This window comes from Mesitornis unicolor, unplaced genomic scaffold (genome assembly GCF_000695765.1).
Source record: "Mesitornis unicolor isolate BGI_N332 unplaced genomic scaffold, ASM69576v1 scaffold18037, whole genome shotgun sequence".
NCBI lineage: Eukaryota > Metazoa > Chordata > Aves > Mesitornithiformes > Mesitornithidae > Mesitornis > Mesitornis unicolor.
Window position 1 is genome coordinate 1 of NW_010198616.1, and position 66,932 is coordinate 66,932.

General features: G+C 41.5%; 1 protein-coding gene across 1 annotated transcript; it reads left to right on the plus strand.

The window, feature by feature from the left end:
- Window positions 1-5,879: 5,879 nt before the first annotated feature.
- On the plus strand, window positions 5,880-53,987 carry SLC30A8 (solute carrier family 30 (zinc transporter), member 8). The gene is made up of 8 exons (XM_010189201.1): window positions 5,880-6,049; window positions 40,668-40,872; window positions 45,313-45,451; window positions 49,042-49,195; window positions 49,702-49,903; window positions 50,308-50,413; window positions 52,695-52,829; window positions 53,842-53,987. The coding sequence occupies exons 1-8, from the start codon at window positions 5,880-5,882 to the stop codon at window positions 53,985-53,987; spliced, it is 1,257 nt and encodes a 418-aa protein (XP_010187503.1).
- The last annotated feature ends 12,945 nt before the right edge of the window (window positions 53,988-66,932 follow it).

The following is a 66,932-nucleotide window of genomic DNA, read 5'->3' on the forward strand; positions in this document are numbered from 1 at the left end:
GGGCAGAGCCGGGCTCCACACACCCCGCCGCGGCTCCGAACGGCCGGGCCACCGGGCAGCCGGGCCGCAGGGCAGCTCGGGCATCCGGGCCATCAGCTGGCTGGGCCACCAGTCAGCAAGGACACTAGCTGGCCAGGTCACTGGGCACCCAAGCCACTGGACCGACAAAGTCACCAGACAGCCAGGCCACTGGGCAGCCGGGGCACTGGCCCACAGCTACCCTGGAGCAGGCAGCATTGCTCCCTCCTGGCCCCTTGCAGAGGCTCCTGCGGGCAAGACTCCTCAAGGTAAAGCAAAAAAACTGAACATAGTGAGAAAAGATTTGTGGTTTTTCCCGCTGCTAATTCCCCCTTTGTTCACATCTAGCTGTAGACACAGTTATTTATTTGACAGGCTACATTTCCTACGCGTGGTTTAGCTGCTCAGACAGCGAAGAGATGGTGGCAGTGTGAGCTAATGACTAAAGGGGGATGGGAGGGAAGCCATTCTGCAGCCGAATCTTGGCTGCGCAGTGCCTTGGCAATCTTGCGAGGGTTGTTTTTTTTATTTTTCTGTGCCTTTTAAGTAACTCAAGCAACGTCTCAGGTGGCATATTTCACTGATTTAAAAATCTTCACCCAGTGGTTTACACTATTAAGCTTCTTTTGGTTCAAGGCTGTGCATTTTGCACTGCTGTCGAGCACGCCTGCTGGACCATGCTCCCATGGGGTGTGTGCTGCTACAGCGGCCTCAGCACTGCTCCCAGGTGTCACCTCACCCAGGACATCTCCCCGTCAGGCCACCAGAGCCCACAGGTGTCCACAACCCCATCAGTCAAACTGGTCTTGACATTGGAAGCACTTTCCCAGCTCACTTTCCACTCCGAGCATCACTCAGCCTTTCACACATGCACCCTTTTGTGCTCTCATCAGCTTAGCTCCAGGAGCTTTCACATGCCCAAGAGCTTCGCATCTCCTGCAATTTCACCTTGCAATGCGAGGGTGACCTGATAACTCTGCCCCACTTACCAGTGGCACATTGTTTCGTTGCTCCCATTTTAGCACTTGAATTAGAAGTTGGATGAGAAGAGCAGAGATCTTGATCCCCTGCAGTTCCACAAAGTGCCAGGCAAAATGCTGACTGTGATGACAAAGCCTAAAATTTGAGAACATAATTGACATGTGCAATAGGGCTAACTAACTTAAACATAGCTGGAGAATTACTGAATTATCCTTTAGCCATAAAAGAGCCCTCATTTGTCAAAAGCTATCCCATCTCCTCTAAATATGGGAAAACAGTGATAAATAACTGAAACCCTTGCTGAGTTTTTTATGGCAATCAGTGTATCTGTGGCAAGTAGCCCACACAAATGTCTTTCTTTAGACATGATAACAGACTAGTAATCAACAACAATTATCTACTGGCAAAATCTAACAAAATGTTTCAAATATGCACAAAATGAACAGCCTGTTTGCCTAATAGCTGGACTCTGAAACAAGCTCACAATTGCTACGGATAATCACTGTATAACTAACCATTGCAAGTTCAGACTGCACATCTACAAGCTGTAGATTTTACAGTCTGCAAAGGAGTTCTTGGCAGTTTTTACGATAATGGTGATAAAGTACGAAAAACATTTTTTTTCTATCCTGGGAAGCAAAACAACACCCACAATATTGAAAAACAGCAGGAGATGAGCGGGAGCTACAGACAGGGTACAGAACGTTCTTGCCCATGTTTCTTGGTGCAGAGAAATTAAGTTTTGAAGAGACAAGAATAAGGATGGAAAGCCTTGCAAAGCACGGAAGGGCTACAGATACAGTTAAATATCCCTGTCTTTCCTAAGAGAAAATTGCTTCTGCAAATAAAGAGAGGAAATGGATAGGAAAGCACAAAGAATAAGTACACAGTGAATCCACATACCTGTATGGTATTTAGGAGTGTGTGAAAAGCTTTGGGCAGAACACATTACCTTGAGATAAAGCTTGAATTAAAAAAAACCCAACCAAACAAAAACAAAAACCAAAAAACCAATAAAACAACAATGGGAAGGAGGCATGAGAACATTTTTTTCTGAAGACAAATAAGTCTCTGGATAGGTTTTGCATGAAATATCACTCTGTTTCTTATAGGAACAGCTGAAGGGTGAGTCACACATACTGATATCACAAGATATGTGCGTAGGAGGTAAGCCTGGCTCTCCCCTCACACTCTGTGCTTTAATATGAAACATTATTCACCTGCAGCATAATTGCTTTTCCAGTCAGAGTATACAGGTGAATTAACTGTGTGTGTGCATTCTTTCTGCACGGTGCTAAAACAAATAAATGTGAGAAAGGAGAGCTGACCACTAAAACCCTTCTGCCCTTTGGTGGGGTTTGCCTTGGCCATCAGTCATCACCTGTGGTATGGCATGCTGTTCTCCATCCCCAGATCATTGTCAGTGTTGGCACAAGCATTTGTTGACCTTCTGGAGCCAACAGCTGCGGTAGCTGTAAGTTTGTGTCAGCTATGAGCACTTAGTCAAGTGGATTATGAATGTAGGTATATATGTTAGGCAGATTGGATCTCCCTTTGGAAGCCTGTGAAAGAACATCCTTCCTTTTGTGTGATGAGGAATTTGGGTGCTTGTTTCAAAGGACGAGTCCATGAAGTCCATCATAAAGGACTAGTCTCTCAAAGTAAGGCTGACCCCCATGTTAGATTGACTGGATCCTTTATTGCCAACCTGCTACATGACCATGTGAGTTCTCTAGTACTGGATTTCCTCAGTTTTCTTTCCCTCAGTTTGCTTTCTAGAGTAGGAAGCTATATATCATGGCCCATATCATAATTCAGCTTAGTCTGCTTCCTCTGGTCATTATTTCTGTGGCTATCTAATGGCTGGACTTCGACCTCTGTCTGGTGACCTCTGGCTTTTGCCACCAGCATTGTAGGAGAAGAATGCTTCAGCCTCCCCATTCTCCTGGCTTTGGTGTCCTGTTCACATTCCTCTGAGAGGTCTCAGTGAACTACGCCTATCAATTTCACAACTCTCCAGCTTATCCATGCAAGTATCGAGCCTCATGGCTATTCTAGCCAAGACTATTGATGCTTGGTGAACATCCATGGGATGATACTGCCTGCATTGAGACTGAACTGGCTGTGCATATCATATCAGATGTACCATCTCCAATGATTTCTGCTTCCTGATCCTTTTTCTTTAGATAGTATTCTCCAGTTGCTTCATTTTGCAGAAACTCTGGCAGCCCTTGGCTGGAAAAGTGTGTGGTCTCTTGTCAGCTGGGATTTCACAAGTTTGCAAAGGACCATAAAGTACTTTTCTGTTGCTGATGACATGACTCCATGCACACCTGACCTGGTCTGTGCACACTCCTAGGCCATTCAATCCTGAACAACAGAGTATCTCTGTGTGTTAAAATCGGACTATAGTTCAACAAGCACTTAAAGCCAGTGAGCTACTAAAAGAGATTGTATTGTCCCTTCTCATCCCTACTCCATCATTTCTGCCTCCACATTATCTCCTCTGTGCTGGATCACAGCCCCAAGCCATTCAGGTGCATTCAGCTCTGCTTTTTGCTGGCTATGATCAGGGATGTGCCTATTTGTGCCCACAGGTGACCCTGTGGCATCCTGAAGAAACCATCGAGTGATATTGTTTGTCCCCTTTCCTCCAGTCTCTTTTCCCAGGCATTCTGGGCTGTGTGTGTCTCTGTGAGGCATCCAGTGTCATCTCTCTCTGTCCCTCAGAGAACTATGGCATCCAGAGAGGGGTCTTCCTTCTCTCCTTGAAGTGCTTTAGCAAGGAGATAATATGAAAAATGAGAGAAGTGCAATATGAAAATGGGTTTTATTACTGCTCCAACCAATATAATAACCCCTGGGGCTCACTAATGCTGAGTGACTTGAAAAACCTATGCTCTTTCTTTTTTCTGGAGGAAGGTGCCTCAGATCTCTGAGGGGAGAGAAAGAAAATCACTGGCATCAGCCTACACAGAGGGTAGGGAAGCATCTCTATCCTCCCTCCGAGCTCTGGCAATGCACCCTTCTGATGGGAGCTGCCGGTGTCTGGGAGCAGGGGACGGGTGGGCCATTCTCCCGATCATTTAATTCCAAGCCACTTGTAAGTAGCAATCCCTGGACAATGAAGAAAGCCAAAGGTTTCAAGAGCCCACCCAGCTCAGAGCACTTTTTTTTCTGGAAGTTCAGCCCCAGGAGCATAACCTGAGTTTTCTGCAGAGGTTATGCTGACTCTGGAGGCACGGAACCAGTGCAGCACATTTTCAGATTGCACGGTGGCTGCTGCCGATCACTGCTTTTTAATTCAGCAAATGGTGGAAACTCCAGAGTTTCTCACCAGCCATGGAGACATGACCCTTGGAAAGCAGCAGCATGATCTCTTCCACACCATTACTTTTTATTGCGTTCACTGTTATATCTCTGCAAAACAGGGAGAGAAAATACCCACAGAGCTATTTTCATTCTTTGACAGAACAAGTCTGTTGCCCCTCGTGTGTGTAATGTGAAGAACTTCAGTCATTTAGAGCCAAACTGCAGTTGAAAAGGTCACAGTCACTGTGACAGAGTAAATGAAATGTTTAATCCAAATAGAATATCAGCTACAGTAGGAGTGGTGCTCAAAGTCACTTGTGTTTTCTTTTCTTTTCCCTAAAGCTCAGCAGAGTGTGGTACAGCATCAGCCGTAGGCACCCTTAAGTTACAGAGCCCTTCCAGAAAGTACTTTGTTTTTATTTTAAAGGTTGTATAAACTGAATAGCAGATTCTGTCTGCAGAATCCTGCCTCCTCTCTGCAGACTCCACAGGAAGATAAATGGGAGAAAAAGGGGATGCATTTGTGTTGCTTGTATTTATAGTAGCATCAATGGAAGAGCTAATTTTGGTTGGGTTTTCTGTTTTGTTTCAGAGAAGACTGAGTTCTTTGGAAAATGTGAGTTTTTCAAAAAGATTTTTCCCCCAGAGATGTTCAATATGAATGATGAAGACAGTGAAGAGGATATAGGAAATAGCCACAGCCCAGGAATAGCCATAGCCCAGTGATGGGTATGTGGGAGAAGCAGGCGCAAGTTCCTGGGTTTGACTCTCACCAGGGCTCCACAAGTGGTTTACAGGGAACAAAACCATTCTGACTAAAGAGGTTATTTCTGTTCTTTACCAGCTAGGGCCTGTTCAGGCCAGCACTGCTGGAGACCAGCCTGGCCCCGCTCCTGTCCCCATGGCAGGCACTCTGGTATGGACTTGAGCATTCAAGCTTCTCCCTTTCTCCATCTTTATCACAAAGATTTAACTCCATTGCAGCAAAATTCACCATCAGCAGATCTATTTATTTATTCCTGTGTTTGTAAACAGGAATGGAGAATTGTGTCTCCTGTGCTGTGGGGTTGAAACTCAGCACTGTAACGTGTCTCAGGTATGGTCACATCCTGAATTAATTTTGGTGCGTAAAACTATTGTAGGCACTAGATCTAAATGCCAAAGCTTGATTTCACTGCTCATCCCAGCAAAACACATCATCCTAACATATTAAATACCAGCTAAAGACTAACAGGATATGCTGTCCTTTTGAAAAATGTGTTAATTGCATCATGACTGTCTGCCTGACAAAGGAGCCCTGGGAAGCTTCTGCAGCAGTCGTGCTTGCTAAGCTTGCCAGAGCTTTTATTTAAATGACAGCTGGAAGAGCATGAGGTTGAGGGAGCGATGTTCCCTGGGATCAGGCAGAGCTCACTGCACTGGGCTTTGCTGTGGGCTCACTGGTTGGCCAAACTGCCATGAGTCCGTGAGTGACGCAAAGTGCCCACAGGCATACAAAAATTACACTCAAAGATGGGTCACCAAGGAAAAATAGGTGGGTGGAGTGGTAGCCTATATAAAATGAAAATATGCCTAACACAGAATTCAGATGCAAATCAGAGGATGACAAAGAAGAGATTGCTGCTGCTGTCCATGTGGCATTTAGTAGTGACCTACAGAGCGCCCAGACAGGTGCTGGCTCATTTGGATCCTGCGTGGCCCTCTCTGTGCCTGTTGGCATGGGTGATGTATGGGCTAGGTAAGTTCTTGGCAGCCCCTAAAGGCTTCGCTCTGAGTCTGCACAGCCCAACGCTGGCCTACCCTGGTTCGTGCTCACAGTGGGCTCAGGGAAGGCAAACAGGCTGTGACTCAGCAGAGGTACAGGACCTCCGTGATACCTGGATGAGATGTCGTGAGTTTCAACAAACTGCCTGAGCCTGAAGGTTGCTGCCTGAGCCCGTAACCAAGCATGTGAGGGCACAGCCTGCAGCCCAGGGTCCAGCTCCACGGGAGCATCCGTGAAAACAGCAGAAGGGAGGGCTCTGCTTCCTTTGGCTTCTTAAACTTCTCAAATTGGCTTTGTGGCTCAATACAAACCTCTCTGATTTTAACACTGGCTGGTTATCCATGCTGCTCATTTTTGACATGCTGAGGCTGTACATTTCCTGGAAAAAAATTACTGAGGGAAGCAGAGCTGCAGAAGGAATTTGGAGGTTTAGTGGTTCGCACACAAAAAGCCCTCTTCTCCCAGTCATGCCTGCCAAGTTCCCGGTTTCAACCTCTGATGACTTTACTATTAAATTAGAGCCATTGAAGCGGATCTTGAATTGGTGCTCCCAAAGACAACAGCAGTTGCTTTGCTGAATGGCAGGCGTCCTAATGGCAGTTACAGCAATCACAGGAACAGCAAGATCTCTCTGTTGTCTCTTTGTGGGTGTCATCTTGATTTAGGCTCCAAATGTCACTGCTGCGGAGGGTTCCTTGCTTGGTGTTTCTCCCTGCTAATGTACTCATAAAATCAGTTCCTTTCCTTTGCCTTCATGCTACACCTATTTCAGAACCTCCCAGCTATAACTAGATTTTGTGTGTACTGTATTTATGTGTGACTTTTTTATACTCAAGCTTGTTGGCTTGAGTATAAAAAGAGCTCTGGTGCAATTGTGAATTTTTAACATGTGTTTTGTATGGGACCACTCAGAGCAGAGAATATGGGGAAATAGAGGGCTCAGATAATGAACCCCAAGTGTGGGAGTGTGTAAGGAGCCAGAAAGATCTTGTAATTAAACAGCATGGGGAAATAGTCCAAGAAGAGCTGGAGAGCCCTTGGAGCAGCACGGGCAGGTGGAGGCTGCCCAAAGCCTCTGCAATGCGGTGAGCTGCGGCTCTGCCCTGAGCATCCCATACCCACAGCTTGCAATGGGCTTTCCAACATTGGCCATGGCTTTCACCAGCCAAAATCAAACTTTATTAAGGTCACATGTGATTCATCTGCTCTATTCCTTCTTGCTTTGACAGGGCTGGGGGAAGGCTGAAAATAATTTATTACGTGACATACGACCTGTTGGCTATGGACTTCTCTATTCCCATGGGTATCTCCTGATCAGCCATGTTCAATCAGTGCAAATCCTTCTGAAAGTCCCTAAATGCTGTTTGGATGCTGTTCCTCATTTTTCTGAGCATCTCTGTCACTGCATACCAGTGTCACTGCCTACTTACTGCCACAGTGTCACTGCCCTGTGATGAAACAGATGCTGTTACAGCACACCTTCAAGGTTAGGAAAACATCTTCTTCTCTGCTGTTCCTGTGTATACCTGCAGCTCTCCCTAGGACTTTGATTCCTAAATACAAAGCAAGATATATATATATATATATAGATATACATTTACTTCTTCTTGATGTGACACATGCTTGGAAATATTCATCATTCTGCTGATCTTACACAAGCCAAAAATGGACTGGCTGCAAATCACAAGTAGAAATACAGCTGCAAGGTATGCACAAGGCTATGTTATATGATAGCATGGCAAATGTATTTGAAAGAACATTCACTGGCCACCATTCAACCCCTTTTAGCTGCTGTCCCACAGAAGTGATATTGGTCCCTCTTGTGCTGTAGAAAATGAGTAAATTCTGACCATCTCCAGCAGCCTCACAGCCTTCAGCTCACATTTCACCCTCTGGTATTTGGGTTTATTTTTACTTTTCTGTAAAGCCCTGAATAGCAGACAGATAAATACTGGATGCAGCGTTGCTTGGACAACTGCACACACGCCTGGGACAAGCTGTACCCTGCTACTTACCACCTGCGTGATGGTGGCTATGTCACTGTGGTTTTTCTATGCTTCTGTTTCTTCAAAAGTTATTACTTCCTTAGCTAAGTGGTTTGGAGTGTAGTGATATAAATGGGGGAAAAAGCAGGATTCAAGTAAATTGGGAGTTGTGGTTAAACTGGAGGTTGTGCATCAAAAAAATGCAAAACTGTCTTTGCATCAAATTAGCCAAAGCAAGTGTTGTGTGAGGTACATTATGAGTAACAGCAATATAGAAAGCAGAAGAAATCCCTATGTGATGGATGTGTGTGAGCAATCTGTCCTCGAGTAAAGCTTTCCCAGGAAAGTCTCTGAGTCAGTGGAAGGCCAGAGCTCTGTAATTATGTTGTTACCATTCATAAAAAAGGAACAAGTGCTGAACCTAGAGCTTTGATACTGTTTGAGGGTCTAGTTTATAGACTTAGGGAAAATGAACGCAGTAAATAGCATTTTTGCATCTCAAATAAGAAATCCACAGTCCTTTATTGTAACAGCCTGTAAGTAATGGCATTATATTAGTTCTGCTGTGCAAAATGCCAGTCTTTTGTAAGTCGACATAGTTTCCTTCCTTAGAGCAGGAACTTTGCTGTGTACTCAGGTAAAGCCTATCTCCAGACTGGCATTTAATTTGGGAGCCTTCAGCCAAACATCTCCCCCAAAACAGTTCTGGATTTGCTTAAAACTAAAGTTGTCTGTACTTTCCTCAAGAAAATAATACATTTCAGAGGTTGTTTTGTCACAGATTGGTATTTACTTTCCTTAGTCTTCCTGATGAAATAGAAGTCAGTGGTAAATGTGTGCCTTTGGGAGAGCCTTCGAGTCCATCTGTCTCCACTGACAATGATGCTTGGTCTCATGAGGTGTAACTTTTGGATGCCAAAGTCAGAGCAGAACACGACCACACTCTTTACAGCAGGGACCCTGATGAGTCAAGTACCAAAACTGAATTTCAGTAGGGAATTCTCTTTGAGTCTTGGTTTGTGTGGGTGTTGCTCAGATATGAGAGTAGGTCAAGGTATAAACTCTAAAATATGCAATAGGGATGAAAACATCTGTATATGCTAGATAAGAAAATTTATTCATTACTAGGCAGTAACTTTCCTGTAAATTGCCAACCTAACATCTGACAGAGCAGTATGAGCTATCATACTAATAGAAACATGTCATAAACACTGTTGCTTTAGCAATGTTGCCTACTTTTTCCAGATCTTTTCCATTTTCTCCGTAGTTTCTCTCCAATCAATATCAGTGGTAGACCTGGTCTGAAAACTGTGTTTTTGTTGTTGTTCTCTAGGAAACAGTGATTTTTCTGGCATTATTCTCAATTCCAAACAAAAACTAAGAGCCAGCATGGTGAAACTTTCTATTCAGTAAAACTTCATATAGGTTGAGTCAAAACAACAAAATCTTTTTATTGTTATAATGTCATGTATTAGAAAAAGTACATTTCCTACAATGCACAATATCTCATTTATTGAATAAAACTGGAACATAAATGCAAAAAGCATTTTGACACTGTTAGAACAAGCCAGCTGGACTTCTTCCCTTTGAAAAATGCTATCAAACTGTACTCTCAAAATTTAATACAACTGCATTTTCCAATTGAAGAACTGATCCATCAGCTGGCTTTAGCTTAAAGAGTCTGATCCTGCCAGTAGGAATAGTAAAAATTGACGGCAATCTGACTGGGTTAGAGTTGCAGAGCTTTGGTCAAATTCTTTCTTTAGTTTAAATTTTAGTAGGGTCATTAGTCTCTGAGCCAGGGCCCTGGCTGATGGAAACCAGGAACCAGCCTGACCTCTTTGAGCTCTGCAGTTGTAATGCCAGGATCGGAGCAATCGATTTGCTCAACTCTAGCTTGTGGTCCAGAGAACCTGAGTGTGCTGATCCACAAGCGCTGTGTTGGTGCCCCACAGCAAACACCTTGCCACAATCTGTCACTTATCTTAACCGCAGAAAGAAGATGGTGAAAATCAGATTTCTTTTACTGCTTATGGAAACCAGGAATGGAAGTAAATTATTTACTCAGTAAAGCATCTCCTTTTTTGGCAAACTCTTGTAGTGATCTTTTCTTTCCCCAAAGCCGATATGGATCAAATCCATTGCTTGTTCAGTTGTGGCATCTTTTCTGTCTGGCAAGCCAAAATAATTCTTAAGAGTAGTGTTTTTCCCTTAAAATGGTACAAGCTGGCTTCACACCTAGTTCTGCTTTGAGACCTAACACAGAGCCCTCAGAGCCCTCTTTTTTTCACATTTTAGAGAATGCATAAAACAAAAAACCCCCAAAAACTTTTCCATTAATTCTACCACTGCTGCTCTCCATCTTCCCTCTCTGAAGTAGGATTGATCCTCCCCTGCCCAGGATGCATAATGAGCTCATTGCTCCTGCATCTCTGCTCAGCAAGTTCCTCTGCAAAGACACGACAGGTCAGTGTCCTTGTGTTGTTAATCCATTGAACTAACAACTGAAACCTGGGAGGCTTTTTAGCCAATTATAAGGCAGCAAGTTATTAATGATTAAAGTTATTCAAGCATGACTTTGTATCCCTTGCTTCAACCCCACTCCCTTTTGAACAGTGTCATCATCAGATAAAGAAAAACCATGATATTGAAATGTTCTTGTACTCACAGACTTTGGCAGAAATATAGCAGAAAATCTCATGCTTACCGACTCGCTGTTATGCAGAAGTTGAATTGTTTTGAGAGCAACTTGGTACCTTATAAATGACCCTCACCCGAGACGAATCCAGAGCATTGCCTTGTTATTTTCCAGCATGCTGTTACAGACAAAGAGAAAATGAAATTCATATCCTCAGGGATGAATAGGCACACCAAGGTCAAGGGGTTTGTGGTGCATTTCTCACCTAAAAATTACTATTGCTGTTCACTGAACAGCTCTAGACACCTTCCTACGGCGATCAGATCAGCCTTGTCTAAGCAGTGGGTTGCTCCCACTGTGATGTGACCTGAGTGATGCTCTCCTAACCCCTGAGCATGGTACGCTGGCCAGAAGGGCACACCATCAGGGCCTGGTGGTTTGCTTATCTCTTCAGGTATTTCATGGTTATTCGGAGCTCACAAAGCTTGAACAGCTTCACAGACATTTTAGTTATCGTTTAAGCACATAGTCTTATTTCATGGTGAATTAATTTTTAGGTTTTTCTAGCAGAAGGAAAGCAGCAATCATATATGATCTTCCCACAGCTATTCCAGGCATGTAATGGTTGAAATGCACTTGAAAGAGGAGGTCTCGGGCAATGTGAGTTTTTAAGACACCTTCCCTAAGTTGCAAGATTAGTCTGTGAACTCCCCAGGTAATCAAAGGGAAAAGCATCCTGGGAGCAATTCAGAGCAGAAAGCTAAATTGGACTAAATTTAGGATGTCCGTACTTCTTACCCTTGCCTCCTGCCGGCAGCCCAGTTTCCCAGGCTGACTCTGACTTGAAAATCTCCCTGTCAACTTTTCCTTCTTCAGTGTAACTCACTACAGGTTTTTTTTTCCACCACTATCCAATAACTCTGGGGAGATGACAGGACTTGTGATGCAAAGAATTCCTTTTTTTTTCATGGATCTGCACTACTGGGAGGGAAAATATTATGTAAAGCAACCTAAAGACAGAGAATTCACTACTAACCAGCACCCTGCTCAGATACCTGTCATTACTCAAGCTAGATGGTGGGCATGAGTAACAGTTTTTTAATGCTTCTTTCTTGTTGTTGGGTCTGCAAAGATTCTCACAAAATCCTCCCACATCACAGAGGGAGAAATGCTCCTGATGTTTTATCTGTATTACAGAAATAAAAATCAACACAAGGCATAAAGCTTTGAAGTTGGATTTTACCTGTGGCACATCCACGTCTGGCCAAACCAAGCAAAACAAAACAGAACTGCAGGGAAGCATCTGCCACTTCTCCCTTATTCCGATGTGTCCCATAAGCAAACCTGATAAGTAGCTTCTGCAAAAGACTGTTTGAAATAAGACATTTTAATGAAATGCCATGGAAAGTGATAGAAGTAGAAGTAATTCTTAATGCAGAGATCTCTTTTGTTCTATTATGCATTGATGAGGGAATTTGCATGATCATTAGGGGATGACTGAAGTTTGGAATCTTTTTAATGAATATTACATTCCCATCTATTAATGGGAGGAATGACATTAAATTCTTCTTGTAGCAAATTTCTGCCATCTGTGTAACTTTTCCCTAGAGCATTAGTAGGAATTAAGTCAAAGAAATAGTGCACGTAAATAGTGCAAATTAAGGAATTTGAGCAGAGTACAAAAACAGACCTAATCAGGTTTCCATGTAACTGGTACCCTCTCTTTGGCAGTTTTATTTTTTGGGTTTTTTGTTTTGTTTTGACTTTTTTTTTGTTTTGCAAATTGCCATATACTTCATAAAGTTCAACTGACCTGTCTTCACATTCTTTTTGTTTCTGCCTTTCTGAAGTACCATCCAACATGCAAACTTCTTCTGTTATATTTGCTGAAGCATATTTGACAGAAAAGCTGGCATGGGTAGGTAGAGTAAAGAAATCTTGTCACTTCTGCAAGAGGTTTCTACTTCTTTGGCTCCATAATTTTCCAGTATTTCTATAGATTAATGAAAGTATGTCCAGATAGACTGCTCGCCTAGTTTTCAAGAGCATGGTTATAGTTTCAACAAGAATTTCATGTATATGAAAGAAACACACATTTATTTCTTAACTGAAATATGTATTTTAAAAAGATAACTGGTCTTGATTAAGAAGGGACTGAGCAACAAGTACTTAATCATAGCATGTACCAACTAGAACTGTTTAGAAAATGTTTCCCTTCCCTTTAATTATTTTGAATCCTGAAATCTTTGTAATATCTTCTCAGAGTGCTTCTGAAAGCAGCTGCCCATACAGAACGTGTGATTTGCTCAAACTCACCACACTCAGATCTGCTTAATTGACATCTTTCTTGTTACACTTCCCTCTCAATTTTAATTAAGAAACTATATACATCAGAAAAACTTTTTGCAAAAGAGCATAATGAGAGATTGAATCTTCATGACAACAGGACAACATGCCAGTAGTAAGTTGAACGACAAAGACACTGAACAGCATATTTGTACTGAAAATTAGTCTTTGGCTAAAAATTGAGTGCTTTGAGTATCAGATGATTATTAATGGAAAACAACATTTCTACAGAGAAAACTTTTTCTTTGCAAAGTCATTTATTTAGAAAACAAATGAATTGCTGTATTTTCAGTAGTTTTAACTGGCAGTTTAATTAATTCTTCAATTTATTTTTAAACTTCAGTCTTTAGCCATTTGATATTGCTGTTAAGGAATGACCTGCTATTTCTTTAGAAAACTTGCTATTATCTGATAAAATTCTCTTATAGATATTTTTAACCATTCTGCAATATTCTTTGGTTTTCAAAGGCTAAGTAAGTTCACCTCCTTTGGTTTTCTCTCTCCGGGTCACAAATCCTTCCTACAGTTCCCTCTGAATTATTTTTAACTTTCAGAATTCCTTATGGACTGTTTTCTAGAAGAGTTTTTAAAAACTTGTCTTTCCCTTTCAAGCATACTTCTAACACACTCTTCCCATGTCATTGTGCAGGTTTAAGAAGAAGACAATACATCTGACTACTTACTTAAAGTGACTCACCACCCTCTCATGCACCAGAAGCAACTGTCCTCCTAATGTCTAATGTCAAAACTTCACTGAGCCTGTCTGTCCCTTGGACCTCTGAAAATGTCTGAAGTTTCAAATCCTTGCTATTGAAAGGATCAGAGCTAAGCAGGAGCGTGAAGCAGGTTTACCAGGTCCTCATCAATATGTATTATGGTGGAGAGCAGACAGTGTTCCTCAGACAACAGAAGAGTGTGGGTGCATGAAGCTCACATCAGTCATAGCATGGCCAAGAGACCTGTGAACGTTGCCTGAAAATGCACTGCACATTCCTACAGAACACATTTTTCATCTCTTTGGCTGCTCTCCATCTTCTGGAGACGAAAGAGAAAGCAGTGAGCTTTTCATGACCTTGCTTTTCCTGATTCATGGAGCAGCCATGGCTCCCAGTGGAGATTTGCTACTTACCAAACCCAGAGTGCTTTATGCAGGCATTGCATAAATGCACACATTGGCTCACCACTACATTAAGGAGAAACGTGCTTGTATGGCAGGGTCAGATGAGAGAGGCCATTTTTTCTGGAAAAGCATTCATAAACTGAGAACGATGACTGCTGAGATACTAGTTTCAATGCTCCTACCACAAAAACCTTCTGGGAAGAAAAGGTGAGGAGACCTTTCCTTCAGATGTTGTTCCTGAACTAGATGTGGGAGAATTGGTCACTGTGACCTCTTCCTCCAGGAAAGAAATTAAGCATCAAGTCAAGTAAAGGAAATGGGTGTTGTCTTCTTCCTTCCTCTGACAGAGAATGCTGAAGCCGCTAGTATGATTTCTGACAAGACAACCTCAACAGCCCATGCCAATGGAGAGCTGGTTGACTGCAACTTCTCTTCTCTGGTGGAGAAAAGAGCCTGGGTGAAGTCTGTAACTACAACCAGGCTGAAAGTGAGGACTCCACTGTCTTTGGGAATTTACCAAGGTTTACAGCAGAGCTCAGAAGAAGAAATCAAACTAGAGATGAGAAGAAGATAGTGTTAAAGCAGTAAGAATGGCATGACAACTCAACAAATCCAGTGCATCTCCTCATCTGTCTGAGCCATGACCCAGTAAAGGTTAAGTACTGAATTGTACTGCCAAAATGTTTATTAATCAGAGTAATTATCTGTCTTGCTACTTGCAGGAATCCCAGACATGTCCCTCTTCTATTTCCATGGTAGTAGTTTATGGAAACCACTAAAGATAACAAAGTATTCAATTTAGGCTGAACTGAAGTACCTGAATCATATGTAGCCATCAAAATCAATGAACTAATTTTCAGAGATGCTAATTATCTCTCAGCTCCTATGGGAAAAGGGAGCCCATGGTTGTTTGGAATTTGAATAGACAGTTCCTATTTTTATTTGTCTTGCTCCAGTAAACCTTTATTCACTAAGAATATGTGGGTTGTTAGCTGTTAATTATTAAGCTAACATATTCTGCTAAAGGTGGTCTGCAAACATGCTTTTCCACTTACTGGCGCATCTAATTAAAAAAAAATATTAAGGCTATTTAAAATAACTGTGACTTTGATATTTTATCTAATCTCTGGTTTAACAGAAACAGTCAATATCCTCTCTTTGCATGAGCAGATGAACTGTATATTACCACTCTCATTCTCCAGTCCTATGGCTGGATTTCTTTAGCCACTTCTAAGCTTAACAGCAGTGCTGTCCACATGGAAAGATTTAGTGTCCATAAAGATCCTCCCCATAATCTAGTGCTACAGGGGGAGTCTCTGTCTGCCTCTGAGGAATATGTAATTCTTGCAGACTTATTCACTGATTAAAGGTAACTTAGATTCAGAAATCCTTTGTATGCAGTATGGCCACTCGGCTCAAGACTGAGACACCTAAATTAAGGTGTCTAAACATAAGGGCTTGATTCAGGTGCCTAAACATAGCTGCCTGGTGCTTTTCAAGATGCCCTTGTGAATTCATTCAGATGCTTATTTGACCTTCAGCTGCAAGTCTAGAAGAGCACGAGTCTCCTGTAGGTCCTGTGCTCTATCTGCCAGCTCTGTGTAGATATCTCAGGTAATCTCAAATGGCACTGGACACCTATGTTTATTAATTAAATAGAACCCTAATTACTATTAGACTGAGGGACACAAAGAGAGTCAGTAGAGAGATTCAGCACTCGCCATGGTAGCAGCTGGATCACGCTTACCTCCACTGAGGTACTGACTAAAGCAGAAGTTTAGGCACTGAGCTCACATACAGACATTTACTTGCATACACCTAATTTTACATGTCTTTATCCCAATATGAGGCTGACCCATGAAGTCCTTGTTATAACAAAGGATGAATTCAGAAATGGGAGGCAAAACACATGAAAAGGTGGAAACCTCTGTGCAGACGCCTTTGTGAGGGTCTCACCAACTGACACAAATACTGGCCTGTCCTAGTCTCCCTCTGAATGCTCCAGTGGATGCTATGTCTATGGCAAAGGTGACCATGAAAGGGCCATTTTCTCTTTTTACCTTCCAATGTCTGAAATTAAACAGTGCTGCTTCTATGGAAGACTTGTACCAGTGAGCAGCTGTAGTCCAGAGACAATTACAGGTTTTTTCAGGGCTGTCCGGTGCTTTTATTAACAAAATTGGCTTAAGCATCAATCACTGTATTAAAAATAATCTGAACTTGATTGTGACCTTCTGTTTCAATCAGGAATATCTACCATATGCTGGACAGAAAGGCACAATATTGAATGACAAAATATTTGAAAGACTTCCAAAATTCATCTTCCAGTTTCTTACACTACAAAAACCAACTCCCTCCTGCCCCTCAGTGCAATTTTACATGAGGTGTTTAGTAGAAAACAACCTTGAATTGTCTTATGACACTAAGTTCCATTACAATAAATCTCAAGGTGAGAGCAAACAGGAAGATATGTTTCTGAATGACATTATAGTAAGAGATGTTCTTTATAGTCTCTGCTCCACAAAATACACATAATTTTATTGGCAGCATCTCTCTGACAGATGCCGCTACTGTCCTTGTTTAAACTAGCACTAAAACATTAAACGTAACTTGAAAAAACAGTTGTTATCAGAATTTGTATTTAATGAAATACAAAAGTAAACAAAAAATCCAGAAACTAAAAATGAAACTGGAATTTATTAAAATACAAATTCTGTACAAAAGACTGTTCCAAATAGGTGCAAAACAGAATAACTTACAAAAGAAGTGTTAGCTGTGCATGACAAAACCCACTTTCTTTCTTAACCACTCACTGAGTTTAACTTGTTTAATGTCTACTTTTAACACTGTTCTTTAGAAGCACACATTACTACTACTAGAAACAGTTTTCCAAGCCAGTGCCATACCAATAAAATGAAATATCACTAAATAGTTCCTTCATGACAGTCTTCCTTTTAAGAGCAGAGAATTATACCCTATCTGATCTGTCATCTTTACATTCATCAAGATAATTGTCACAGATTATTTTGCTGTCTACGACAAGAACCCAAAATGTTCCCTGGTACGTGTGGCCAACCAAGCACCATGCCAAGTGCCTCAGATTCTTGCTTTACTTTCTGCATTTGTTCTGCCTATGATAGTCTCAATGAGATTTTCTGTGGTGATGTGCTGGGTCCTCCAGAAGGCTGATCATATCTTTTCAAGACATCATCCTGCAATCAGGACCTCCCACACAGCTAATTGCACCCACAGCAAAACTGTGGACAAGTAGTGAGATTTTGTGGAAATTTCTGCAGAGTTGCCACTGAGGAACTCACTTCTGTGAAAGATAACAGACCTCTAGACATTACCAAGTCAGTGACCTGAACAGGAACGGCTTTGGATATCACAGATCCAGTTCTTGCCTTATCTGATCTGATGGAGGAGTCTGTAAAGTCAGCGGAGCTGTGCAGTACAACAGGAGCCATGTATGGTCATGAAATTGGATCCTATTTTATGTTTGTCTCATTTATAATACTATTATTGAGTTCCAACAGTGAATGTCATAAGCATAGAGCAGTGTATATTACTTCTGTCACATGTTTTTGGCACATTTGATATTGACATGCTTACTCATGATGAACACAGACACATGAAGGGAATGGACCTGTCTGGTCACTCAGGAAAAACGTGTTTCAGAGTCTTTCTATTGTTGCTTTACAGGAGATGAAAAATGTCTCAAAGATCAGTTTTTTCAGCATGGTAAAAACGTTGTTCGCACAAATACAACTGCTATAATTCTGAAATATCTTGTTTTAAAAATTGTCCCTATTTTGCTATCCCTTGGGACAGTAGTTCCCATTTTATATTATTCATACATTTAAGTATTAAAATTAAGAGCCTAGAATGAAAATGTGCCTTGTCTGTGCTCTGACACTTTCAATTTTCATTTGCTATCTGTTTCATAGATCATTGTCACTGATTTCAGTCTAGCTTAGATGCCTGGGCATATTTTACTGTCATTAGTCAGCTATGTACACTCTCAGTTGCTTCTGTACCTTTACAAGCTTGTCCTTAGTAGTTCTAAGTATTCTGACCTCCACCATCTCGTGAGGTATTCAGTAGATCTGTACTGAAGTAGAATAGAAAAAATTATGCCAGAGCTCAGCTCTTACCATGAAGTATTCCTCCTGATACTGCATTAAAGACCCATACATAAACACCTCCAAGGCAATAAGAGATGGAAAGCAACTACTTTCACCCATAAGTCATTAGCAGCAATTAGGACAAAATAAAATTGACACCGTGCTATTTCAGATGATGACAGAAGACAAGCATAATTGTAAAAACGATAAGAATTTAAAAGATATATTGGAAATCCATATTCAGCGAACTAATGCAGGCAGCATGAGCACGAGCTATAAACATCACTAAAATTTGACAAGCCTTTTTGAGCAACACAGTTTGGAAAGTAGAGAAAAGGCTTATGTAGTGTGAAATGGTCTGTAAGTTAATAGCTGATAGACTGCCTCATCTTTTCCCAAGCTCCTTTACTAGGTCTCAGTCATCATCAGCAGCATGAGTGTAAACACGGCCTGTTTCCTCTCGCACTTAGGTTACTGCACTGATGGCAGGGGAGTGGCATTGTGTTAGTAAGAGTAAAATTTGGTCCTTAACAAGAAAGAAAGGCACAGAGAAAAATGCCATTTGGCAAAACATGGCAGAGCAAGTAACAGAGGGGTTTTGATATGGCTTACAAATGCAGGCAGGTGGGAACTTCAGGGGAGTTGGACAGGCTATCTACTCCAACATAATGTGGTTCAAAACGTCTCTATACTGAATTTGAGTCTCTTCCTATTAGGAATTATTTGCAATAATTCAGGCTGATTTAGACACCCAGGCATGCATGCATGGATGTCCTGCGCATATCCTGCATGCATGAAGTTGTCAAAATCCTCCTTAAATCTGGAAATCTGGTTGCTATCCATGGAGGAATTTTCCCCTCTCTGAAAATGTGATAGCTGGGGAAAACAACATGGCTTTTTTCTGCTATGTAAATATCAACACTGGTATTTTTGCACTTATAAAAATCTAGCAGTTTTAAATGTACAGAAAAGATGCTGGATTTCTAAATCTGGCTTCCAAAATACTCTGAAAATCCACAGAAGTGATGGCTAATGAATATAGCTTAAAAAGCCTACCATTTTTGTCTCTGTGTCTATTTAATACCCACCCAGTCCTTCTTCTTTATTGGAACTATAAGCATCTGTCAGCCATACATTGCGGCTATAGGGTTAAACAAGTCCTACATAGAGAATTTTTTATTAACAGCATCATGTGCACCCTAACGCACTGTAGATTCAATATGAGGGTCAAACAATGGTATAGCAGAAGAGGGATCTGCTTCAGCTCTAGCGGTCTCCAGTCTGAGTTGCAGGCCATCGGATAGCTGGGATGATGTATGGGATGATGGAAATGTAGTCATTTCCAGAGGGCTTTGGACCTCTCTTCTAGTTGTGTCTGTGAAGTCCTGAGTGTGCAGCAGAGTGGTGTTTCTGGGGCTCTTTGTGTTTATGACTATAAGCATAATCCTTCATTCAGATGCTGTGATGCTGAAAGCTGTAGAAGTCCCCAAGACTCATATAAAGTATAAGGCTGTTTGGTAAAAAGGAGATTTTTTTTTTTCTTAAAATACTGCAAAAATGTATTATTTCCATTTATTTAAAAACAGCTTCTCAGCAGTCAATGGATATTTATATTACCCATTAATATGGCAGCTTCGTGATTCCCAATTGGTTTTTCTGCTACAACGCTATCAGGTTCCTTTAATCTCAAAATGCTTTTCAGAGAACACCAGTGCAATTATTCTGCATTTTTAGCTAGAGAAACTGAAATCCACAGAAATTTATACCCGTGGGCTATCCCCAGCCCTACTGTATTTCACTTTGCAAAGTTCTTAGCCGTACACCCTTGTCTCACGATGCTTCCCAATGGATGTCTATGAAATAAATTCCTTTAGGTGTTTTATCTCTTCAGAAGAGCTGTCGCTAATGCCATAGGTGATGTGATGTCTGGCCTCAAACTCAGTCTGTTCACATTGAAGTGGAGGGGAATTATATCCTTGTTTGTAAGTGAAAAATTAATTCCAGGAAAGTCATGGCCACTATTTAGCTTGCTATCTAATAAGGAAAAATATTGAAGTATCTATGGTTTATTTTATGTCCAAAGCAGAGCATTACTTGATCTTTGACTCTCTGAATTTTCCTTAGCATCGATCTCTTTCTTCCATTCAGCTTCCAATCTTTATCTAGCCAAGAGCTGGAAGAGGGAGACCACAGACCCAAAAATCTATCAGTACCTCTTTGGAACAGACATTTCTGTATTTGCTCACATAATAGGCACATTTCTTCTCTCCCTTACCCTGGAATATCTGTAATCTTATTTTTTCCCCATCAAAACCACCAAAATACAATGTGTCCATTTATTTTGAAACCACCAGTCACAATGTGCTACCATTTCATGTCTATCTGAATAAATTCATTTAACTTAATTTCACAGGTAATGCTAAAAGAACTATCAAAGGTCTCATGAGGGCTGGTGGAGTTGCAAAGTAGAAGCTGCAACATTTTGAACTGAATTTTGTACCATTATTTTATTCTCTGCACTAAATATGTCAGCAAAGTCATGTGGAAAGAACCTTCAAGGATGTAGTTCTCCAGCCTGAGAAGTGCATATCAGGATTAAATACAAGCAGGGCTTTGTGTTTATTGCACAGCCATTATCATTGGGCCAGGAAGTTTAGTTTACATATAGGAGATGAAAAATCTTATCTGCCAGCCCTGAGACAGTCATTTAAACTACCACATCTCTATTACTGCCTGCTGCAGGCAGGCCATTATTAATTTGCTATCTCATCAGGCTTTTGTGCATTTAAATTTGTCCAGCAAGTGAAGCTTTTAACAAAGAGCTTCAGTTCTGTGGTGACAAGTAGTGAAAGCACAGAGGATGTATTCTTCTGAGAAGGAGTAAAGCACTGCCACGGAGACTAACAAGGTGATAACTGGTACAGAGGATGCTCGGCAGATGCGGGGCTCCACTCTGCAGGTTAGCATGTACCCTTTGCTCTGTGTGCATGTGCGGGGGGGGGGAAAAACACAGAATTTCAGTCCTAAGTGAGACCCGAGGTTGAATTGCAAGTTGTGCCGCAGCTGTAACTGTGGTGTAGCTGTGCCTGGGTATGCATCCGGCACATGTTGTCCTTAACTCCTGGGTGGTCCCAGGGCTCCCAGCCAGTCTCTGCATGCATGAAAGGAGGGATCTGCCCAAGACAAGAGACTGCCTTGTGACAAGGCCGTTGCCTGAGCTCCCAGCCCGTGCACAGCAAAACTGCTATGGGAGCCCTTCAGGTAGAGTTTCAGACTGACCTGGAGCACGCCCTTGGCAGCTCCTCCTGTGCCTGGATGGACTAACAGTCAAGCACTGTTTACTTGTTAAATGTGTTGATTAACCTGGCCGAGAACCTGGCCACCCAAGGGATGGCCCAGGCAGTTCCTACTGCAGAACTGACCGGACTGCACATGGATAAGATACTTGCAAATAGTAGGAAGTGTTCTTGCAGATGCAGAAATGGGCACATAGCACAGCCTTTTGTACACAGTCAAGATATATAGATCTTTCATGCATAATTTAATACAGACAGTAGAAACACCATGTGTGTGCCGGAGTGGTCGTGCAGGACCTCAGCCCAGCTGGAGCACAGCGAGTGGAGGTTTGGGGAGTGTCTGAAGCTGAAGATGGTGCTGCAACAACCCTTACAACAGAGACTCCCATCACCATCTGGACAGTAACTAGCCATGCTGTTTGAGGGCTTTCAGCATTATCCTATGGAAACAATCCCCCCAAAACTATTTATATTCAACAAATGCTCTGTCTGCAAGTGTTCATGCAACAAGTGTACCAGTGGTGTGGTGCTACCTGCTTCTGGGGGTCTGCTTAAGAGCTAGGAACTCATGGCTTCCTTTATATGGTGCATTTTAAAAAATCAATTCATATCTGCTTTAAACATATCTCAAAACCTTTAGTGACAGAGGTTTTGTGCCCTTGGTTATTTGTTCTATTGATTAACTGTTCCTCTAACGAGACAGTTTTCTTGCCCAGCTTTCTCTTGTGCTGCAAATTATCCTAATCCGCTGCTTGTCCTTGTCCTCCATCCATCTGTACAACCTCTGCAATGCCACCTTTATTCTGTAGTCTCCTAAGCTAAGTCAAACCATCATTTTATTTCAGACATCTCCAACAAAAAATGTCTTCTGAGTGCCACTTTTCCTAACATGAGGCAGAAAGTCTTCATCTCTGTGGATACGCAACATCTAAACCAGGTCATGACACTCCTTGTCAAGCTTCATCAGGGCTGATGAGGATTACTGTCCATTTTACAGGATAGAACCTGCCTTTTTGGCAACATCAGTTATATCACATTTATATTGTGATTCCCTATAGCCACCTTTTCTGCTGTGATGCTGCCCAGCTCTTTTTCAATTTGTTCTTCTTTCCAAGTGTAGCACTTTTTGTACTTGTCTACGCTGCATTTCATCTTCGTGACTTCAGATCATTTCCCCAATGTATTGTTTTAATTTCTAACCCTCTCAAGTACTTTTAGTCCCCCTTTGCTCATTATTTTCACATTTGAGGATGTCCATGCTTTTCTGTTATCCAGTTCATTAATGAGGATATCGAACCATACACCTAATTGTGCAGGACACAGCCTGTTCTGAGCTATTGAAAATTGAGTGCAATCTTACAGCAATTTGTGCATTCACCTTTATAGTGTTTTAATCCACTAAATTCATGCTTATTTCATAAAGCTCATTAAAAAAAGAGAACTGCACAGGCTAGACAGTTAAAACCAAATTGTGGTCATGAGGAACTGTACTGCCAAAGTACCAATTTAGTCAGATTTTCAGTAATAAAACATTAATTAATCTTCTTCTAGAAATCTCCTCAAATCTTTGGCGAAAGCTCAAGTTTCAGTGATGGAAAATCTATGGGAAAATAGGAGTGACCTCCTCATACTTTACTTACAAGATTTTATGCCCAAAACGCCATTACTCAGTTTCACTGCTAATCTTATGTTTTGAGCTTTCCAGAATGTCTTTTACTTTTTATTTATTTTCATAAGATCTACTACAAATGAGCACCTCTCTGGGCATCAATGTAAATAGAAATAGCTGTTATCCACATACTTGTGTGAAGAGTTCAAAAAAGTTAGGCTCAGTAAAATCTGGGCTACTGTTAGAGTTATTGCTGGCTCAGGTTACTAAATTTTTTAACTCCTTGATAAGTCATTCGAAACATAAGCTTCCCAGACTGTTTCAGTTTATTACTCTTTTTAAGTGAACTGATCTAAATTAGAATCTCCCGAGATCAATAGCTCATTTTTATCACAGAACATTTGAACTGTACCATATAGATCAGATAAATCATTTTTCACTGCACTCCAAAGTTTTTAACTGCAAAACTGCGGTGTAAAACTACCGTAGATTTGGTGCTAGGAAAATGATACATTACGACTGTTTCTAGATATCTGTGGCTCTCCCTGAATAGATGCCACGTTCCAGCACAGCAATTATTTTAATTGCAGATGTTTCCTCAGACTGCATGACATATTTCTCTCTCTTAAAGCTGGCTGTTTACTTTTATATTACAACTAGTATCTCCTCACTGAGTGACATAGGTGCTGTTCAGCTTATTTACACCACGAAAAATACTAAATAGCATTTGTGACTACATGTGCAATCCAGAGCTAAAGGCAGGAGTACACTCAAGGTGGAAGTCAAAATCACTGCCACAGCCTGTCCTGGTCAGGATATGAATCACAGGATCATGGAAAATTCCTGTTGGAAGGGACCTCAGGAGGTCTCTAGCCCAGCCTCCTGCTCAGACCAGGGTCAGCTCTAAGGTCAGACCAGGTTGCTCAGGCTGCATCCAGTCGGGGCTTGAAATGCTTCCACAGTGGAGATGGTCCAACTTCACTGGTGAACTTGCTCCAGTGCCTGACTGTGCTCATAGGGAAATGTTTCTCCTTGCAACCAGCCTGAATTTATCTTTGTTTCATTTTATGCCCATTGTGTCTCATCCTCCACCAGGCAGAGCTGTGGAGAGCCTAGTCCCACCTCCTCAATGACCTCCTGTGGGCACTGAGGGCTGCTGTTAGGTCTCCCTCCAAACTGTCTCCTCTCCAGGATGAACCAGCCCAGCTCCCTCAGGCCCTCCTCACAGGGCAAGTGCTCCCACTCTGAGCATCTCAGTGTCCCTCAGCTGAACTCACTCCTGTTGATTTATGCCTTCCTTACAACATTTTGCCTTCCAAAGATGATTGCTCTTTGATTTTGATACTGCTTCAGTTCATGCATTAAGACATTATATGCTGTTGGCTGATCAAGGATTGCCACAGCAAAGGTCACTACAGGGAATTCACAGGAAGATGACAGGACATTGACTAGAACCTCTTGAAATTTTTCTCTGAAACATTTTTTATTCAAAGAAAAATAAACTTGCAACAAAACAGATGTGATAGTCACAACAACTTCTTTTCTCTTTTTCACTTCTTTCAACAGAAAAAGTTCTTAAATGCATAGTGGAGATTTTTTTCCCCTTCATTCTACGTAATTCATGATATGTACAGATTTTTAATGCCAGTTTAAAGTATAATTCTTTTGAAACAAATAAACCTCACTGCAGGCCCTGTAGAAAATGTGAAGGATGCTGTGAATTGCAGGGCAGAAGGAAGCTTGATGAAAATGGGGACCCTGCAGAGCCATGCAAACAGGAATGTGTGCTCTCTACCAGGCAGGTTACTGGTGGGGAGCTATAACCATCAAATCCCCACAATTTATCCACTCCTGAGGCTGTGATCCAAGTCTTTTCCATGTGGCACACATGAAGAGCAAATTTTCAGAAAAGTATCAGATATGGACCGACATTTCTCCATGTTCTTGGGCACAGCTGTTAAAGAAAATCCTGAGGACTTTTTCCAGGCCACCATCTATTATCCCATTCAAAGCGTGGTTCCAGAAAGCATTTTTACTCCTGGTAGAAAATAAGGATAACTTGCAAAGTTTTTCATTGTGCTATCATTGCTTCTGCCAGACTTGCAGCTGTATGTTACAGTGTCACCACAGCAATCACAGGAAATGCAGGTAGGTATCCCTACCCTCCCGTCTGTGAGTTCAATGCTAAATCAATTGCAAATTGTGTACTTTAATACACCCTAATTCATAAAGTCAAGGTTTTGCTGCGGTTTGTCCTTCACCAGCATTATTCAGTATTTTCATTATTGCTATGGACAGAGGCACAGAGAGTATGTTTATTAATTTTTCAGGTGACCCCAATCTGGAAAGGGTTACCTGAAGGACTGAAGAATAGGATTAGAATTCAGAATACTTTTGACAAATTGAATAAATGATTAAAACAAAAAAGAAGGTGTAATTCAATCAGACCAAGTGAAAGATTTTTATACACAGGTAGTGGCAATCAAATATGCAATAGCCAATGTCAGGTAAGCACCAGTATAACTGGAGATTTGGCTTGGGAGGGGGGATACTCAGTAAATCAAAAGGTGAACCAAAGACAGTAACATTATGCTGCTTCCAGAGAAGTATCTGTTGCCATGAGATATATAAGTGGGATTTTGTCTATGTGACACATAGTGGAAATCTTTCTTTTTTCAGCACTGGCGTGGCCCCAGCTGGAGCATGGGCCCAGCCACCGCAGCACAGAAGCAACACAGCCACTGGTGAGTGTCCAGGGGACAGCCATCCAAAACCACAGCCTGGAGGAACAGAAGCCGTTTGGCCAAAGGAAAAGAACAGAGAGGCACGACTGCGGCTTCTAACGCATAAAAGGTAGCTGTAGAGAGGGAAGGAAGTAATTCTCCATTATGAAATAATGGTTTAAATTACAGTGAGGTTTAAGTTAGGCATTAGAGAAAGCTTTTTAATAGCAAGAGTAATTAAGCACAGAAATAGGCTGCAGGAGGAATATCCATCATTGGAGGCTTTTAAGAGGAGGCTAGAAAAGTGTGTGTAGCTATACAAGAATGAGCAGTCCAGCCATGGGGCTGAAAAAGGGGAAAAACTCTTCTGATTTTGGTGCTAGCAAGTGGAGATGATTTACATTTTCTAAATACAAATCTCATGGCTGGGATATACTGTTGTCTGTGTGGCACTAGCACGCAGATGACCTGGAGCAAGTATTTCATTTACTGATGTGTTCAAACCCCAAAAGAAGGCCTGTTTTTACAGATGGTACCTCAAAATGTTAGCAACACAAGGAACAGGGCATCAAAGCAAACCCTCTGATTCACCCCTTGGTATGAAGTTATCCCAGAAGCTCTGCAGGAATCAGAGCCCAGCTGCCACTGCAATGTACTGGTATCTATGTGCAGGAAAAATCCTAGCAGGAGAGTGCCACCAACCTTTGTAATAATCAGCATGATCTTACTTAGATGCCTTCCTGCCAGATTTTGCTTCGATCAAATTTTTAATTGGCGTTTGAAAACTCTAGACAGTGGGCGAGTGAGGAGAGAGGCTGACAAAGAAGTTTTTTTATAGTAAGAACACTAACTCATATTTTACAAAATCAGCTCATACATCAGTATCCTAAAGGTATCTACAGAACCCAGATACTTTTAAAAGAGGATACAAGATCCAAATTTATTTTAATATTAGAAAAAGCAAGAGCCAGACTCTTTCAATGTCATATTAAATGCAAACTTATCAGTATTTACCAGCTTCACACTACCCCTGGTATCATAGGGTAACTCAGAGACTTGATTACAGTCATCATGACAATGCTATAATAAAAGATTATGAATAGCTTGTGGCTGACTTGGGAACAATCTGGAAATCTCATATCATAAAACCAGCATTCAGTCTCTTTATTATATTAAAAAAGTTATAAAAACTCACTGTGTAATTTTTACTGTGCTCCATACACTAGAGAGACATTATTTAACTCTTCATTTAATTTCCAGATGCTGTATATGTGCCATATAAAAGGTACCTAGAGAACTCAGGCAGGAAACAGGATTATGGTAGGCATCTTGGAGGTATGCATGTGTGGAAAATGCCATTAAAATTACAGTTTATCTAGAGTGTTTTCTTCCCTAAACCAGAAGCCTTTCAACTGTTTCCATAGGTTGAGCTTCAAGCTGCAAGGTTAAAGTGCCTTCATCCTGGCTGGGAGTCCAAGCGGGCACTGCCTGTGATTCGTGTCTGTGCTGCACCTCTGAGATGCCAGATCTGGGACCCTGTGGAGTTTGCTGCCTTGAAGCACAGCTGCTGTAACCCACTTGGATCCCTCACACAGGTACAAAAACGAAGAACAAAATAAACAAAACTAGCTCATTTTTTCAGAGTCTCACTGCTTTTGAACATCTGAATTTGTGAGCTCTGGTTTCCTACCTCCCAGCAGTATTTCACATTACTCAAAGAAAAGTTTAGAAGTCCTGCAGGAAAGAAGAAGTGCTTGAACAATGCGGCACAGGCAAGAGGGACGTGAGCACCATTAAACACCACCTCCAGCTCAAAATCCTGGTTGCTGGGAAGCCAAATGCTTTTACCAGGTTGCTCTGCCCTTTTCCTAATTCAAACTGCAATTATGGGAATGATAAAATGGAAAATAAATATATATGCAGTAGCTGAGAAAAACCAATTAGTTTTGCACCAGTGAGAAATAATGCAGAACTCCTTGTGTCTTTAACAAACTGGCTTTCAATATATATTGTAATGTATCTTCATGACCTAAATATACTTAGGAAGAGCATGACAACGAAATGTATGTTGGAAGCATAATAAAGGAACTTGTGCAGTAAAGTTACTATATTTTATTGGTAGAAGAAAACAATTAAAATTATATCCAGGTAGTAACTTAGGAACCAAATGTCATAGCTGTCTCTTTTGTTGCCAAAATATGTGTACTCTCCTCCTAACAGTCTCTTTCCCCAAGGAAAAATAAATGTATCTAAGAAATACTTGTTAGCAATGCAATTACAGTCTTAATTCCCCAACCAACTTCAGACATCATAAAAACAAAAACAAGCAGAAGCCCGTTGCAATAGCAATGGAAAAGAGACAGAAAAACACTAAGTGTTCAGAGGAAGATAATAATATATTTTTATAACAAAAGCTGACACACACTTTGAGAATAACATTTGAGAAGTCATTAGCATTTGTTTTTCAACTGTACTGTCTTTTTCTTTTAAGCTACAGCCCAGAATAAAAAAACCTCTTTTAAGACTAGACTCCATGCTATTCCTGTACAGGACTTTTGGGACACTCAGACACCAAAGTAGCTTGCCAGGCTCTCAGAAAAGCAAAGCAGCTGCATCAAAATAACATTTATTGGCATTGCCTACTTCTGAAGGTCTGGTCCCTCCAAGGAACTTAATTAGATCTGGGTTGTTTGGACAATGTGGATTCAACAATGAGAGCTGAGGCACTGGGAAGCTGGTTCAGAGCACTTCCAAAATGCTGGCCCTAAGAAAATACGGTAAAATAAAAGTTTGAATAAATAAGATAAAAAGGGACAAAAAAATGTTAAACCTTACCTTTTCTGTATCCATACAGATTAGACTCATATTTGTATTACACCTTGGAGAGAGAGAACCTTTAAGAGGCTTGGCTCAGGCCATATGCAGTTTGCAGCTGAGCAAGGCTCGTGTCTGTGGTGTCCCTCAGGACTCCCATGCTGTGGTCTAGACTCATCCCACATCTCCTCATGACCTTACCAGTGTGGTTCCTGACCAGCCTGGGCACCCTGGGCTCTCTCGCTGCCCATAGCAGGGTCTTGAGCTCCTCCAGAGCCCCTTGGCTTAGGAAGAGGCTGTCTCACACTATTGGCTTCACCAGGAGCCTAAGAGGAACCCTGAGCTTGGACACTTCCCCACATGGGGAATAGATGTCTGATACTCCTGACCTGAGGCTTCAGCCTCTGTAGAAGAATTGTCACTTGATTTGGTAGCAGCATAAACTTTTATTGTTGTAGGTAATGGTGTACACCACAAAATGGTACCGTGCTATGTTTCTGCTAGATGCCCTTTCCCAATGCAAACTCAGATTTCTTTGACAAGGGCCGAAAAGTAAAAAGTTTTTTCTCCCCAAAACCTTCTTGTAATTTGAAATACTTATCTAACATATTCAGAGGACTTCTACACCTCAGCAGACAGATAGTCAGTGGCAATCAAAAGTCTCTATTCTTTTGAAATACTGTTGTCCAACTCAAGATAAAAATATTGAAGTTTAAAAATTCAGTATTTTAAAATATTGAACATTAACATCCTTTTAATGATTTTTAAATTGGCTCTAAATCAGCATAGATATTTTCCTTTTGACAGTCACTTTTAAAAGGTTGCTGCATTACTAGTTTCGCAAGAAGGGGCAAGTACTTTTTCTCTCGATTTGTCTTGCCTCCAGCCTTGGATCCCAAAATGACAGATGGCTGGAGAGCTTCCAGTCAAAGGCACTGGAGCTTCATTGGGTGAAAAAGCATATTCTCACTATAAATGCAAAAACTGTAATAATCAAGCCCCAAAAATCACAAAAGCCTGGATCCCTGGGTTGCAGGCAGAGCAATATGGAGCTACTTGAGCTGGTGCCAGAGAAAGGTGGAGAAGAACTTTGCAGATGACCTCTGAGATGTGTCATGCCTGGTAAAATCGACCAACTTCACTGGCATTTTCAATTAACAGATACACTGAATTTTCCTCTGTACATTTAAGCTGTCAGTATCTACTCCCATAATGACAGGAGGAGAGTTTTCTTTTTTTTCGTTTTTAAAGTATGGCTGATTAAAGTTGAAATGGGATCAAGAACGTGCTTTTTTACTGATGGAGATTTTGGATAATAATGACTAGGGGCTTTCATTTACAAAAGCCAGAGTGATGCCTCACATATCTGCATTGGATGCAAATGTTGAGAAATGTCCTTGACTAGGTTCATTAGAACCGGTATGATTGGATATATGACATCTTTAATGTAGACTCAGAAACAAACTGCATTATTATTGAAAGCCGAAGATTAATCTATTGAGATGGTCTGAATAATTTCTCTGCAGCAGAAATTCCACAGACAGCTGCTGTCCCTCTCTTAATGAGTTTCAGAGTCTGTATAAAGAGGGAACCCAAGTCTCTGTGCAAAGCTCTGAAGAGATTTCTTTCTATCCTTCCTCACAGCCTATCTCCAGAGAAGCACAACCATCAGCACTGACAACGATAAACACAAAACAAAGGTCTAGATTAAATGCTGGGAATGATCTATGGCTTTGTTTGCTGGTGTGCACCTGAGGCTCGAGACCCTTTTGCAAAATGATGGAAACTCATCTATCTCACTAACAAAAGTTACATGCTTCCAGTGATTTGAAACAGAAACAGGCATTACCTGTAATCTTCTGAGGAGGATTTAAAATTTTCCTTAAATTGAGGGTGCTTACACCTGATACTTCGGCTTAACACCTCAGAAAGACTGAGCTCTGTTGTAAATCAGGTCCCAGGGCAGGTTTATTTTTTCAGGCATCCAAGGTCTGTGACAGTATGTTGATGTTAGGTGATTTCTAAAGGAAAGATGAATTGAGAAGCACACAGGAACAGTGGTATTTATGGGATGGAGAGCCAGCAGAAGCCCTCATTGGGTATGAATTATAAGCCTGTGTTAGGTTCCAGGGCACACAGCTGGAAAGGCTTCCTGCCTTGTCCTTCCTTCCCCTCTCCCTCTTGACTGCAGAATGAAATTGCTATTTAATGGCATTTCTGGGGTGGTAAGTAACCTGCTACTTCTGTTTTGCAAGATTTCTGCAATTGCCCCGGGTCCATATTATTCATCCTTGGGCCTGCGTGGCTTCTCAAAGCCAGCCAGCCACATTGTCAGGCACCAGTAAGTGGCTGCAACTTTAAAAAACATTAAAGAGCAACTTTTAATGTCCAGAAGAAGCTAGAAAGTCCCAGGAATGATTCAGAAAAAGCAGTCTTTTCCACAAAAGGGGTATATAATGGTGCATAGATGGGTATAAGCACCTGGGAAAAGATTCTTGAGAAAAGCACATTAAAGGGGCAGAGGTGACAACGCATTGAGGAAAAACCACGTATTTCTGCTGCTTGCTGGTGGGTGTTCAGAAACGTGTTTGAGATACCATCAGCTCCTTGGCTCACAGGCTCCATGAAAGTGTTTGCCCAGCTGACATGTGGGAGGCAACATGTGGATCTCTGATGGCATAAACCCAATTTTCTGCATTTATATGATGTGCAAATGTGTCCCCTTGCCAGCACAAAAATCAGACAGGGTACGTGTTCTGCAAGCTGGGAAAAGGGAGGGGAGATCCCAGCTCATCATATACATATTAGGCTACACATGATAAAAAACCCCTGCAGAATTTAAATGCACCACCCAGCATTTGGTCACTGCCTATTTCTAACCTCTCCTGCATTTGCAGTAAAGATCTCAACCGATGTCTGCTTCTGCTGGAAACATGGTAAAACACAGTGCCAGAGCAAGATTTTCCATTAGTACCAAAAAGCATGTCTGAGGCCAGGCTGTGAGAGAGGTGAGGCTGGAGGTCTTCTCCTCCCCTCCAGGGACCAGGGCTGTCAACAGAACGAACAAACCGAATAAAGCAGAAATAACAACCCGCAGTCCTTCCTATTCAATAACCTGTGTCGCAAGCAGCAATAATAAGCGGTCTATTCTGTTTTGAACCGTTAGGAGCAAACGTGCTAGGGATAGAAATAAGTCTTTAGAGCGATCGCTTAGATTAAAGAGGCTTGCTCTGAGCTGGGGTCAGGAAGGTGTACTTTCCTCCCAAGCCGAGGAAGCAGAAAGGCAAACAGTGGTTTGACTGTTTCTAGGCAAATTGGGCTGTTTTAATCACCTTCCTTCTCCCGTTTGGCATGCCTGGGCAAGCACTTGCGTGCACACCACTGCGCTTGACCCAGAGTCAGCGGTGAGAGAGCACGCACCCACCGCATGGGGAGAGAGCACCTCACAGCATCAGCCATGAAGGGGGAAAAAAAAAAAAGGAGGAAAAAAAAAGAGAGGGAGGCCCAAAACCCCCAATGTGACATGCTCAGCAATTTGCTATTTGGCATTGTTAGTGACGCCACCAGCACTAGGAAAGCAGCTTTCTCTTGTAGAGGGCTTATTGAGGAGATTATTAAAACCTTTTCATTTAAAAATATTTGGCAGAGACTTCTGCGTAAGTCGGGAGGACTTTTTTGCCTGCATCCACTTCCAACAGAGAAAAGAGAGTTTAAAGGGGGAAAACCCTGAGCAAAAGCCCACCATCTTTCCTCATGGCTGCCAAAAATGGTCTTGAAAGAGCTTGCCTTGTGAGGGAGAGGGACACCAAGAAGTACTCCTTGGCCATAGACAGGTAACACAACTCTCTGTTTCCTTCAGTGCCATTGCTTTGTCTTTGAGAGCAACATTAGATCACCAATCTGCCAATGTGCTGCTAAAGTCCACGTACGGGGAGTTCTACAGTGCATACAGGGAACATCTTTCACTACTCTCAGAATATTTTGTTTGATTTTTTTTTCCTTTCCAAACTTTCTTATTAAATGTTTGGTGCATTTACTGGACAGCAGCGTGATGCATCTGCATCAGTGACGGATTGAACCAATCTACTGTTGAGGCAAGTGTCTCCTGCTATATATTTTATAAGCTTAGTAGATTTATCGTAGGATGCAAAACCTCATGGATTATGCTGCAATTTTAAGCTGAATTATAATAGTACTGTTGACACTATGTTTGATTCAAGGCTCCTTCATGCTTGAATGTCTAAATAATCTATTTGGTATGAAAGAAATGTAATGCTGTTAAGGACTTGATCCTACAAAACTTTATTCATGTGGATAGCCTATGAGACTTGAGGCTGATGTACCTCTCATTTGTCAGAGGTCCTGTGAATAAATACTTGCTTGAGTGAGGAAAGACCTTCTGAAAACACATGCTGTAGCTTGGGTTAAAAAATTAGTATAAATGTCTATCACAAAATAGTTTTGCAGTTGAACTTATTTTCATTCTTCCTCTTGACTCAGACCAGCAAGTATTTTTAAAAGAAAATAGCTGCTCAGTTACAGCTTAGCACCTCTTGACATTTCCATTATCTCATTGGTTTTCACATTATTTATTGCGTGGCTCTCCTAAAACGTGTGGGACAGAAACTTGGCATAAACACTGTCAGTTCAAATGGAAATCTGTCTCTCCATGTTCTTATACTAGGGCCACTGCCATCATATTTTAGTCATTTGAGTGTCTGGGTTACTATTTAAATATTATTACATGGCTCCATAAATATACATGGCACTGTCCAAAATTACTTTTGTGGTAATATTTATATTTTACAAAGATCCCATATGATTCTGCAATTCATTTTAGTCACTGAAGAATCTCAGAGCTTTTTTGATAGCTTGCAGTTTTGTGGGCACAGCTATAGCAGTTGAGGTCCTTTGGCCCCTTGCCACCACTAGACACAAGGACATCTCTGGATGAAGCCTTTGCATGGTGCGGGAAGGATGCTCTGAGACAGGGATAGTTGTTAAGCTTCCTCTTGAGGAAGCCCTGTGGTTTCCCTGGATTACCAGGAACAGGGAATATCGTCTATGAGAAGAGGGGCAGGAGGCACATCAGGGGCAGCAACCCCCAGAAGCTGATTCTCTCACCTACGAGCTGACTCACCTTCCAGAGGAGTTGCTTTCTTTCTGATAATTCTTAGTTTAGGATTGAAGTTAGTTGGGGCAAATTGCTGCAACAGTTGCAACTGCTGGGCTGGTCGCTGCAGGTATTCCCAACAGCCCCAAAGCGTGAGGGCTCCACAGCAGAGGTCCTGAGAAGGCTGAGTTGTGGCAGGGGTAACACAGCTCCCCAGGAGGAGGAGGCCTTGTCATCCAGGCATGTGGCTTTTGTACTGTGCCTCCTCTCTGCTTTTCTTGCCAGGTGAAGTTTGATTAACTGCAGGACCCAATGTCTCCTTTCCAGCAATAACTGAGTCCTGGAAGCGGAGTCTCCCTCCCATTCAGAAGAGCTGGCGGCTCAGGGGAAGCTCTCGCCCTGTGCCCCCTCACAGCCCATCAGCCTGGGGTGCTGGCTCAGGGACCAGAGCCAGCGTGGGGGTGGGGACGCAGCCTGCTGTGCTCAGGCTTGCACAGACCAGCTGCATGCACAGCTTCAGGTGCCTTAAGCCGATCAGTAGCAATAAGCTCATCTTAGCCTTTGGTATAAATTACCACATTTTTCCATTCCCTGTGTGTCGGCTTAATGAACAGCTCTAATATTTTCAACAGAATTTATTATGCACACAGATTGCCTATTTCTTTGCCATCCCCCAGCCTCTTTCTTTTTAATAAATGCCATTATTACAATGCATGGGGAACAAAACTGTTTTTATCTTCACCATGTGAGTAGGAAGCCTGAATACAGGCCCCGCTCCCTGCACACAAGGCTATGGAGGAGAGTGTTTTTTGTGCATGCCAAGCTGGTCTGTAGTCACTGTCGGGTTTGGATACACTGAGGTCTCCCATGCCAAATTTGAAATGCTTACAATGAAACTGAGCTCTCTGAAAATCAGGTCAGCTGTATGCTTTTAGGATAATTCAGGTTGGAAGGGACCTCAGGAGCTCAAAGCAGGGTCAAAGAAGGTGCTCAGGTCTTTATCTGGTCTAGCCTTGAAAAAAAATTTCTCAGGATGAAGACTGCATGACCTGTCTAGGCAATCTGTTCCAATACCGAATTATCCTCACAGCCAATTTTTTTTCCTTATATTCCGTCTGAACCTCTATTGTTTCAATTTATAACTGCTGTCATCCTTCCTCCATGCACAGCAATGAAGCTCTGTCTTCTCAATAACGCCATCAAAAATATAGGCAGGTTGCTGTTGGGTGCCCCTGAAGCCACCTCTTCTGTAGGCTGGGCAGGTACTCCAGCCCTCAACCATCCTGATGGCCCTCTTCTGAATCTGTGCCAGTTTATTGATCTTTCCTGTGCTGGGGATTCCAAAACTGGACACAATATTCTAGTTGTGCTCTCAGAAGTCTGTCCCAATTGCAGGACTTTGCATTCATCCTTGCTGAATTTCATAAGGCTCCTGTTGCCCACTTCCTCCAGTCTTCTTACAGCAGCTTTGCCTTCCAATGTACTGGCTGCACCCCCGGCTTGACAGCATCTGCCAACTTGGTCAGGGTGTAGTCCACCTCCTCCAGGAAATGGACAAAAATATTATAAGCAACTGGTCCCAGGATAGTGCACCACTTCTCACCAGCCTCCAGGAAGGGTATGAACCATAATCGTAACAGGGTCTGAAGCTGAGCACTCAGAACCTCCTGCCTTATGCAAAAATGCTGTCTGTAAGGCATATCAAGTGAGATTCATGTCATCTGTCTTTAACTTAGGTCAGAATTAGGTGTCTAATATAGTTTTCTATGGTATTTTGCCAGTGGTGGTTGTGGGAGAGGATAAATTATTCACATGATTAATCATATGTTAGGTTATTTTTTTACTTGTTATTACCTATTTATTGATCTAGATAACCACTTATAAAAGACTAGGATATGTCTTGACCAAATTCCTGATGTTTTCATAAATGAAGATGGGCCAGATGATTTTATTTCTTGCTAACTATAGATCAGTGTACTATTGAACTGAAATATTAAATATCTCATTTCATAAATCAGGGGATCTGCATTGGATTGTACCAAATACACTGTGAAGTAGATTTTGGCTTGATTTCTGATCATGTTCTTTGTATGTAATTATAGTAGGGTTTTGAATACCATCACGCAAGTGAAACACAAGGCTTCTAGTCTCAAGGTTTTTGTTTTTATTTTGTCTCCGACACAAGTGATAATAAAAAAAAGGGGCAATGCTGAAAGCAGGAAAGATGTGTAGAAATCTTAGGTCTTGCCTTCATGTAAAAGTTTTTAACACAGGACATTAACATGACCTGTAGTTATTCCCATCTATCAACGAATTCTTAGGCTTGTAATTGATTCCTCTCTGCCAGGCTCATACCACTAGGCAAAAAGTTTGAAGGGAGCCTGAGAGACGATTTCTTCAGGTGAAGATTGATTTTCTGTAACAAGCATGTAGGGAACATTTTCTTCTCTTTCTGCCTGCCTGCAGGCGATGTGAAAACTTATGGGACCAGAGAGTCCTCATCAAAGAAAGGCTTTTCACCACTCCTTGGGCTTTGCAGAAGTCAATGCTCAGAAAAACTTTAGGTGTTTCTTGTGACTTCTGAAGGGTTTCAGCTGTGGATCCTATGATTACATATCCTTTGTACCGGCTTTCCAGCTGGACCCAGGAGCACGCAGTATCTTAGGGGACTTGTCAAAACCCATCCCATTGCTTTTGCCTGCATGCTAGGTGACATGAGGACACTGTAGAAAGGACTGTGTCTGCCCAGTACAGGCCATACACCATTTCCATTATGCCCACTTCAGTTATGCCCACTTATCTCAGCAAGAAAATTAGAACCAAGATAGTAAGAGGTATGAAACAGAAATTAATTAGTTAGGACACCAACTCAGGAAATTGATGATTCAGGGGTATAAAAATGATACACAAAATCATGAATTATGTCATGAAGGTAAGCAGGGAAGGGTCATTCATTATTTCTAACAGTACAATAACTCATTAAAATATCAGGCAGACAGCTTAAGAGTAACAAAGGATGCATTATTTTTACACAAATCATAATTAAACTGTGGAACTCGATACTTTCAAGCCAGCCAGGTTCGTGGAAGAAAGACCTGTAAAAGGCTATTAGACACAGCACTGGTTCAGCCACTTCCCAGCCTCCAGATGTGTTCAACCAAGGAGCAGGACCGCTCTGGACATGATCCTCTTGGATACTTTGTCCTTACCTATTGTCTTGTGCTCATGGTGAACTCTGGATACTTGACTCCATGCAGCTATTGTTGTACTGTTTTACAGAAGGAAATTTATTGACAATACACTTACGCATACATGGCCAGGCTCTCAAAATGAGACTAAATAAAATAACCATAGAACAAATTCCCATCTACTAGACATCTAAATGTATGCAAATATATAAATATTTGCCTTTGTTTTGTGCCCACAATATGAAAAAGGAGAATCTGGACAGCCAGGCTAGAAACAGGGTCTTAAATGACTTGTAAATATTCATGATTGGTTCATCAGTTGAAATCAGAGTGGTGCCAACATAAGGGAGGTGACTATGGCTTTGATAAATTTTTCTCTGAAGGCAGCTTCATTATCATTTCAGGCACCAAAAAATTACTATTTTCCCTTGTGAAGGAGACGATCCCCTGTGGGAAGTGTAGTGATTCCACATTTTGCTCTTTTGACTGGGGATCTCATAATGGTCTAGGAGGATGGCAATTATGCCCATCAGCCTGCAGATCAAGGCACCCAACAGATCAAGTGAAAACAAACAAAAGGAAATTGTAATCAAAAGCTCTTTATAATGATTTGAGTGGAATCTGCAATATGTATTAATATTTTCTCCTTTCCCCCTTCAGGGTATGAGTCAGTAGGAGCCTTTCTGTAACATTCTCCCCATTATCTTTCTTACAAAGGAAAGAGAATTTGAAATGGAGAAAGGATTATTTTTTAATCTGGGACTCTGCTTGCAGTGTGCTGGTACAGAGATCTGATGCTCAAAGACCTCTTGCTCTAACACACTCAGAAGGGGTTTATGGTTTGACAGAGTTGATCTTGGCACCTTGAGCTTTTGATTCACACATTTATAAAGCTGTCTCTTAGGTTCTTTTAATTAGTGGCAGCTCTTGGAAGAAGAAAATAATGGTTACGCACAGGAGCTGGCAGGAGTCTTCCTAACTCATGGGGCCAGATGCTGCTCTGCAAGTTCAAAGTGAGCAGTGGATGCTCATCACCCCCCACAACCAGGCCACTTTTATTTAGGTAGCCTTCAGAGAGAAAAAATGTAACATTTGTGGGTTTAGGCTACCTCTGTTTGCTTTTGCATCTTTTTAACGAGATCTGTGGACAGTGCCTTCCTACCCCTCGGTGGTACTCTGAGGCTTTGTTAGCTGATGGTGAGACTTGAAGAGAGAGGGGGATCACAAAGCGACCTATTTTGTTAACAGCAAGGAAAGGATTTGGTGGCTCAGAAATCTGCAGGGGTAAATTTGGCATCCCTGCCCTGACAGGCTGTTGAGCTGATCATGACTCATGTCGTTAAAATGATTTTAACATTCAACGCCAGCTGATGAAAATTGAGTTAAAGGGAAATTAATTTTACATGCAAACTTCTAAAAGCATTGGAAGTTAACTCCAGAGAGGTATCAAAAGAAAGAAAAACTTGCATGCCCTGATCTCCAGGGGACAGTGAGAGAACTACAGGATTTTATTCAGCCATCTGGAAGGAATCAATTTGTGGTACCTTCTGAGTATAATTTATCAGGAAAATACTGTACATAAGTGACACAGTGCACATGAGGGGTCTGATGAATGTAAACCTGAAGGACTGGAGAAGGACTGGCTAGCGAATACCTCGGCTGCCAGATGGGCAGCCCATTCCCCAGATGGTTGAGCTCCCATTTAGTTGTTTTTGTGAGGAAAATAAAGGAAAACACCAACAAAAGGACTAAGAAAACTCACTGTCTCCAGGCACCAGGCATTAAATCTGACCAGTTGCTCTTTCATGCAAGCTCCTCACGTACAGGAGAAATTGGTGAGCAAACAGACACCACATGCTAACCTGGCTGGGAAACAAGCTGATGCAGGGGAACATGTTGCATCCTTGGAATATCTCAATAATATTTACAAAACCAACTCCACACTGATTACCTACAGTTGCAGGGCTTGACTGTCAAGGTGGGTCAGCTCCTCTTTTTTCACCAGTGCTGATGCACACAGTGAGGGGCCGAGGCATCTGCAGCGCTGCAGCTGCCATTGCCTCTTGCCCATCGGTGGGGTGCATGCTGTGGGGCACCTGGCAGGACCTGGGATCTGCTTAGCAGCTGCAGTCTCCTCAGGCTGCCCAAAAAGACAGCTGGAAAAAGCTTGTCACTTCAGTGCAGTTCTTTTCTTGACACCAACTGCTGCAGTTTGGCAGCCACCAGCATGATTTTGGATAGCTTGATACTTACATAAACAGTGCAGAAACACCACAGAAAGTTGCCAAGATCCGTGTACCTGCCTGAGTACAGGTCTCCTCCATGCAGCTGAAGAAACAACTCTTTCTGGTCCCAAAGTCCTTAGCCAGAGTGAGGACAAGAGGCTGTTCTTACTGGAGGCAGATAACCCCAGGCTAACTTCAGGCTCAGAAGGAGCAGTGGAGTTTGCTACATTCCCAGGCAAGCTTGCAGAATATGGCCCTGCACATACAGACCTCAAATAACTGTAACCTGTGGACCTATGGATGCTACGTACGTGCATCTGGGCAGAATTTGCCTTTTGATGCCACTGTGCTCTCCCACAAGTCTCAGTAGGCGACAAGGGATGCTTTACCAGTGGGGATGTCACATTAGGAGCAGCTGTGGCAACAAATGTAGTATCTGGAGAGACATAATGGGACAGGGTTTGGGTTTTTTTGCCATTCTCAGTTGAGAGATAAGGAGGACGGAACATCTTTGCTTAGCAAACCACCTCGTGGCCTCTCCTGGTGTAATCTTTGGGCTGCTCTAATGAAAGCCCCAGATGTCGTGGTCATCCAGGAGCTCCCGCAGTTGCAATGCAATGTGCTCAGCCCCAAACCTCTCTACCCTCACCCCATATTTCCTGTGCAGGACCCCAGAGACAGATAGCACTGAGGTTTTCTTGAAGAGCAGATTTGGCTGGGAAATCACCTTGTGATGAAGCAATGCTCAAAAAGCCACTTCTGTTGAACTTCTTTCTAGGAAAACAGTGGCACAAAGGGGTCAGTATACTGTGGAGAATTGATTTCTTTGATTTTTTAAGTGCCTTTGAAAATTTTTGGCTAATATTTTCTATGCTCAGTCCCTGCTGAATGATAGTTTTTGCATATATGTGGAAATCTGAGATAAAATAGTTCTGCCTGCAAAGAGAGGAGAGAAATATTTTTAGTCAATTGCATTTGAGAAAAATAAGGGGCTTTTAAAATAAACTTCCTGACAAAGCTGTTGGGAATAAAACCTAATGTTTTCTGTAGAACTGTCTCCATGCTATGCTCAATTTGGTTACTATTTGCATGAGGTACAGCATTTTGTAAATTATACTGTTTGCATAAAATAGACAGCCTAAGAAAGTCACCCTGTGCTTCATAAACTGCTAAATGAGGTAGGAGAGCCCAAAGACCAGGGAAACACAGCCAGGGAAGTCATTTCATGTGGAGCCCCCTCCCACAGTGCCCTGTTTGTCCAAGCAAGCCTCTTCCATGACCTGCTCCGCTGCTCCCTATACTGCTTTTATCTTTCAAAAGCATTAATTGCATAGTTTCTGGGACTGCAGGGCTAGAGGTCCAAATAACCAGAGTTTTTTCTTTTTAACCTTGTTTCTCTCAATCCTGAAGGATGAGCTGGCATCAGAAGAATTTAAATGAAGAGAGGCAGCAGCAGGAAGCAGAAGATACTGAAGCTAATCCAGCATATCACTGTCACAGCTACTCACAGGCCTGTGAGAACAGAAAAAGGGAGCAGCACCAAGCCAGGAGGAAGCTCTGTGTAGCATCGATAATTTGCATCTTCTTCATGATTGCTGAGATTACAGGGGAGTATGTTTGCTCAGAGAGAGCTCAGTTTGGTGCCCAGCATAGCTGTATTCATGCCCTTTTGCACCTATTCTGAGTGCAGTGACGCATGAACCCACCTGGGATAAAACAACCCCCCTTTCTCCCCAGTCTCTAAAAGAATTGTGAGGTTTTTTAACTGAAATTGTCATATACTCATTTTAGAATTGCATCTGAGTAGGATTACAAGGACCAGTTAATTGTCTAAACTGTTATCCTAGGTCTTTAAGCTTGCCTAGAAGTGGCTAGCATGTCTCAGCATCGTGTTGCAAAAGGTTTCTAATAATTTGGGTTACATTTTTTGGAAAAGATTAAAAGATTTTACATGTTTATCCAGGCCAACAAGACCTCAGTACTGATGAAGCAGCAGGATCTGATATTAAATGCAAAAGTCTTTACAAAATCCAGAAAAAGCCAGAGCCAGATTCACCATCTGCTTTTCTTCTGTTAAGTCAATGTATTTATACCAGGGCACGTTTATCTTTTAAATTGGCCTGCTGGTGTGTCTCTGGATCAATGGAAGATTATTCCCCTGTTTAATTAGCCTTCACTTCTGGACCCATCCTACAATATCCAATAGAAGTTTTTGGCTCACTCAAAGAGCATTGACTTTCATTTTGTCCCATCGATCTGCTCTCTGCATGGCTTCTGTGATATTTATACCCACTTGACAGTTCCTGGGTCTTTAATTGCCCCTTCTCCACGATGAGGAACCCCACAGGCTTTTGCTACATGTGCCCCGGTGGGTGTACCAAAAATTAGCCAGGAAGACCTCCAAACCCCATGTTTTCCCTGCTTCAGCATCTCTGGAGCTCCATGGAAATGAGAGACTTCATCTTCCTCACTGGTGAAAAGTGGAGGCAATGAAAGAGCCGCTGGATTTCTGCCTTCTCCCCTGGCTGCCAAACCTACCAGGGGCTTCTCCAACTCTCCCCTCCTGTGCACTTCATCCACACGAAGCCCTGTTTTTTGTAGTTCACGTGCATTTCCCCATGAAAACGGGTGCATACCACTAATCTCCATGCAGCAATTTCCAGTACCAGAAGTAATGCATTATTAACAAAACCATATAATCAGTAGGCTTAAGTCTGGTGAATGCAGTAATGCTAGAGGATAATTGGAAGGACAGATGATATGTTAACAAAATGTTTCATTTTGCTTAATGAATCATACAGCTTTTTTTGCAGTGACAGCTTAAGTAACAAGCTTGAAGACCATTTTGCTTCAGACCATTAAACTTTGACAAACCAGTTATTAACTGTAGTTACAGACAGCGGTCTATGGAGGTTTTTGTAATTATGAACCATAGATTTAATTTTTTTAATCATTAGGCTAGACAGCCTGCGCCTGATGATTGACCATTGAGTGACTGACAGTTTCTACTGCTTTGTGGTATACAAAACTATAAACATCCATTGTGAGTAATAGTAAGTCATAAAGACCACTCGTTGGGAGTATTGATACAAAGCAATAAAAGTCTAGAACTATTACACAGGCTTTATTCTTGAAAATAAGTAACATGTTCTCCTTCCTTGTCCTTTAAAGGGCAAACAATTTCCATGGGCATTATTGTGCTAAACAAAAGAAACAAAGCTACATCAGTCTCAAAAAGGTTGAAAAGTTGTGCTTCTTTGAATCCTTAGATCTTTCCCGTGATATTTTTGCTCAAACCATCTGTGCTGACCCTTACTACTCTCCCAAAAGGGGCACCGTTGGCTGAGCCTGATACACCAACGGTCTCTGAAAGAGACATCTTCTGTTTTTCTAATGCAGATCCATCACAGCCTCCACAGATTTGGAAATACCAGTCAGACCAATGGCACCCTATGTACAGCCCTGACGTAAAAGTGCATTCTAAGGATTTTTAGTGGCTAAGGACCAAATGTGGATTTCAAAGTACTTTATTTCCATTTGGACACTAGAAAGAGAGAAAAACCCACCATGTGTCATCTTGTCAAAAAGGAATATGAAGACTTGACTGGGTTGCTAAGATAAGCAGACTGAGATCTCAGAAACTCACCCAAGGCATTAGTTATGCCAGCAACACATAAAATAATAATTAGCCACCATTTTTTCCAAAGATGGCATGCTAGAAGCAAGCTTTTGTAATGCTGTCCCATGGAACACAGAAATACAGTATCTAAAATGCAATGGGGTTTTGCAGGCAGCTTGTGCTCTACATATTTGTTTGCTCAAAGATAGCTGATGCCTTGCTTGTTAACATCTGTGTCCTGCCAGAAGCCTGCTTCCCTCTGCTATGCAAAATTTCTTCCCACTTGGGAAACAGCTACCCTGCAAACAGTGAAAGTCTAGGAGCTATGTCATGACCAAAAAGTAAATGTGCATTGACACCTGCCCATGTTCTAGGAAATCCCTATTCTGTTGAATTTTTCATTATACTGCAAGAAATGAGATGCCCCCAAATTCTGCTGTCATGCCTGTTCCCTTTTGGGAAGTAACTTTCAGGCAGCTGTAAGTGGGATGTATAGGGAGGCAACAGAAAAACATAATATATACCCCATATGTGCAATATGCATTTTCCTGTTGTGACAAACTGTTGTGGTTTAACACCAGCCAGCAACTAAGCCCCACACAGACATTTACTCACTCCCCTGGTGGGACTGGTGGGAGAAGTGGAAGGGTAAAAGTGAGAAAAACTCACGGATTGAGATAAAGACAGTTTAATAGGGAAAGCAAAAGCCACACAGACAAGCAAAGCAAAACGAGGAATTAATTCAGTTCTTCCCATCGGCAGGCAGGTGTTCAGCCATCTCCAGGAAAGCAGGGCTCCATCACACCTAATAGTTGCATGGGAAGACGAAATGCCACCACTCCAAACATCCTCCCTTCCTTCTTTTTCCCCCAGCTTTCTATGCTGAGCATGACATCATATGGTACGGGATATCCCTTTGGTCAGTTGGGGTCAGCCATCCCAGCTGTGTCCCTTCCCAATTTCTTGTGCACCTCCAGCCTCCTTGCTGGTGTGAGAAGCAGAAAAGGCCTTGACTCTGTGTAAGCATTGCTCAGCAATAACTAAACATCCCTTTGTTATCAACTCTGTTTTCAGCACAAATCCAAAACATAGTCACTGTGAAGAAAATTAAGTCTATCCCAGCCAAAATCAGCACACAAACCATACAGTATTAGGTATTCTAATCTAAAATCTGCATATGGAAGGAAATTAAGCAGAAAGTCCATCCTGCTGGTATGGAGACTTTCCATCTAAAAGGAAACGAAAGATTTGTCTACATTTTCCTTTGGCAGTGGTAACTTGCCAAAGGTTTGAATGAAGCATTTTGTGATGTTTTTTGGAATTCTTTGATTCAAATATGGGATGTGGTCAGGAGAAACCAGGTGAGCTGAAATTAATTAAATGACAGAAGAAGGATGGAAATATATTGCTGAATACAGAAATTAAATGTTTTGGCTCTATTATTTCAATCTTTCTACATTTTGCCTCTAATTAAAAGATTCCCCTGCTGTTACAAGTTGGCAGGACAGCTTCCTGCCTGTGATCCTTGTCTTCTCCTGCAGCCACCAGCAGCTAGGGTAGCTTACAGCAATCTTTTAGTTTCTTTGGGTTTGCCTTTAGCCCTGAGACATGGTTAAAAGAATTTGGAAAAATAATTATATTTGACTTTATGGGCAAAAGAAATGTGGTTTCAGATAGCCTAAAATGGCTTGGGTTTAGTTTTGGGTTTTCTGGCCAGAATTCGCATGAAGACAAAGCTCCCCAAAGTAAAATGACATTCACTCACATTTTTCCAGCTCTAGCAGCAAAATTAAATCATGCGTTACAGATGCAAAATGATAGATTAGTCGTGAAAACAGAACATTTTTCTCTATATCCTCACCAAAATGTCTGGTCATTTATCACAGCTCTTCTGCTGGGACCTTTCTTTTTATTCTTGTTTTAGTGCTGCCTGTGACAAACAAAAATTTGGGCATCCAGCCATCCAAAACTCGGGAAGAATGTGCATAGTGTCCTATAACAATCAAGGAACTAATCCTGTAAGATAAGAGTCTGAGTATTTGTACATACAAAAAAATATTAACAATCTGTGAAGAGATAGTGGAAGGATACTGGAGATGTGATCCCCAATACTGATTTTCACCAAGAAATCTGATATTAAAATAGTTACAGTAAAGCAGTCCGATAGTAGTATCACCACAGCACTAATGTATCACAACTACTATTGTCCACTCTCTCTCTCGGACAAATTTAGCTTATTTCTTTATATTAATTCTTACCTTTCTCTACATGAACGAGGTACAAATGAAACTAACTTTGAAGAATTTTGGGTGTACAATCACTGAAAATTGAATGTTCCCTTTTACTGTCAGCAAAGTAGGTCTCAAGTTTGATCTGGTCAACTCAAACTTGAGACCAAAGCCATGATATTAACATGTGTCTCACACAGGTGGGCAGATCGCCGGAAGCCTGGCAGTGATCACCGATGCAGCGCACATCCTGGTGGACCTTACAAGCTACCTGATCAGCCTCTTCTCACTGTGGCTTGCCTCCAAGCCTCCCACCAAACAGCTAACTTTTGGGTGGCAGAGAGCAGGTAGCAAACATGTCCCAGTAGGAATATGAGGAATGGGAAAGGGACTGAAAAACGTGCTGATGTCCAACATAGGTCTGTGGATATTTAGAGACAGCGCACTAATACTCTCAAAGCCCCTGGGACACATGACAAATAAAGCAAGCCAGAGTGCTTCAAAGAAGTAAAAAGCACAGTCATCTCTTATCTACAAACATGTCTTCAGTTCATTATTGAATATCATTTTGAGCTGGTGCTAGCTTTGACTGAGATAACAGCAACTTCCCTCAGTGACCTGAATGTGAGGAGGACTGAGTCCTAAATTCAATACAGACTTCTATAAAAGCAGTAATAGCCACAAAAATGAGGCTCTATTTATAGAATGATAAAGCAAATAATTAAATTATTTTAAAAAGACAACAATATTATATTTGTAGAAAAGTGAGATCCTTTAATATTCACCATTTTCTGAATCCTCTCCCTGCATATTTCTTTATCACTGCTGTTTTATATCAGATGGAAGCACTGGTAAGTTTGAAAGTTCTTTGCCCTCAACCAAAATCAATACATTTACAGGCGACACCAAATACCAAAAGCCCCAAGCCTTACAATCAAACACAAGTGCTTTTACAAATGACAAGACAACGGCAAAATCTTAACTATGAGAAAGATTTTCTTGGAGTATGATTCTGTTCAAGATTTAGACACCTAAATATCAATGTCTACATGTAAGTGAGCACATATAAGCACAGGGTCCAAGTTTCTTATATGTTCAACAGAAATCTAGGCTCCATTCAGCTGTCTAAACATAGAGGTCTACTGTTCCATCCCTACAGTGTTTGAGACTTACACATGGGAATGGCAGCTGTGGCACAAGACCCACAGGATGCCAAGCACAAGTCCAGAGCATCTCAAATGCTACCAGACACTCGTAGTTAAGAAACCAGGATGTGTTCCCAGTCAGTCAGTGGAGCAGGGAGCTGTGTAAATTACCATTGTCTACAATGGGAGCTTAGACACCTAGCTCGCACCTAGGTGTAGATGTTGTAATCTACTTGCCTTGGCTTTGAAATGAATATCATATTGAGTGTCCTAGGGCTCAATTTATTTGCTCATATGTAAGGGATCAGTGGTATTCTAAATGTCCTAATGAGTTCCACAAAATCTCCAGCTGTCACTCAAGAAGGCTGTGGGCCATTTATACATCTTGTGTGAAACCAAGGTGGTGTCAGTGTATCTCAAACGGCTCTAGACACCTATGCAGCTGAACTGAGCACTCAGATGAGAAATGCTGCAAGGATGTTCAATATAAAGGTCCAAAAGCAGGTTCTGACTCAGGATGTCTGCAGACCGAGGTTGCCTGTAGCTGCAGAATGTACCAGAGAAGACATATGCCATACTCATCCTGTCTTTACATTGCTCCCTAAGTATATTCTACCAAATCTGCTGGAAACAGGCTGCTGGATGAGGGGGAAGTTTAGTATGACTGAAGCGTGGCTGACATTATGTTGCCAACACACAGCTGCATTTTGCAGCCTTAGCAAACTACTACTTAGCATCAGTTGATCCGTAATTACTTTTTGTGTTTATGCTCTTTTAGGTTGGGAATAAAGGAAAGTAAAAGAGAGACTTCCCTCTTGTTGGTGAGATGGGAGGCAGATTCAGCCACCTCTTGTAACTTCATCCTGTAACTTCAGTCTGTGTTAGAAATTTTTTAGATTTTTGTCATTGCAAGGCAGAACTTCAAAACCCATCTCTTATTGCCTTTTAAACCTGGTAGCAAAGAGAGACCTGCATCAAATGCCAGTGGCTATTTAATTACATTCCATGATAGTTATCCTGTTTCCTGCTTATTTTCCCAGCTTTATTTCCAGTTTAATATGCAGGGGAGGTGCCTTAATAAAGTAGCTGAGGGCAGTCAGGTGGGTGGCAGCTTCACTGTGTGCTGACTACCAAAGTCTTGAAAAAGATGAATAGTATGAGCCAGACCTACCTCCAGGCAGGAGGGCTTTCTTCAACCTCTTTAATTTCTTTATCTCTGGTATTATTCAAAGTTTCCCAAACAATCCTATACTGTTGTTTGCTGTTCTTTGTTAGCTCTAGTAGTTCTGAAGAAATGTAGCTGAAAACATCTTGAGTGAAACATTTGGTGCTACTGAAATGGTCTGTAAGCTTAGCTAAACTTTTCCTAAGAAAGTACATTGAAAGTAATAGATATTTTCACCTGTGTAGGTAAAGATGACCTCTAACATTTTCAGCTGTGGAGTATTTGCACATGCACACACAGACATTCATGCAGGTGTTCACAAAAGCTGTTGGCTCCCTTCATGGCAAGGACAGCACAGCCATCAACACCTCCAGCTGGGTCATGTTTGCAGGGTTTCAACCTGTAACTTGCAGAAAATATAAACACCATGCTCTATGATAGCTTCCTTCAATCTGCTTATAAGCAAAACTAGATTTCCCTGTCAGTGCACTTTCATTCGTTATTTGTCAGTTTTAGACAAAATGGTCATTTTGATAAGCATCTGGACCCTGGACTTCTGCAAAATGTATGACTTTTATAAAATATATATTCAAAATCGTAAGTTGAGTTCCAGCTGCTTTCATAAACTGACAGAGGAGGTCTGTGTAAGTGCTTTGCTTTTTCTGGCTATCTATTGCCTTTCACTTTACTGTGAACTTTCATTTTCCTTGGTATTGTCTCAGTTGCACTTGTAAAGTGCAATATTTACCCATTCAAGTCACGTGGCAATTACTACTCCCACATCCTATTGAGAACATGCTGCACGTTCCTATGATCATCCTTGGACCTCGCCTATGGCAGTGCAATAACAGGTGGCCTTGGGGACTGGATTTATTTGAGCCCGACTCAGAGCCAATAGAGACAAAATTGAATTTTGCTGCCCTGGGGAAAAAATAGCTTTTTTTGTCCTCAGCACTCCTGGTGGCACAAAAATTATTTTGTGGCATTGGCAGAATGAGTCCTAGGAGAGAAGAAGGGAGAGGCTTTGCTGGCAGGACCTTGTTGAGGGCTGCCATTGCCTTTCTGAAATGAGAAGTGACAAAAGGTGTGCAGAAGCAAGAGCGGGTATCGGAGGGGGATTATTGCTGCCACTGGGTTTGGGTGAGCAGTGTCTCCTTCCTTCCAATGACCAAGATAGTCTTGTTGGAGGAGGAGAGCCGGTTCCTGGACCTCTCAGATCATACCTGGCAGGGCCAGGCAACTACGTAAGGCATAAAAGAATTGCTCTTTTATCCTTTCTTATCTTTACAACTCATTTTGCTCTTCCCAAAACTCCACAAATTATCTTTTTCATCTCTCCAATTTCTCCAAATGCTGCATAAACTAAACACTGGAATGGGCACTGAAGTAGGAGCAGGTAGAACAAGATCAGGTTGCCACATGTATAGGGCTGCCCTGGACAGCCACTGGGCTTGCTATGGCCAGAAAGGGGCTTGGCTCATTTTTTGTGAGCGTCAAGGCTGCCAGTACAGAGTAAGTAATTGCTGGCTACAAAGCTTACAAACCCAGAACCATTACCATCAATCCCTTAAAATTTCTTGTGCTTCTGTTATCACTCCTGTTAAAATCAGATTTTTTTAATTCCTAGAAATTCTGGGAGCTTTGATGTCTATGATAATCGTTTGGATGGTGACTGGTGTGTTGACTTATTTGGCTGGCACAAGGCTGCTACACCGTGATTACGATATTGATGCTACAGTGATGCTCATTACCTCTGCTTGTGCCATACTCGCCAACATCCTGTAAGTTACTTCATTTTCTCCTCCATATAACTTTTGAACCTTGGACCTGCTGCTGTATTTCAATAAGAAAAGATAGATATTGGCCTCAAAAACGTTAAGTGTTTATGAGTTTCATAAGAATATGGGTAGAGAAGAGAAATCCTGCTTCTCACTGAAGGCTGCAGTTGCTCTCTTCTGTTAGCTGCCACACTGGAAAGGGAAATTATAAATGCACAAACTCCAGGAAATGATTAATCTCCATCTCACTTTTTATTAGATGTCAGGACATTCAAGAACTCTATAGAATATGAGGCCTTATGATTCCCCTATTCACAGACTTTCTTGTTTGTATAAAAACCACTGAATCACCTAGAAATTACTCTGCTTTACCACTCTGTATTTTTACCCACTGTGTCTGCTTTTACTGTTCAGCATTCAGAAGTGGGAAGACTGATGACCTGTGGGACACCACTGCTTTCAGAGATGAAATGACCCCACTGATATTTGCAGCTTTACATGTCTTCCAGACTAAGCCTGATTCTGCACCAGACAGGCCATGGGCACAGAAACGGGCACAGCCATGGGGCACAAGCCAGGGAACACACGTCGGCCTCTCCAGAGAAGGCAGCTCTGAGCAACACTAGTCTGCGGGCAGCCTTTGTGCACACCATTGGAGATCTATTCCAGAGTATTAGTGTGTTAATTAGTGCACTTATCATCTTCTTTAAGGTTAGTTTTATTAGTTCCCTTGCCTTCCTTGCAATTAGGGATAACGGTTATTTTCATAGCATTGTGACATTAGGTATTGTGTAAATATTTTCTCTGCCTCAATGATACACATTGTAATTTAGTCAAAGACAATTATACTTATTCTTGGGAACTGAAATGAACTGTTGAGAGTGTAACACTTGCTTCCTGGTGTTTAACTGCAGGAGGATAATTCAGTGTGTCTCCCTTTCTTCATCTGTAGCACCTTCATACCCTGTGCTGTCATACCCTAACTGGCATAGGAGGTCAGCACTCAGTCTGTACCAGATGTATGGAATATATTTTTCTTTGAGATTAACTAATTTTTTAATAGCAATAACCAACGGTAATGGAATTAACAAAATGATGTGTTCGTATTTTTCTAGCCAGAATACAAAATAGCTGACCCAATCTGCACATTTGTGTTTTCCATCTTTGTTTTGGCAACCACCATCACCATTTTAAGGGATATTTTGATTGTGTTAATGGAAGGTAGGACCTTATTCCAGAATCAATACAGTTATATTTTGGTTTGTTTTTTTCTTTCTCTCTAAGTAATGCTTATACCTGCTGACAAAAGTACAATTGAACACTTCTGTGTCAGTTTGCAATATTCTCATAATTCTGATCATACTTTAAACCTAATCACAATTTTAATCAAAACTGTTTTCTACCATTAGACTAGAAGACTTGTGTGCCAGTTGTCATAAAAATCTGTGTACTGGTGTTTTGCTAATGAACTCCCAATATGTTCCTAAAACTGAGTTGCTTTTGTTCGTTGTATGTGTAACATTGCTTTTTATCCCCTTTGGCATAGGAGATGTCTGCTCACTTTGTTCATCGTGTAATTCTTTTACCCATCTGAAATACAAGATTTTGCCAAAAATAAAAAAGCTCAAGGAAGAGAAAGACTGTGCTTTGAACTGTGTTTGTGAAATAGACTGAGTGCAAACACAGAAGTTTAAAAGATTTTTAGTTATGCCAGTCCAGAAAAGCAAGCAGATAGAGCTTTCCAGTCATATTCAGGTGAAAGGGAATAGACAATTCTCAGCACATCAGCAGCAAGAAGCAGTAGGCTTAGCAGTATTTAATCCTGTCAGCTATGGGTCTGAACGTTTGATTTGCAAGGCCAAATGACTTGAGCAGTCATAGATGCATGTTTTTGCCTTCCTTACACTGAATAATATAATGCAACCTCTTTCTCAGCTATGAATACATAAGGATTAAAGGGAAAAGTAGCTCTAACAATGCAGGTTTTTAATGGATAGGAGTTACTCAGTATGACTGTCTGCATGGCTATTTACTTCTCTCTTCTCTCTATCACTTTGCACCTACTTCTGTTACAAGAAAGAACATTTCCAATATTGTTTTACAGTAGAGCTTCATACTAGGGTATGCAAACGAGGTTTCAGTGACTGTGAGATAGATATATTTTTGAAAAAGTATACCTAGACAGAGTGTAGCAACTGGCTGTATCTTGGCTGCCAAAAATCAAAACTCCTCTTGATTACTGAAAAAAAAAATCAAACTACTAGGAAAGTCTGGCAATCCCTGGCACTCAGGGCTCTCTTCCTCAGAGCAGGGATTCCCAGCTTCCATAAGCACTGCTGACATGTCAAAATAGCAATGGTCCGTTCCCCTCTGCAGCAAGGCCCTTCAGAGTATCCTTCTGGGGAGGTCTTGGAAGCCACTCTCCTATCTCCTAAGTGACATATTTTGCCCAGAATTTTCTAAAGAGAAATTATATGTTGGAGATGGTATTGCAGGTGGCTTTTAGCCTATACATCCTGACTGTCCCAGGGTGTCAGCCCCACAGACCCTGTGACTGACTGTGTCATGCAAGCACCGACTGTCCATGGTTTTGTCTAAAGAGCATGTGCATGTCAGCAGCATGTTCTACTGAGTCAGTACTCCATACAGAGTATCATTCTTGTAATAAACAGATCAGAGAAAGCACACAACACTGAGGTCAAATAATTATCAGTTAGGGTATGAAAAACAAAATTAACCAATACTGTGCTTACCATTATTATGCTTCATAACTGGTGGCATTAAAAATATTTTTTGGTTTACTAACCCAGGTGAAGCATGATGAGCATAGCTGTTCATGTGGGCATAGAGGTGCATTTCCAAACTCCCTGGTCTCACTGCAGAAAAGATCTGTAGTTAAATTCCTTGGTCAAATTTGGATTTAGATTAAACTCTGCATTTCATGTTGCAACTCACCCTATCACAATTGTCCTCACTCTGAATGAAGGTCAACACCATCATGATCTTTTGTAAGAAGGCTCATCCAGGATCTACTCAATAACTAGACCTGGGATCTAATCTCATCTAAGATTCCCAAGTCAAACCATTTTAATTTTTGTGTTTGTATTCCCCTCTCTGCTAAACAGATACTTCTCTATTGTGTAAATATATTGAGGACAGAATCCCTTAGAAGTGCTCAGGTGATGCCGTAAGATTTGCACTCACAAAAGACATTGGTGCAAAACTAGGACATGGCTAAACACCTCACTTCCCTTTGTAAACTGGACCCTCAGATTATCTCCTAAGACACGCATGAGTCTCATTCTTCCATAGAGAAGCATAAAACAAGTGATAGGATTAATTTTCACAGCAAATTCTGAAATATACAGGCTTTCCAAAGCATTGAATATTTTATAAAAATTATACATGTAACTTAATAAATGTTCATGATGCATCTTCCTCTAATGATCAACATTCTTATATAATAAACATATTTTTTTCCCCACCAATTTCTCCTTTTAAGGAACATCAAAAGGATTTGCTTATGATGCAGTGAAAGCAAGAATTTTAGCAGTTGAGAAAGTGGAGTCTGTTCACAACCTTCATCTTTGGTCTCTGACAATGAATCAAACCATTCTCTCTGCTCACGTTGCCACAGGTCAGTAAACTTCTGTAAACAGGGAGTATGTATTCAGCTGCTGCCTAGTAAAGGTCAGCCTCTCCTGATTGGGATACAACTGACTGTATATCTGTTGCTTGTTAAAACAAATGTCAGCATTTTGTTGGAAAAATAACAACAACAAACAACAAAAAGTCCTCAAATCCTCTTCCCAGAAATCTTGCCAAAACAACAGGAACCTCTGCTTAGCTGAAAAGTCGAAAACTGCAGAGGATGTGGAGCAATGCCGTAAACTACAAAATATTTTAAATAAATTAGAAGAACTAGACCAAGGCTGGATTTTTCTTGCAATATCAAATAGATTTTGGAGTGGATTTGTCAAACTTGAAAACTGTTGATCCCTACAGGAAAAACTCACAGGGCAAATCTGCATTCCTGATGCATCTCTAGCTGTAAAACAATCTTTAAAACATAGTTTGGAGCATAGAGGTAACTCCAGTGGAACAGTTTATCTTTAAAAATATTTTCTTAAATGCAGTCCTTATCCTTGTGGACAAATTGTCCAATATCCAGATCAATTTTCTTGTTTATCTGTTTGCTTTGTACATGTTAAGGTTTATTTATGAAAAAATATTCGACTTGTATTTGGCCAATAACAGGTTCAGAGGCAAAGTCCTCCATGGAGTCTCTGCTTCCCAAAAGAAGTGGGTCTATCAGCCACCCAAATCACATGGCACTGTTGCTTCCTGACTGGATGAACTAATATTTATTAAGTATTCCTGCTTTCCTCCAGTCTTCTGCAAAACTGCATTTCTTTGGTGATTACTCTTAGCTCAGCTCTTGCCAGAATTGCATATTCTGACCACATTTCAATGAACAAACTTTTGCTGACATGCAGGTTCCTGAAAGAAGGATTAAAAGAACAAGAAAACTTTCTAAAAACAAACTTCTTGTTAGAAATTTGCGAATAGTTTTTGTCAGTAAAGACTTTATTCTTCTTTAAAGTATTATATTATACACATTTTTATTATTTTCTGCTTGCTATCTATAGCAGACACAGCGGACACCCAAAAGATTTTGAGAGATATTACTCAAGCCCTGTTTGAGCACTACAGCTTCCACTCCATCACCATTCAGATTGAACTGGGAGAGGATCAGAAACAAGACTGTGTCTTCTGTCAAGAACCCAGGGATTGAAGAGAGCAATGCGCTATGCAAAATAACTGTCACCCCTCTTACAGGTCAATGGAGACTGTATGTGCTGGTTGTATGTCATTAACAACAAATGGCAATTAACTGAACTAAAAAGCCCTGCCACAGTGAGCAGGTCATAGACCTTTTGGTATCATATTTGTTGGTATCATATACTAGGAAAGAACATGTGTTAGGTCCATCCATCAGCTAGATTACCTGTCCATCAGCGGTTATTTTCAATTACAAGAGAAAGTATCTAAATTGCTCTTGACTAGAGCAACAGATTGACATTTAAAGTAACATTTAAGAGTGCCTATTTGTAATCACAGGTAACAAAAAACTAATCAACCTTCAAATTACTAGCAGACCAATTATCACAAAATGTAATGAAATGTAAATTCAGTTTTAGCAAAGCTCAACACTTACTTAGGATATAAAAAGAAAATTTAAATTAGCACAAGGGATGGAAAGATCTGGGGAATAAAGAGATGGTGGGATGTGCTTCCTTTACCTTTTGTCAGACACTCCTCCTCTGGCATATCAAAGAAAGCATCAGATGTGCACCATATTCTGCAGCATGGATCACAAAATTATTTACTCCATTCACATGTGTCAAATAGCTCTCTGTTTTTCAGCTAGCCCTATTTATTTTTCAGCTAGCCCTCAGTCAGACCCTTTTCTGCCAGACATGGGCAGTATTCTCTACTATCAAGACAACCCATAACTCATATCACACTGCATCATGGTAAGTTGTGAGGGAACATTTGTAGTGGATTTTTGGATGCCCATGTCACAAGGAACCACTGGAGTCTAGTCTTTTGTGAAAGGAAAAATAATCAGAACAAGGAAAGACTGTGGGCCATTGTGAACATCACATCTAATGTCCTTCATAGCACGGCCTGTGGGTTGTTACCTAGTAATGATACATCCCTGAAGTTGTATCAGATAATTAAAAAACCCTTTGGCATATCGCACAGCCATTCACTGTACAGGGAAGGGATGTGCCTGTCCTTCAGACAGCTAATTCCCAGATTCTTTGACAGGATGGGTCAAATCTTCCTCTTGTGCATACCTGACAATGGTTACTGCAGACCTGGGAACAGAGAGTCAGGTCTTGGTGCAGTCCCTCTGTTTATGTCCAGTCCTCTGAATTAAACACTCACCTGCTGGCAAAAGTGAGGGTTGCACTTCAAAATGTGTGCTCAACTGCTGCTTGCAAAACAACATCAGTTCTGCCCTTGGCCATAATGCTGCAGCTTCACTTTCTATGCAGAACCAGACGTAATGTTTTCCCACTCCACAATCCCCACTCACACAGCTGTAGGGCTCATTTTATTTACAGGTCTGTTAGAAGAGAATAAAGCATGCAACACCAAGTGGGACTGAGTTACCAGGCTGACAGCTAGAAAAAACATCATGTTATTAAGGTATAAAGAGGCCTTGCTTTTTAGGGAATTTGGTTTTATTTGCAATAGTCACACATTAGTTTTCTACTTTATCATCCTAAGGAGATTAGAATTTATTATTAGGGGCTTTTGGCTATGGATAATACATAACTGTGTGATGATAGATTGATGTATTAAGCTGGCATTTGTTACCTGGTAGGGGGAACAAGAAATTATTCTGCTTTGTGGAGGCATCCCAGAAGATCTTAGTCAGGTAAACCTCCCACTGAAATCAGATAAGGCATTAGAACACAACACCCGCTAAGAATTTTGTGATTATCTCATTATTTACTGGCTTGAAAGAACTGAGAACATAGTGGTGGTATTCAGCACAGTGATAAAGACAATTCATGCCCTTTACAGCTGAGACTCCAGAAGATAAGACACAGATAAATCAAAGCACAGTGAGAAACCCTGAATGAAGAAATTAACTTGTACTTTGGCCAGTTTCTCAACTGATTTAATTTATCATAGTTGCCTGCTACCAAAGGCAACTCAGCTGTACTTGTTAAGTATCCTTTCCATTAGTTGGGGAGGACAAGTTAATAGTGTGGCCTTCATATGGGGAAAAGAAAAAAATCTTCTGAAATGTTTTGAATAAGATGAAGACACAGACTTGGATGTAATAGGGAATTTTGGGCAATGTGAAATATAATGAATGGGTGATAGAAGCATCCATATAGGACACAGATTCAGTTCTGAGATTTAGGCTGAGGTAGAGATAAAGACCACAAGTTTAAGAGCAAGTGTTGGTCTTGGAAAAAATTTAAACAGACAAGTGTCACTGTCCACCAAGAAAGCCACGCTGAGTAGCAGAGTTGTGGAAAAACTGGATGGAAGCAACACAAGAGAGGCTGGAAAAAGAGGATTCAGCAGCCAGGGCCAGGACAGGTGAGGCTCCTGTCCAAATGAATTGAAAGGATGGGGAGGTCTGTCATTATGTTTGGAAAAAGGAGAGTGAAATATGGAGACATGAAGGACTTAATCCAAAATAATGATCCTTAATGAAAGGAGGTGGGGGAAAGTTGTAAAAAAGAAAGTGTAAGAAGGAAGTGAGGTAGCAGCTGCCATCCGCAGTAATCTGATGATCCATCAGATGGGTATTTGAGTAGTAAAGGTCAGAGCAGAAATGGGGAGGAAGAGGAGAAGTTTGAGTTGGTTAGCAGTGATAGACCTTGTATTTTAGCCAAAAGAATGTAGCCACCTATCTCACTAAAGTGAAGCTAGAGACAAGTGCAATTGCTTCTACTTTCTGTTGTGAAATTTACCCTAGCAAAACACTGTAGCAAAAGGAATGCAATAGCTTATGAAAACCTAAAGAAATTTTACCTAAATTTGATAGATTGAAGATGAATTTAGAGCAAATACTTACCTGTAGTTATGAATATTGCTATAAGGAGCTGAATCTTTAAAGCTTGCACTACGTATATGAATGTAAAATGTATATTTGTTCTTCAACCCTGTCTAGTCTGATCCTCAGGGATATTATTTTGGTAGAGGGTTGTTTTTGCTGAGGAGGATTTCTGCAGAAACGCTACGGTGATATACAGAGGCCAGGGCTGAGAAATTCAGAGACAATTTCTAGACTCCTCTGCTTCAATTAACTTTACAGCCTTTTGATTGTCTGCAGAGTAACTATAAGAAAATTGACAAAAAATTGCTACCTCTAAATCATTCTTAGAACTCCTGTGAAACAGAAAAGTATTTGTCACGTAACTGGTCTATTTTCCATGTCTGACTCTTTTGGTGGAGTTCAGTTCACATGGGCAAGTACGTGGCTTTACTGGCTAGCACTAAAGTTTTATGTGCATAAGTATATTCATCTTCCTCTAAATTTTAATGTAGTCATTTTGCAGCTTGTAAAGTTCTCTATTCCCCAAAAAGTACTCTCTCTTTTTCACCTTCCACAAACAAAATCTACCACACTGAGCAAGCCTGAGGATAAGGAATCTGTAGGAGAGCAAGACTTTTTGGAGTAGAAACCATGAAACAGGCAAATGCAAAGCTAAACTTTCCTTATTCAGCACTGACAAAGGGCCTAAGTGCCAATATTATGCTGAGTTGACCATCAAACAAAGACAGAAATATTTATAATTATTAAAACTGGAAACAGTTAAGGCACAAATCTGTCATTAGCATTAGTGGAGTAGTCCCTTAGTGTAACTACAGCCATAGACATCTTCCTGTGTTCTCCTGGCTGAAATGTGAAGTCATTACAAGAATTGGATATGCAGTCAAGGATCGTAATGCCCACTTAGTGTGAGACTTCATGACAGTAATTTGTCATCTCCAGAGGAAGTCCAAACAAGATGTCCCAGTCCTGTCCATGGCAGCAAATTTTGGCCTAAGCAACGAGGACTGTGCAGGTCTGCTATATCATTCTTACTAATGTTAAGAGGTTATATCAAACAATTTTGGCTCTGAGTATTTTCTCTCCTGTTGTAAAAGCTAGCATGCTTCAACACACCTTCCTCAGTGCCTTCCCCTCAGCCATAGCAGATGTGTTTTCCTTCCTTTCTCATCCCCTTTGATTACTCTTCCCTTCTATTCTCTGCTCTCCTACTTTTCTCCATTCATCTTTTTTCCAGCAATGCCTCAACTGGCTGCCTGTTCAAACTTCAATGCCAGCATGATATTTATCACATATCCTTTCTGCTTACAGCCCTTCTCATTCCTTTTCAACCTCTGTGGTTAGAAAAAAGCTCCTCAGAAAGAAACTGTCTTTTCCTCGGTATAATGAACCATCTTTTTTTTTATTTTTTGTTTGACTCTGTTGTAAGCATAGTAATAACAGGGACTTAATAAAAACAAAGAACAATAGTCATTCCAGACATCACATATTGGCTCATGTCAAGCACTGCTATATGTCTACTTTTTATTAAATTTATTTAGAACTTTCACAGCCAAAAAATTACCTGAGCGGGCTCCAGCTTAAGGTACTCTGTCATGTTCTCAAGCCTGCTGATAATTTCTTTCAGCTAAGAAAAATAAAAATCCTTTCCCACCTGAGTACACACAGGTTAAGCAAGAAAGGAATTAGAGACCTCTGTTGCTTAACTGCCTTCTTTGACTTCTCTTTGCCTGGACTTTGTGTCAGACAGTCTGTGTCTAGCAAGAACACACTGCAGCAGAGGAAGCTTTGGAGAGCAGACAAGTGGCTGCAATGGAAGCAAAACAGAGGGGATTTTTACATGGTTTCTATTGCACATTCAGAGTTTTCCGTCCCAGGTGTCACGCTGATGAGAAACATGTCTGCTTTTCCCTACAGAATTAGGGTTTGGCTTTTGATTAAGGATTTTTTTTAAAAGGGTGTAAAGAAATGAGCAAACAGAAGTTAGAAAGGTTGTGTTGTGAATAATTCCTGGTGGCATCAGAGGCATTTTACCCCATGGCTTGCACTCTCTCTAACAGCAGGGCTCTGTGGCTTTGTCTCCCAAACTTCGCTGCCGTATGCTCTGCTGTGATGTGCTGTCTCTCCTTACCACACACCACAGACACTGCCACGGTGTGCAATGAAAGGTGTCCTGCTGTGACACATGCCACATGACTCCTTGCATGCTGTAGTTACGAGCTGCTCAGCTATGAGGACTGCTCTTGAATTGCATGGGCAGAACGATCACCCAGGCTTTGGTGAAGCACTGACTTCTTTTTTCCTGCTGTGTAGCTATATTCTGTACTAATTTTCTTCTTGGAGGCTGAAGCTGACTGGAACAGGTCACGTAGCTCCTGTCTAAATAAGAGCGAGCAGGGATTCATTAATCATGGCCCAACCTGCTAATGCACAAAGAGCCTGGAGGCACTCTGGGCTGGCTCCTGGTCTAGGCACTAGTTCTGATGTAAAAAATGCTTGGAACTGGAGTGCTTCCCAGCAGCAGCGTGCAACCTGGATCTTTAACTTTTGGCTCCTGCCCGGCGTTCTCATTTGCTGACAGGCGTTAGAAGCGCTTTGAAGGATGTGGTGTGCTTTGAAGGATGTGGTGCGCTTTGAAGGAGCAGCAGAAACTGCTGATGAGCTTATGAGGACGTCGCATCCAGCTCTCCTCTGTCATAGAGATGGTTTTTTTGCAAAAGCAGATCCTTTGTAGGAAGCAAGAAAAAAATTATAAGGGCATAAATGGGAAATCCTGTGGACTTCAATGCTATCACAGTGCCAAGCATTTGGGAAATGGCTAGGAATGAGCTGCAGAGTTGCTCTCTGCCTGCCAAGGGGTGCGTTCCCCTCAGTATGCAGGAGCAGCAGTAACAATTCCACAGGAGTGCACACAGGAGAAGAGTGTGAATATGGAATGAAATCTAACAACTCCCTCTGCCCTTTAAACTACACTTACAGAATTAAATGCAGAATCAGGGATCATAAAAAAATGTTCTCTTAAAAAGAACAGAGTTTTGACTTTCTCTGAGTACTTTCGTCACTGTGAGTGTTTTTAAGAATTGATGAGGCACACTCATTTCTACTGTATATTAGCAGAAAATGGTCATCCATTAGTTCCTTGCTGAGTTTCAGTTGCAAAGATATGACTGAAAGCTGGCATTAACTGTGACAGGGAGGCTTAAGAACCATACAGACTTCAATATTGTATAAAAGACATGAGTCAATAAGGCTTTTCGACAGTAATTTCTCATTAATTTGTGTTCTCCTAGCACATAGACTTTGTAGCAGGAGCAGCTCAGGCTCCTATGGAAAGAGGTGGTCTCAGCCCCGAGGAGGCTTTGCTCTATCAGGACTGGACAGGCCAGAGATGGGAGAGGGATGGGGAAAATCAGAGTGATTTTTCTGAGGGCACATCTGAGGTCCATGGTGGAGGCTGCTATACAAACCAGCTTTCTCTGTGTCTCCTTAATGCCCTGCCCAGGAACAGACACACAATTGTGTATCTATTAGCACTTACCTGTACAGACTGTTACATTAAACAGCTACTTTAATATTATGGGAAAGAAGAAAGGAAAATCAGAAAGGACCCATCCTTAACAAAAAAATACACCAAACACAAGATACAAGGAGATCTGTGGGTTGAAATAAAAGCCAGATTTAATAAAATAATAATAATAATAAACCCCAATATTGATAATAGTATTAATATAAAGTACACAGACTTATACTCAGCCAATACAGTGGGGGAGTAGGCTTTGGGAATAAAACAGCAGGTGAGTCCCTCTTGGGATGCCAGTCGTTGAAGAAGGAGAACCGTCCCCAGCAAACTCCCCAATTTACAGTGTGTGTGACATCTATGGTATGGAATAATATTTGTTGGTCAACCTGGGGTTAGTCTGGGGTCAACTGCCCTGGGTTTCTGCTTCCCCCACCCTCTGCACCTGTTTATCTCAAGACCTTGTTCATCACATACCAGTGCTAGTAGAAAACTAAAACAAAATGTCTTATCACTTTGTTCCCATGAAATCAAGTGTTGGGGTCTTGATAGAAATGCAGCTTTCCTGAATATAAAACTGGTTCTAAGATTCTATCCCAGTAAACCAGGACACATGAATATGTCTCTTCCCTTCTCTACCAAAAAAGTATTGCAGTCCTATCCAGCCAGGCACATTACTGAGCCTGGGCTGCAAGCACGAATAACTTTTTTTTTACTAGAAACAAGAAAAATGAAATTTTATTTTCTATGATCCACTAAATGGTGAGAGGAGACACCCTGTCACGGAACAGTAAATTCAAGCTTATATCCTGAGACTGGAAAAAAAAAATTATCTTTCCTTGTGTAATTCTTCAAGCAACTTTTAAATTTCCCCAGAGTATTTTAAGCCTCAGCTAACACAGTGCTATTCCATACAGTATTCGCCTGTAGAATAGTATATTCTGTTACATTTTTTCCTTTCTGTAATTCCAATTCTTCTGTAACATAGAAATACCTTTTAATCAGGCCTGGGTTGCTGTAAGGGAGGTAACCTACTACTTAGCCCTTTGAGTAAAAACTCACCTTCACTGCAAGGGAGAGCTGCACGTAAAGGAAATATTGTCACCATTTTAGGGCAAGTGCATGCAGGAAGTTACTCCCGGCTTTCCACGTGTTGTCTGTGCAAACCTTACACATGGACAGGTCTCAATTCTCCAGCATTGCAGAGTTCATATGCAGGTGGTCAATAGTGGAGGTTGCTCAGATTGTTAAGTATGAACCCCAAATCCCTAGGGGTGTTATGTTTCCCTGTTTGTAGGTTATGCAGTTGGGAAGTCCTGAGACCAAGGCAGCTTTCTTTCCTCCTTGTCATCCCCTCCTTCTTTGGTGACCTTGCTTGAAAACAACTTAGACATCAGTCATGGAACAAGATTTTGACTTATTGGAAAGCCACCATTGGGACTTGGTAAGGATTTCCTTTCATTCAGCTGTCATTTACAGCGAGCCCCAGGGATCAAATATATTCTGTGTAGCCACTGCACTACATCTCATTTACAGCTTTCCCTTCTCCAAAACACTGCCCTGGGTTAAGTGAGCAATGAGACACTGAATAAAGCATTTTTTTAAAAATCAGTGGAATTATTAAGTACGTAAAAGCAGCAAAGCACTAGGACATTTCTTTGATTATTTTTCAATTTATATAACAAAACATTATTGAGAGGAAAGTATATAATCAATACTGAGTAGCATTATATCTAGCTGTGCAGCAATTTAATGCTAGAAATGGATTAAGGTGACAGGAAGAGTCAATGCAGTCTTAAATTAAAGGTGAGGAAAGTCAATGAAAAGTCAAAGCTGGTTAGGAGTTAATCAAGTAACAGAAGTTAAAGCTCTGGTAAGTACAAAGTACCTCAGTAACCTTACCTTATCACTGTAGCTTATGTTTTGTATGTTTATTCAAAAGAGTGACTGAGTATATGTTTGTTCTCACTTTGAACCATTAAATCATTTTAATTCATTGGGTTATTTCAAAGAGGATTTGCAAAAGGAGAGAAGTCTGGGGTTTTATCTTTTGTTTAGGGAATAAAAAGGTGTATTTTTCCCTCTGGGCTTTATTTTTACTTTAGAAAAGTCTTTTTTCCCTGAAAGAACTTACAAGCTAAACTCACTGGACGATAAATGGGATTCTAACATTACTAGCACCAGAGGAGGCACCTTTGGTTGTATAAGGGGAACATAATTTTTACTTGCAGTTTTAGCTTAAATTGTGTCTTTGCTTTGTTATATTAAAACAAATGATAAGGAGAAAAGTCAGCTGCATTCCAGCAACACCTTTGCCTTTAATGAGGTTTAGAAACTCCCTGATAAACTGAGAAAGCACAAACTAATATTGCTCTTATTTCTTAAACAAAAAGTAGCCTGTGTCTCTGAGTTATGTCATACCACTGAAAAACACGGGTATTCAGCAGCCCTGCTGTGCTGTCAGAAGGCTCTGCTGATGAGTCCTTAAATTCTCATACTCTTACTAGAATATAAGGCTGACCTGAAGAGACTGAAAATGCCATGGCCAATTTGTTATTAATTATATACTAACATCTTGAACAGCTGTTGAGATTTCAACATTTCTTAAACTTTGAGCAGTTCATAGCAGGAACTAGCTCTGGGTTTTGCTAGTAATGAGGAAAAACCACACTGATGAGGAGGGTTGGGTATTTGGTTGCTCAAATTGAGGGCTTTGTAGCTTCACTTTTGATGATGCTGGAAGCTTCAAGTTATGTCTCAAGCCACCTTTTAGTGTTTAGCCAGAGATGACCCAGGCAATCTGTTTTGCTTGTCTTGCAACTGGCAGTACTTGAGGCACCAGGCAGAGCTTTCTCTTGCTTTCAGCATCTCCCATGTGTGTAACAGAACTTGAAGGAACTTGCATCTCTTGTGCCCTCTGATGCCAGAGAACAGGGTGTTGTTTCAGTGCAGGCTTTGCTCCCTTGATTCTTAACACTTCCTCCACATGGTAGAACAGCTGTAGTAGCCACAAACTATACATTCTCTGCTAAAATACCATGTTTAATGAAGCTGCCTTACCTAGGCACATTCTGTAGTTTGAAGGTGTGCAAATCTGCCTTCAGCCTCCAAAACCAATAGGTGGTATTCCAAAACACAGCACTTTGTGGCATGAAATAATGGCAAATCCACACTGAAGTATGCATCATGTCTTTTCCTCTTTGCAGATGACTAAACTTTCTGACAAGTAAGGGAAATTGAAATCTCTGCCATCACAGAACACAGAAAATGAGGCAAATCGATTAGCATACTGGGCAGAAATTTTGGGGCTGCCAGTGTTCAATTCCAGTTTACAAACAATTCCTTGCAGCACAATAGCAGGAGATAAAAGAAGGTATAACAGATCTAAACTTTCACTATAGTCTTGCCAACTTCACCAACTCCTCTGGTGTGGTTGGAAGTGCAACTGCAAATGATGTTGGCTTTTATTCCAGCAGCCAAAGAGCTCAGTGCAGTGTTTGTGTGTCTTGTTCTGACAGAAACCGAGGGGAGAAGGTTTGCAGGGAGAAGGCTTCAAGACTCAGTTTGCCTGCTAGTTCTTTTTCCATCATTCTGTTGATCATTAGCAAGAGCACACACAGGAAAGACAATGGGCCACTGCCAGGTCATAAGCAGTGCTTTATTTACTCACTTTTCTTGTAGTGGAGTATGTGAAAGATGTTTGAAGTCCGTTTCAGTGGTGGTGGTGTTCTCTAACAGAGTGTGCATACTGCTATTTAGAGGTGGATACGCAGCAGAAAGTAACTTAAGTAGCAACAGCCAGCAGAGTGGATTCAGTGATGCTGGTTATGTGAAACGGCCTTTTTAAAATGACCTGTCCAGACCTGCTTCTTTCTACAGTGAAATAAAATCCAGACTTTCCTCTACTTTTAGTCAGTTCACCAGCAGAGCCATGGGGAATTTAAGAGGCCACTCCAGATGACTTGTTTCTGAGTCTGAAAACACCATGAAATATAGTGTGGTAGCCTCAATTACACTGACCTCCTTTAAAGACATGACATTTCCATGGGCAGTGTGAACCACCCAGTCTTAGGTGCCACATTCATAGCTGACCCTAGTGGCCTCTCAGTGCTCAGGATGCCTTTGGTCTGGGGAAGGCTATGGGTGACAAATCTCACAGTGGAAATGTGAGATGAAGCCGGTCCTCCATGGCTTGTGTTTCTGCTCCAAAGGCAGAGAGAGGAGCCAGGGGCTGGAGGGCTTCTTCAGTGAGCTTCCATCTCACTGCTTCTGCACAGCCTTTTGCACCAGCCCATGTTTTTGCCATGTCCAGACTAGACATGGAGTGCTTCTGGGGATGTTTCAGTGTGCCTCCGTGGTGATGGTATCATAGAATAATAGAATCATAGACTGTATTGGATTGGAAGGGACCTTTAAAGATCATCCAGTCCAACCCCCCTGCAGTGAGCAGGGACGATGTTATTAGATCAGGTTGCTCAGAGCCCCATTGAGCCTTGAATATCCAGGGATGGGGCCTCCACCACCTCTCTGGGCAGCCTGTTCCAGTGATCTACCACCCTCATATTGAAGACCTTTTTCCTAATATCCAGCCTAAATATACCCTTTTCTAGTTTAAAACCATTAACCCTCATCCTGTTGCTACATGACCTTGAAAACAGCTCTTCCCCAGATCTCTTATGGGCACCTTTCAGGTATTGGAAGGTTGCTGTAAGGTCCCCCCAGAGCCTTCTCTTCTTCAGGCTGGACAACTCCAACTGTCTCAGCCTGTCTTCATAGGAGACGTGCTCCAGCCCTCTGATCGTCTTTGAGCCCTCCTCTGGACTTGCTCCAGCACTTTGATGTCCTTTGGGGACTGCAAAGCTGGACGCAGTACTCCAGGTGAGGTCTCACCACAGCAGAGTAGAGGGGCAGAATCACCTCCCTCAACAGGGACAGTGTCACTGACACCAAGTTGTGGCATCAGTGAACATTATGTCTGGCTCTGTCTACTCTCCCAAAAAGTGCACATGAACCTGGGAGTACTCTTCTCGTGAGGGTAGCCAAAAGATTTGGCCTTGAGAAAAATAAGTGGGGCTAGAAAAGCTGATAGCTGAAGTATTTAGCAATTTTAGTTACTTAAGGGAAGAAATAGAAACTAGAGAGGAAAGACATGCCAAGTTTAATGAGATGTTGCTGAACCAAACACAGTTTTGCAGAGACTTTAAAGTTCATGGGTTTTCGAAGAGTCAGGCCTATACTTCTGCTAATATTATTTGAATTTAACCTTGCCTTCATAATCAAACTAAAATAGAATGAGTTTTCAGTCCACAAATCCATCACATACACATGCTGTTCTAATCTTACACACCAAGGGAATTTGTTTCTTTAGCTAAATCCCTAACACAACATTACACATATAACTTGACAGCTTATATAACAAACAAAATTTGGGCTAGTGAATGTATATGGAGAGTGTGGAGAAAAAGAATAAAATAAGAAATAGTTTCATATAGGAAGGAAAAGAGTGCTGTGAATTATTCTGCTGTATAAATATTTCCTTCAGATGCAGGTATGCCAGTGTGGAATGAGGCGAAGCACCGAGATTAACAGAAAAATGTGGGTGAAATGCTCTTGGGCCTTATCTACTCCCATTTACCTCACTGATATATTTCCCTAAGACTTCAGAAGAAGTAGGTTCGATCACAGCAGAGTCTTTTTTTATTTTATTATGGTTGCACCAAATGGCCTTAACCAGTTTCACTGCTCCTCCTAAGGGTATGAGTTGCAGCTGAAACATTCAGCATTTCCCAAGACTTCCAAAGACCACATCCTTTCACTTAAAACCCTCACAAACCTTAAGGAGCATAGCACAGTATGCTGGATTTAGCCATCACCAATGGTGCTGTCATTCAGTCCCTTCCTCCTGCCTGAGTATGGTCCAGGTATTGCTCAGGACTGTTAAGACCCAAGCAGGTCATGATGGTACCCACTGTAGCAGAAGCTGGGAGCAAGGCTTGCATTTTCCCTCTCTGATTTCTTCAGAGAGACAGCATCTCAAAGTGTGGAAAATACAAGCCATTCAATCAACCAATTAAAACACCTTGTTGACATGATTCATAAACTCACAGAATAATTTGTGTTGGAAGGGACTTGTGGAGGTCACCTTGTCCAAATTAGTGCTCAGTGTAGGCCTAATTAGAGTAGGCTGCTCAACTCCAGTTGGGTTTAGATGTCTCCAAGGATGGATGTTGCAGAACCTTCACAGGCAACTTACTCCAATATTTGATCACTGTCACAGTAAAATTTTTCTTTATATCAAAGAAGAATTTCCCAAATTTCACACTGGGTCTGTTGCCAGCTGATCCTGTCTCTGTGTACCTCTGAGAAGAGCCTGTCTCTGTCTTCTCTGCACCCTCACATTAGGCAGCTGCAGACAGCAATAAGATCTCCCCGAGCCGTCTCTTCTCCAAGCTCAACAAACCCAGCCCTCATCCTCTTTTCCTACATGCTCCAGCCCCTAACCATCTTGGTGAGCTGTCCATTGTCTCTATCCAGTCTGTCAATGCTTTTCTTGTACTGGGGAGCCTGAAATAATAATCACAAACAAGTCCTTGACCAAAGGAATTAGCCATTAAAGAATAATGATATTTCAGCAG

Bases quoted from the DNA above. Each gene is read 5' to 3' on its own strand.
- SLC30A8 (XM_010189201.1), top strand. From the start codon at position 5,880: ATGCCTAACACAGAATTCAGATGCAAATCAGAGGATGACAAAGAAGAG. The intron at 49,196-49,701 runs GTAAGTTACTTC...CATGTCTTCCAG, and splicing joins GCCATACTCGCCAACATCCT to ACTAAGCCTGATTCTGCACC. The intron at 49,904-50,307 runs GTTAGTTTTATT...GTATTTTTCTAG, and splicing joins CACTTATCATCTTCTTTAAG to CCAGAATACAAAATAGCTGA.